Here is a 70,776-nt window from a genome sequence, read left to right as displayed (position 1 = left end):
AGGGCGGTGCTGAAACCCGTGTGCTGCTCACGGCCAGCTGAGCGCCCCGCTCTGCTCTGCTCTCTAGATCGTGTACTGGGAAGTGCTCGATGGCTCCGCAATCAGAGAAGTGCAAGGCTCTCTGTCGAGCTCCATCAACGGGATGGACATCACATCGGACGGGGCGTCCTTTGTCACAGGTGAGTGCGTGGTTGGAGCTGGAGAAAGGAGGTCGTATTCAGACCAGGAAAAGCAAGGCAGTGAACCAAGGATCTCAGTACAGTGCGAAAAAGCTGAAAAAAGGGGTCAGCTAAAGGGGAAAAGAACATGAATCACCGAAGAAAAATACTGTGGTTCAGGCTGTAGTTCAGACTGGGAAGATGCTGCTGTAGCTCACTGGGATCTGCTGGTGAAGGTCCTGAGCCCTTCACTGGACACTGACCCCAGCAGAACAGAAGCAGTTTTTGCCATAATGCCCAAGAAAACATATCCTGCTCTTCCTAGGAACACCGAAGCGTTCCCCTGCCTGGGAGCGGGGAACAAAAAGCAGCAGAACTCGGTGTATCACAGTATCACAGTATGTTTGGGATGGGAAGGGACCTCAGAAGATCATCCAGTCCAATCCCCCCATGGAGCAGGAACGCCCAGGTGAGGTCGCACAGGAACATGTCCAGGCGGGTTTTGAATGTCTCCAGGGAAGGAGACTCCACACCCCCCTGGGCAGCCTGTTCAGTGCTCTGGCACCCTCACTGAGAAGAAGTTTCTTCTCAAATTTAAGTGGAACCTCTTGTGTTCCAGCTTGGTCCCATTACCCCTTGTCCTGTCATTGTAATCGTTTGTTCTTCCTCTGTGCCTGACGCAGGTGGTGACGACCATCTGGTGAAGCTGTGGGACTATAAGGAGGGCACGGTGACTCACGTGGGAGTGGGCCACAGCGGCAACGTCACCCGCCTCAAGATCTGCCCCGCGAACAAGTACATGGTGAGCGTGAGCGCGGACGGTGCCGTCCTCATCTGGAAACAGCCCAGCTCGGGCTGACAGCCGGTGCCGGAGCTGCTGGGCTGCTGCTTCCCCGGCCGGCCCTGGAAATGCTCTTTTCTTACCACTCAGTTTGTTGTCAATCGTTTGTTCTCTTAGAGTAAACAGTATATTTCTACTCCCTGGTATGCATTTACCAGGTCCTTAGATGCCCTTTCTAGCTCAGTCTTTTTCAGGGGAGCTAAGAATTTGCTGTTTGTTTTGGATTCATCACTTCCGAAAATCACCTTGGCAGTTGTTGTAACAGTTTGCGTTGTTCCTGCCGCCTTTCCTGCCCGTCTCAGCATCATCTGCCTTGTACGTCTACTCATTTGTGGGCTCTCTCTTGCTTTCACATGGTCTCTCTCTTCTCTGCACTCTCCTGTCTCTTATTTAATGAATAACTTGTTGTTTAAATTCAGTCTGCTGTGTTTAGTGCAGACAGCAGTGCAGGCAGTGGTGCAGACAGGCGTGGAGACAGTGGTGCAGGCAGCGCACGGGCAGCGCACGGGCAGCGCACGGGCAGCGCACGTGCAGCGCACGTGCAGCGCACAGGCAGCGCACGGGCAGCGCACGGGCAGCGCACGGGCAGCGCACGGGCAGCGCACAGGCAGCACACAGGCAGCGCACAGGCAGAGCACAGGCAGTGCACAGGCAGAGCTGGACCATGCCCAGTCTCCCAGCCCCACCGGTTCTCCCCAGCTCAGCCCCGGGTACAACCCGCGGCAGTGGGACGGGGTGTCTGAAAGCACATTTCCCCTCGGCCGCACGGGTGTTCCAGCCTGTGCCAAGGGACGGGAGCGGCTCCAATACAGAAAACATTGTCCGATGGCAAAGCCCAGACAGTGGGGACCACGTTTTCCCTTTGTTTTTATTGTTATTGTGATTGGCAGCATGACAATGGATTTCTGCCGGGCCTGGAACAGCTCAGCTCAGACCTGCTCAGGCTTTTTTCTTGAGCTTATCCTGACACCCAAGTGCCTCCCTGGGGCAGAGACTCTTGCCCAGGCAGAGGAGACGTTTCCAACACTGTCCTGTCACCGTGTCTCCCTGATCAAACCAAAACTCTCCGTGTCTTTAATATCCATCCCAGCCGTCTGGTGCCCGAGGCACCGGGACAGTTCGTGCCATAACAACACGGAATTTTCCAGAATAGCGAGCAAGCGTTTTCCCCCCCTGCTTGCATTGGACGTTTTCATTTTCCCCACCCCAAATTTGCTCCCAAGTCTGCAGCATGCTGCAGCGCCGATGGATGTTGGATTCAGCCTGAACAGGAAGGCATCGCGTTCAGAGCGGTTTGAAGGGGGAAGGTCGCACACACGATCTTGTTGAAAGGCAGATCAGCATAGCGAGCATTCCTGGCGCCCGCTCCAACCTGCAAACGCTTTGGACTGGAATGGACTGGCGGTACCTGTCAGAAAGGAATCGCTGCCTGCGCCCCGGCGCTTGGGAAGATGCTGCTCAAGAAGAACCCCAGCAGGGTTTTAGGTCCTTGGCTGATGGGAGCTGGTTTTCTTCCCCGCATCAGCGTGGCAGGGCGTTCAGAGGCTCTCGCTGCTGTTACCTGCTGCACTTTGTGGCACATTGCTGGGGACCCGGCAGAGCCACTGCCGTTATCTAACACTTCCTAATTCAGGCAGGTTTGGAGTTTTGGGACGTGCCTGTTTCACTGTCGCATTTTAGACTATTTCCCTTTCCTGTGTTCATCGGGTCTTGCTTTCTACCAACCTCCTTCCAACAAATGCTGGTTTCTGATCTCTCAGTCTGGCTCCTGCATCTTTCACTGTGCGGCTCCCCTCGCTTTTTCTTCAGGCTTTTCCTGCTTTCATTGACAAACTGCTTTGGATTTCTGGTTCCACTCAATCCAGCATTAAGCCCCGCTCAGGTTCCGCTGGCGGCCACCAGCCTGGCATCCCCGGGGAGGTCACTGTGTCCCTGCCACCAACACCCTGCCCCATGGGAGGAGGGATTGTGACATCCAGCAGCACCACCTGGCCCTTCCTCCACCACTTTGCCCCGTCTCTTCTGAACCCACATCACCTCCAGCTGCATCCAGGGCCAGGCTTGCAGCACATCCCCATGGCCAGGGTGTCTGTGGGGCAGGGAAGGCGCTGCAGAGCCTGCCTGGCACAGCTGTCCCTTCCGGGGGGAAAGGCAGATGCAGGGATGGAAGAGAGTCCGCAGCACCCACAGCCGAGCTCAGATCCCCTGGGAGCCCCCCCAACATCATCATCAGCCTCTGCAGCTCCCCGGGGAGAGAAGAGCCACACGCCGCAATGGGGCCTCTGCAACACCCCCTGCCCTGCAGCGAGGTGACACTCAGTGGCACCCGTGCCTGGCACAGGGACCTCCTTCCCACTCCATCCCTTGCCAGCCCCTTGGCCCTGGTTAAGGACAGCTCTGCCCGAGATGTGCCCAGGCTCCCGGGCACAGGGCAGCGCTGGGGCTGTTATCTCAGCAGTGCTGGCAGCTGTCAAAGCAACCCGGGCCAGGGTTCACCTCCAGGCTGTTGGCACAGACAGGCGGGTCCCAGCCTCACACGGCTGGACTTGGTTGGGGCTGCGAGTCTCTCAGAGCTGTGCGAAGAACCACACGTTGCCACCGGGTTGCCGTCCAGGGGAGTTGCTGCAGAAACAGCCGGTGCCACATGCGTGGTGCTGTGGGACGGATCCAGCTGGACCATGGGACTGATCCGGTTGAAAACTGCTTGTCAGAACCAGAGTGGGTTTCCCCTGCTGGCGGCGCTGCAGGTGGGGAGAAGGAGCTGACCCAGTGGCCTCAGCCATCCTGTGTCCCCCCGGGCACATAGGGAAGGCTCAGGGGCTGATCCCTGCGGCGGGGGGAAGGTGACACTGTCCCTCCCCAGCCAAGCTCTGCCGGACCCCAAACGAGCACCCACACGTGGGGCCAGCTGGTGTGGGGTGGGCAGGAGGCAGCCAAAGCCTCCGGGCTGTGCCAGCGCTGGGGTGGCCACCCTTGTTCTGTGGCTCTTTGTGGAGGGAGCTTCGTTAGGTCTCAAAACCTCGGTGTGGAGGGTGCAGAGGTGGCCACTGTGCCACTGTCCCAGCTAAGAGCACCCCGAGGTGGCAGGATCAGGGCACCCCACAGCGATGCTGTGACACCCTGGGGTGATGCTGGGGACATCAGGCTGGGGTACCCGCGGTGATGCTGGGGACACCGGGGCAGCCCCCGCTCCTGCTCCCTCGTCCTCCTCGTCCTCGTCCTCCTCCTCCCGTCCCTCTCCCCGCTCGCAGCCCCAGCCCGGCCGGGGGAGGAGCCGGCCGCGCACAAAACCGCCCGGCCGGCCCCTCCGGCCCCGCAGCGGCACCGGCACCGGCGGCGGGGGGTGCCCAGCGCCCGCCCGGGGCCATGAGCGCGCAGGGGCTGCGGAACCACGGGAACACCTGCTGCATGAACGCGGTGGTGCAGTGCCTCAGCGGCACCTCCCGCACCCACCGGCACCTCCCGCACCCACCGGCACCTCCAGCACCCACCGGCACCTCCAGCACCCACCGGCATCTCCAGCACCCACCGGCACCTCCCGCACCCACCGGCACCTCCCGCACCCACCGGCACCTCCCGCACCCACCGGCATCTCCAGCACCCACCGGCACCTCCCGCACCCACCGGCACCTCCCGCACCCACCGGCACCTCCCGCACCCACCGGCACCTCCAGCACCCACCGCACCCCCTGCCCTGCACATCCCACCTGCACCCTGTGCCCCCCACACTCACTGGGACCCCCTGCTGCTCCCAGCACCCCCAGCTCCCAGCACCCTCTCCTGTGCCACGTCCTCCCCATGGGCCTTGCTCTGCCCTGCCAAATGCCCCCAGCCCCGCTGTCCCTCCAGCCCCACTGCCGGCACCCACCTCCTGCCTTCAGCTGAGCTCTGACCTCCCTTGGGTGGGCGAACTCACTGTCCCGGCCGCCCTCACGGAGCCCAAGAGTGAGCGCCGTGCTGGTCTTGGTGGCGCCACCAGGGGATGGTGCCACCAGGGGATGGCACCACCAGGGGATGGTGCCATGGGAGCCCAACCCAGTGGCCTCAGGCCCTGTGGCTGAGTGCATGTCACATCCCTGCAGGGCACAGGCCAGTGTGCTGCGGACCTGCATCCATTTTAGGGACAAGGACAGGACAGCACTTTGATCCTGGCGTGGCAGCCCCCTGTGCTCAGGGACACACGCCTGTGGGGTGACATTTCCCCAGGGACTTGCTGCTGCAATTAAACTGCTGCTGCCATGAAACTTTGCAAAGCGCTCAGAGGAGCTGCTGAGGGGCTGGACCTGCCCTGGTCAGGGTTTCTGGCGCTGCTGGGGGAGCTCATTGCCTTTAATTTCCCTGTAGCAAAGTCCCCAGCTCTTGCAGCACTGCGCACAGGATTTCCATGCCCTCTGCTCCCAAACACGCAGGTTCCTTGGGCACAGAGAGGCAAACAAACCCGACCAAACAGAAAAAAACACCCCAAACTTGCAGCCTTTGCTTTGAATTTCCTCCCTTCGGGTGGTTTTCTGCATCTGCCATGAACTGCCACCTGATTTTAGTTTTATTTAACCTGTCTAAACAAGATGTTAAAAATCAGAAGCGAGTGCGTGGCTCATGTTGTTTGAAGGCCATCGGGGGTGGCCTTGCTCCCTCTGCTGCCAGGAGAGCGGGGCTGGGACAGGCGAGGTGGTGGCCAGAGGGGTCTTGGCTCTGGGGGGTCCCGGGGGTGCTGGAGCTCTGAGCCCTGCCCTGACGTGCTGGTTTGTGCTTTCTCTGTTGGCTCTGAGCAGCTGCTGCCAGCCCAGGCTTGGAGACAGGTCCTTGGGGAGCCCAAGCTCTGCCTTTTGGGGAGCTCCATGGGGAGATGGGGGCAGAATGCTCTGGGGAACCCTGTCAGCAGCTGGGGACGCCCTGAGGGGCTGGGGGGAAGGAGGAGAGGGGACAAGGAGGGGGCAGCCTCGGGGAGGGGGAGCTGGCAGGGCTTTGGGTGGAGGGGCAGAGCTTGGCAGGGCAGGCAGCACCCCAGCACTGTGTGGCAGAATGCAAACCCCCCTCCCTCCTTCAGTACGGCACATCTCCCCCTTTTCTCTGCTACTTGAGGCTAACAGCTTCTTTTGTTTGGCCCGGAGCACCCTGGCTCCTGGGCCATTGGGAGAGGGGAGTGCCGAGCCGCTGGGCGCCAGCGGCCAGGGTAAGGCTTCAGGGGCACCCGCAGCCAGTGTGGGGGGTGCAGAGAAGCTTCTAGAGTGCCTACAGTCAGATCTGATCAGATAAAAACGGGACGCTCGTCGAGACCCGGCCCCATTTTGTGTGGGGGTCTCTCGGAGTACGAGCTCAGCCACTGCCGCCAGGAGAGCCCCCTCCCTGGGATGGAGACTCCGCTTGCCTCGCCGCTGTTCTAGTTGAATTGAGTTTTGTGGGCTGGGCTGTGTTTCTGATTCTGTAGACCATATCCAGGATTCCTACCTTATCGTAAAAGCTCTGCAAGTTGTATACGAGCTCATATTGTAGAGAACTGAAAATTAGTCCTGTTAGTTCTCAGTAAGTTCTTATCTTATCTTGAAAGTGCTGAGAAGGTACATTTGCTATCATCCAAGAATTTGTATAATTTTATACGAGTGCGCATGTGCTGTGATGAAAGGTGAAAAGTACACTAGTGATGAAGACTACTTACTTCATCCTGAAGACCCCCTGAACGACCACCAGAGGACACTGCGCATGCTTAGAGTAGTTCCAAGGTGTTGCAACTGATATTGTGAAATAATTGTGTAACCTAATGAATATGCAATATACACGTTGTAACTTCAGTGAATATGTATGTAACCAAATTGTATAGAATGGTGAAGTTTGAATCAGTGGTCGGAACCAGCTTTGGGTGCGAGCCCCTGGTTTCCCAGCGCTGAAATAAAGCACCGCATAGAACTACGCCCGTGGTTCTGTGTCCTGAATGCTGACACCGCCACGGGTGTAAGTAAAACTTCTCGCAGGATTGCGAGTATATTTATACTTTCCGTGCACATATGCACGTATAATTTTCCGCGCTCCATTTGAGCGCGTATCAATTGACCCTCTCCGAATCGCGGGTGTATTTTCCTCCCGTGCACACATGCACGAGGAACTTTCCGTGCGCATTTGCACGCGTGCTTTATCTCTTTAAAATAATCCCGCACCGTGTTAGGCAAGTGTGTACTTCTCCGGGACTCAGGGCCAGCTCCGGCATTTGTTTTGAGTGAAGCCCCGTGTGTGCACGCTGTGCACCGCCTGATTGGTGTATCAGTTGCTGTCCCTCAAATAATTTTCCTCAGCTGATATCCGAACCTTTATTTAAGTCACTTTGGAGTGCTAAAACCCTGTTCCTCGCCGGTTTAATGAAAGTTGTTTTGGACTCTGTTGTCCCTTAAATGAAGCTGCGAGGACTCTCCGTGACACACTGCCCTTGGGGGGCTGGTGGGAACCCCCTGGCACGTGGCTCCATCAGGGACACGTCTGGTCCACTCCCCGGTCTCAGCTGCTCCGCTTCAGTTGGAGAGTGCAGAGTGCCAGCTCTGCTGGGCTGAGCATCCCCGGTTTTGGGATGCAGGAGGTTTGCTCAGGGGCTTTCCTCCTGCCTGTGCAGGCAGGGCAGGCAGGGCTGGCAGCTCCCCTGCCCACGGGCCACACTTTTGCTTGGCTGTATGAACAGCCCTTGTCTCTTGTCGGGCCTTGGGTGGCTGGGCTGGCACCGCCGGCATCGCCTGGCTGGGGAAACTGAGCGCCCAGCAACTCGAGCTGCCCGGTGCTTTCCTGCGACTGCAAAGCGCTGCGACACGGCGGCTGTGGGCACCCCGGGGCGGGGCACGAAGCTGCTGCGTCCCCCCAGTTCTGGATCCCCCGACCCAGAGCAAAGCGCTCCCCTCCTCCGGCTGCCGACAGCCAGCCCGGCTTCTTGCACAGCCCCCTGGTTCCCCGCTCACCCCGTCCCCCCAGTTAGTGCCAGGGGGTGCTTCTGAAGCCCATGGACACCTCAGCCCCAGCCGGGGTGCAGGATGGGCCTCTGCTGGCTCTGCCCTGGTGCCCACTGGTTTGCTCCCCGTGCTCCCTCTGGGGACCCTGGATACCACTGGATCCACCTGGGCACCCCAAAGCGCCTTTTTAGCACTTATTTTTCTCCTGGAAAAGCAAACACAGGGGGCTTTCTGCCATCCTGCCCCAGGGACCCCCACTCAGACCACACCGGCGCTTGGTTGCCCACCGCCATTTATTGCAGCCACTGCCTGCTCAGCGCCCGGGGCGGTGGGACCGGGGCCGGGACCCCCGTCCTGCCCGGCTGTCAGGGGGTTGTTTCGCTGCGGGGGGGCTGGATGGGCGGCAGCAGCTTCGGTGCCTGGGTGAGGCGTCCGGGAGATGAGGCTGGTCGGCGCTTCAGCACGGCTAACAGCAGCGGGGAGGCGGTGCCTGGGGGCGAGGGGCAGGGTCAGCCACAGACACCCACCAACAGGGTCCTGCCCCCACCCTGAAGCACACAGGCTGTTGTCCCACACTGCCCAGCACCACCCCACATGTCCCCCCAGCTCCCTCCAGCTCCACCACAGGGACCGGCTGCCCCAGCAGCCAGTGCTGCCCCCACAGCCCAGCCCAGAGCCCAGACCCCCGTCCAACCCTGCCCAGCTGTGGGCACAGACCCGTCCCCCCAGACAGCGGGGTGTCCTCTGCCCCCCGGTGCCCTGACAGGGCCATACTTTTCTGGCTCCTCGAGGTCGAGGTCTCTGGGGTGGCCGTTGGTGTTGTGGGCAGCTGAGAGCCCCCCATCATGGAGAGCTGCTCGTCCTGCCGCTTCCCATCAGTGCCGTCCTGGCCCGACAGCTGCATCGCGTCCTTCTGGGAAGGGGAGAGCGTGTGACCCAAACACGGGGCCCCGTTCCGCATCCCCCAGCAACCCTCCCCCAGCCAGCTCTCCCCGGGGAAACTGAGGCACAGATCCCCCCGCAGGCTCAGCATCCCCCTCCCCACCTCTGTCATCCCTACCTTGTTGGGGCGGCGGGCGCTGGATGGGGACGGCCGTGGGGTGCTGGGCGGTTGGGGCTGGAAGCGCGGGGGCGTGACGGTGTGTGGGCCCCCGCAGCTCCGCGGAACAGTGGGGTATCTGCACTCGCCCGTCCGCTCCCTGTGGGACAGGACATGGGGGTGCTCAGGGCCCGGCAGGTGGCACCCCATGTGTCACTCGACGCCAGGGAGGGGTCGGGGGGTGCTCCCTGTTCGGGGGGCAGTTACTCACGGTCCAGGCGCCAGCATGTTGAGGGGCCGGTCACAGGACAGGCAATGGAAACCGGGCAGCAGCTGCCTGGAGTGGGGAGAAAAGGGCTGGGGAGCTCCTGGGGGGCACAGCCCCACCTGCACACCAGCCACAAAAAGCCTCTGCACCCACCCCCCAAGACTGGTTCAGGAGGGCTCCTCCCACACGTGCCCCTCATTGTGCCGCCTCTATCGCTCGAAGCTGCAGCTGGCAGGAGCACAAGGCACAGCCACTTGCTCAGCATCCCCAGGGGCGCTGCCCACATGGCTCCCACACCAGGTACCACACCGGCACGAGCCGGGACAGCCAGCAGGAACAGGGCCAGCACTGCCAAAGCCGCCACTGTCCCCATGGCACTCACTTCCTAATCCCAGCGGCATTGTCACGCTCTGCCTGCAGCGCCTGCTCCTGGAGCTGCCCGCTGAGGCTCTTCCACCGCTCCTCCTGCTGCTTCCGGAACGCCCCCAGCTCCCGGCGGTCCAGCTGTGGACGGGTGACACCCTCAGCCAGCTACCCCAGGATGGGACATGGCGGTCCCCGGGGGCACAGCCGGGAGGGGGGACCCTCGCAAGGATGCTGCCTTAGGCTGCCAGGCCCCAAGGTGCCAGTTCTGCGTGGAGGGGACGAGCCCTCACCTTGCAGTCCATCTGTCTCTGCAGCTCTTTCTGGAACTGGAGCCAGCCGTTCTCCTGGCCCGTCACCCGGCTCGTCACCTCCTCCATCATCTTGGTCAGCCGCTCCACGCACGCCTCAAGCTGGCTGCGACTGACTTTGTCAGCCAGCGCGGCTTTGTCTGCTTTCTAGCAACAGGGAAAGGCAGGAGAGCGGTGGGGACAGGATGCAGAGACAACAGGAGAGGGGAAGTGGCTACGTGGTCCTGTTCACCCCATCACCCCCGTGGCGTTGGTCCCACCAGCCGAAGGGACTCGGGGCCACAGAGGGACCTGGCAAGGGACCTGCAGCCGGGCTAGAAATCCTCCCTCCCCCTGGCTGGTTCTGCCAGCCGGCACCCAAGGGACAAGGGGTGTTTGTCACCCTGCCCGGGACACCCTTGACTGGCACCGGGGCCCCTTGAGCCCGTACCTCATCGATTCCCAGCACCAGCAGCTCCTCCTTGTCTGCTTGCTTCTTCTCCAGCCTCCCCAGGGCCTGGGACAGAGCCTTCCAAGGCAGACAGCAGCCCGTGATGCCACGGCAGGGTCGGAGCTGCCCCCGGCCAGCCGAGCACCCCCTGCCTCCCCACCCCATCAGAAACCTCCAGGAAAGGCATGGGGAAGCTGTGCAGGGCTGCGAGCAGGGTGGCAGGGGGACAGACCCCTTGGGGTCCCAGCCTGGGCTCTGCCTGCGCGTTACAGCCACCCACCTTGACGTCATTCTGCTCCTGCTGGCGATCCTGCTGCAGGTTTGCAAGGTCCGAGCTGAACTTCTCGTAGCCTTTTTGGAGCTGCACGATGCTGGTCTGGAGGCACTTGAGCTGCTCGTCCTGCTGCAGGGACTAAGAGGACAAGGCGGTGCTGAGCAAGGGGGTGGCTGCCCCACGGGGGCAGACCCAGGGTATTTTGGATGATGGCCACGGGCCCTCAGTGCAAGCAGGACATTTGCTCCAAGGCTTTAATTCCCTTCCGTGCTGCTGACTCCGACAAGCCAATTAGGGGGGCAGCGAGGGGCTCCCCCACGTTAGAGCAAAGCAGAAATGCCTGGGGGGTCCTGGCACCTCAAGCCCCCTACACCGCATCTCCTTACCTGTCTCCTCCACTTTGGATAACTGTCCACCTTGCCGCCCGCCTTCTGGGCCAGGGACTCCACCTGCTCCTCGAGCTTCTCGCAGCGCTGGAGGAGCTTCCCCAGCAGCACCCTGGTGTCCGGGCTGCAGAAGTGGCACCCTGCGTGCTCGTGTCCCCCGCTCTGCACCGTCGCCCTCGGCTCGTCCACCTGCTGGCAGGGGAGGAGGAATCAGCTCTGAGCCGGGCTGGGTGCCGCCCACAAGCCCAGGTGCCGTGGAGGCTCCATGGCCCATCCAGCCAGGGGACGTGGCCGGGACCCCGCCAGGACTCCCCCCGAGCCAGCGGGGGCTGGGAGCGCTGCCCCCGGGCCTCACCTCTGCCTGCAGCTGCTGCGCTGTCTCCATCACCAACTTATTCACGTACTTGGCCGCAAACTGCTCCAGCTCGGCCTGGGTCGGCTCCTGCTGCTTCCCCAGCTCCTTCCGCTCTGCCTTGACCTTCTGTCCCTTGGGCCTGCCCAGCGAGACAGGGGCAGGGGCAGGCTTAGCCTTCGTGGGGGTGTCCCTCGGCCCCCAAACTGGGATGCTCCCAGACCCCAGGATCCCTCGCAGCCCTGCGGGGTAGGAAACCCTCTCCCATCCTTTTACCGTGGCTGTCTGGTCATCTGGCCGCTGCCGGCTGCTTTTCTGCCGGCTCCAGCCCCCCTCGTCTTTCTGGGAGCATCCTCCACCTTGCTGATCTGGGAACGGCAGTGGGGGCGGTGAGGGCACAGCCCCCTGTGTCATTCCGGCACGGGGACCCTTCGGCTGCCCCCTCCCTGCCCAAACTGGCATCCCCGCAGCCCCTCGGGGACTGCTGCCGGCTCACCTTCTCCTCCTCCCCGTGCAGGGCCCTGGCCATGTCTTGTAGGAAGGACACCTGGCACCTGAGGTCGGCCAGGATGCTGGTGATGCTCTCCCGGCCTAGAGGGACATGGTGCAAGGGGATGTGCTGTCGGTGAGGGGGTCTCTGAGCATGACGAGCCCCTGACCCAGGGTGACCCCACGCCAAACAGCCCCCGCCAGTCCTCCCGTGCTCTCACCTCCCTTCGGGAAGAGCCGGCGCAAGTTCTCAAGATCCGCATGTTCTGCTTTGGTAGATTTAAGCTGCTCCACCTGCTCTTTCAGACCAGTGCAGAGGTGGCCGAGCTGCCCAACCTGGGAGAGAACCTCCCGCATCTCCGACTCGTAGCTGGAGGTGCTGGTGGAGCCCCAGGGCTTGGCCGGCTCTTGGGCATCCCCTGGGATGGTGGCTTGGGAGCTGGAGGACCCAGGCTGCACCCCAGGGGTGCTGGTGTGGGTCCCAGGGGATCCTGGCTGCATCCCCGAGGTGCTGGCCTGGGCATCAGGGGCCCCTGGCTGTGTCCCCAGGCAGGTCCTGGCCTGGGTGCCCCGTGATCCTGGTTCCAGCCCCGAGGTGCTGGCCTGGGTGCCCCGGGATCCTGCCTGCATCCCCGGGGTGGTGGCGCCGGCACCAATAGACCTCGTGTGATCAGAGGGAGCGCCTGACAACTTCACAGGGGTCGCTGGTTCCCCCTGTGTCCCTGCTCGCATCCCCGGGGAGCCAGACCCTGCAGTCCCCTTGCCGGTCTCCATCCCAGGCCGTGTCCCACGTCCCTTCGGCCCCAGTGCTGAGCTCTTCCTGGCCTGGCTGTCCATGGCCACCTGGGTGGGCTCAGCAGGGGCAGACTGGCCCCCACCGCCCTCCTGGGAAGAAGAGGCAAAGGGCAGCAGGTTTAGTGGCAGCTGGGCAGCCGTGAGGACAGACCCCAGAACCCCCCGCAATGTCCCCAGTCCCTGTCCCCAAACCACCATCTCACAGGGCCAAACTCGTGTTGAACAGGAGAGCCCAAATGCAAAGGGATCACGGGGTCAGCCCAGCCATGGAGCTGGGGGGATGGGACACCCAGGGATGGGACCCGCAGCATCAGTGCCCAGCACCCCACCCCACAGGCTGTGCCCCGAGGCAGGAGGGCTGGTGTCCCCGAGGGAGCGGGGGACGCAGCCGCCTCCTGTCCCTGCGCAGCCCGGCAGCGTCCTGGGGCTTCCCCTGGAGCTGGGCGAGGAGAGGGACACCCGTTCAGATGTGGGAGCGGGATTTAAAGAGTATCCCCAAACGAACTGGGGCAGGAGACAGAGGGACGCTGGGCAGGGCTGTGCCTGGGGGCCGTGGCTGAATTGCACGGGCAGAGCTTTATCTCCCCTCCTCCCCTCCCCTGGATCTGTTTTGAGGGCTCTCTAGTTCAAAAGTGCCTTAGCAACTCCTGGGACACCCTTCCCACTCTTCCCTCCTGCTGCCCTTCACGCTGCTGACACCGATGGCCGTGGGGCACGGGCACAGTGTGACAGGGCAGCAGGAGCAGGGAGGGACGAGGGCCCAGCTCCCTCCCGGGGCACCAGGGGATGCTCACCAGGCCAAGCGTCTCCTGGATCTCCTGGATGTCCTCGGCCAGGCCGGAATGTGCCTCCTGCAGGGCATGCATGTCCTCTGCCAGGCCGACATGCGCCTCCTTCATCTCCTGGATGTCCTGGGCCATTCCAGAATGCGCCTTCTGCATGGCCTCCTGCATCTCCCGCATGTCCTCTGCCATGCCAGAGTGCGCCTTCTGCATGGCCTCCTGCATCTCCCGCATGTCCTCTGCCATGCCAGAGTGCGCCTTCTGCATGGCCCGCACGTCCTCTGCCAGGCCGCACTGCGCCTCCTTAAACTTGTTGATCTCCTCCCACAGGTGCTGGAGCGAAGCCCTTTTCTGGGAGAGCGGGTGGGGGGTGAGCCCAGGGGAGGGTCCCTGGGGACCTGGGCCCCGCTGTGCTCTGCTGCGGGAGCTCGGGCTTAACCCAGCCCTTGGGCTGAGGGCGGCACGACGGCAGCGCGGAGCCCGGAGGAGGGGGCGTCTCGTGGGGGAGCACCCAGGGACCAGCAAGAGCATCTACCTTGGAGACGGCTCTCTCCTCCTCTTCGGTTGTTGTTGGCATCAGCTCCTTGGCCATGGAGGAGACCTCGGAGTTGCTCCCGGTCCCCTCCAGCTGCTCCTCTGGTTTCCAGAGCTGCTGCCCTGTGCCCAGGGCTCCGTCCTCCTCCTTCTCCTGGCCAGGCTGGTCCTTGCTGTCCTGGTCCTTTGCCAGGCCGGGGGCCGGGCTCTGCCCTGGCTCCAGGACAGACAGCTGCTGCTGGCCCAGCTGCCCGATGATGGCCTCGAGCAACTTGTGAAGCGCCACGAAGTCAACAACCCCCAAATTGGGTGTCCCGATGGCGGCGTTCAGCATCTCCAGCAGACCGAGTGTGGCCATCGCTGCTGCTCTGCCGGAAAACACGGAGCCTGATGTGGGAAGACGGGAGCTTTTCTGTCCGGAGGTGATCTTGGAGGGATGGGCAGCCAGCAGCCTTTCTCCTGCTCCTTCTTGCCACAGAAAGCGATCAGTCACCAAAACAGATCCAAGTGCCGAAAGCAATCCGAGTGATGAGAGCGATCCAGTCACCAAAGCGATCCGAGTGCCGGAAGTGATCAAACCACCAAAAGCGGTTCAACCACCAAAAGCGATTCCACCACCAAAAGTGATCCCACCACCAAAAGTGATCCCACCACCAGAAGTGATGCAACCACCACAAGCGATCAAACCACCAAAAGTGATGCAACCACCAGTAGTGATCCCACCACCAAAAGCGATCCAACTGCCAAAATGAGTCCACCACCACAGTGATCCCACCACGGCAAGTGATCCCACCACGGCCAGTGACCAAATGGGCGAGGGGCACAGGTGACAGGGGACAATATAGTGTCTCTGTTGCCCGGCAACAGCCGCCCCAGGAGCCAGCGGGCGCCGCCCTGGTCCTTTGTGATGAAGTCACCCACGGGATGGGAGATGCTGAGGCTCCCTCCTGCCTTTCCCACTTTACCACCCACAATGCAGCTGGTGACACCTCAAATGCTGTGGCAGGTCACTGCAGCCCGTGCCCAGATTCCAAAGACAATCGCACAGGTCACGGGGAATGAAATCTCATTTCACTGAATTAAACACCCTCAGTTTTAATTGCAGAGAGAATGGCTTTATCCGTGTGGTGCACTAAATCAAACTCTCCCCACGTTTCACCCTTTCCTTTCCCCACGGCACAGTTGGCCTCGGAGGCGATTCCCCTTGGTGGCAGATGTGCAGCGACTGGCTCACGAGTGCACCAGCACTGGGAACCTGGGCTGAAAACAAGGTCAAAGTGCCTGGGTTAGGACGCCTTTCCCTGCGGTTCATCAAGCAGAAGGATGTCTTTTGAGAGGGAGCTGTTCTGAAGGGATTTCTTCTGCCTCTCTTGACCGTTGGCACGAGCCAGCGGCTGCCGACCAGGAAATGTGCTCATCGCTTGCTCCCTCATGAACACTGGCCTGGCCTTTGCAGCTAGAACGACATAAACCAGAGTATGTTTCCTGTCACCTCTGCAAGGAGGTGGTTCAAATGCAAAGGCTGATCTTGCCTGTAAGCAGCACGAACTGCTCTAGAGACAGCTCTTTGCTGGGGATGGAGCTGCGAGAGAGGTTCTCCAGCTGGCACGGCTGCCTCCCTTTTGAAACACGGGCCATCTTTTGCTGGCATTGCCGTCCCTCAGCCTGATGGCTCTGACATCTCCTCTGATGCTTCAGAAACGCTGCTGCTATCTACACAGCCATTGCAAGATCCTTTTGCACGGAGAACTGAAGCTGCTCCATAGCTGAAAGGGAGACCCCAGCACAGAAAGCAGGGCTGCCATGATTCCTCTGAGAGTGAACCCCACATCCCAAAGAAAGCCGGTCCTTGGAGATGGCCAAGTTTGGAGCAGCGCTGTCACACGTGAGCTGCGAGTCACACAAGGAAGAGTTCCAGGGGACGGAGCGTGTCCCCAGATGGCTTTTGCCAGCGCTGACTGAGGAAGAGGCGTCCTGTCCAGGGACCTCTGCACAGACATCTCCAGGCAGAGCAAGACACTGGGGGGCAACAGCCCCTCTCAAACCCCAGTTTTGCACCCCAAGTGGCCGCACGGCAATGGGCAAGCCTTCATCCCGGGCCAGAGATGCTGGATCCAGAAGTCATGGCTTGCTCCCGGGAGGGTCTTTTTGTGTCAGAACCTCCTGTGTTTCGCCACGCATTTTTCACGGTCAATGACTTTCATTTCTTTTCCCTCTACGCTCTCCTCCGGTTTTGCCGTGGAGAGCAGATGCCAACAGTCTATTCCAGCCTTACGGGATCTTGCAGACTTCTCCTTTGCTGTCTGTGGTGCTGGTGATTGCCTTCTGCTGCCCCTGGTTCATGTTGAAGACTAATTCCTGGCAGACGTGGTTGGTGCTGCTGAGCAACACTCTTGGCTTTGTGCTAGTGCTCAGTAGGACACCGACAAGAAAGCAGGTGTCAAAAACCTCTCGGTTCTTGTGTTGAATGGTGTAGTGTATCCAGGAGTCTATTCCAGCAACCTTAATTGCGGTTAATGTGGTTAAGAGTACTTGATAGGGTCCGTCCCAACGTTCTTTTAAAGTTCCTTTATTCCAAGTTCTTGTATACACCGTGTCTCCATGCTCTGTATCATGTACCGGATTCTCAAGTGCTAGTGGGCGATTCCACACTAGTGCGGATCTGAGTTGATTCAGTGTCCTGCCGAGAGGCAACACATAATTGTAGAAATCCTGATTACCTTTTACATGTACACTTGGATCTGGATCCGGTGCTTCATATGGCTTGCCATACAGAATTCCGTATGGACTTACTGACATTCCGCTCCTAGGTTTCATTCTAATACACAACACCACTATTGGCAAGGCCTGAGCCCATTGAATTTTTGCTTCCTGACAAATCTTGCTAAGTTGCCTTTTTAGGATCTATAGGGCATGCCTGAGATTTGCATGCCTTGGACTACTGGGTGTATTAACCGAATAAAGCACAGGATCACACACGGCACAAACAGTAAACCCAGAAATGCACATGCTATCACGAACCCTGTTTTCTTCCACCAGGCTACCATTTCGAGACCAATATCCATTAGGTGGACCTGGGTACCAAGTGGGAGCAATAGAGGTATTTGATGAATTTACCCGCGACACTAGCTTACAAGAGGTTCATGCGATGTATCAGTCATTTGAGACCCCCCACATATCCAGCATGAGGTGACATTTCATTCCTGGGCTATTTTCCATAAGATCTATAAGCAGGGTTTTCCCTCCTGTGGGTAATTGTAATCCCTTGTCTTTTTGCCTTATTTCTTCTCACCAATCTTTGCTTTTCTGTAGTGGCAGAGCCCCCCCGCCCCAGGGGGATGGGGCTGTCGCCAGCCTGGCTGAGAGGTGAAGCCAGAGACAGAAGAAACTAAAGGAGCGTTGTTGTAAGGCGCGTGGACAGGGCAGCTTTGCTATAGAGCCAGCCCGCTCCGGCAATAAAGCGAACTCTGTGAACATCACATTGCTGTGTCAGGCTCCGTGTCTCGCGCGGAAAGAGCAACATTTTGGTGACCCCGACGTGATACTTCGTATCGAAGCAAGATCGTTGGGACGTGAAGACGCCAGGAAAGGCACCTGGAGGGCGAAGTTAGCCCTGCGCTTGAAGAATAGCGGAAAGCAGGCCTGCGGAGAAGCAGGTGGCGTGGGAAACACGGCATCCGCGGAAGAAAAAATCATAATGCAGAGTATTCTGCAGCTGGCTGCACGAACAGGAAGGTATTTTGAAACAGACGCGTTAAAGCGCCTGCTGCGATTCGCCCAGCGGAAGGCGTGTGTCCCCTTCGACGACGGATTTTTTTCTCCCGGTACACGGGAGGACACAGGGACCGAACTGTGGGACGCGGTCACAAGGGGCAGCCGCGAGGCTTGCGACCTCGCCGGGCCGTGGCGGGAGGTCAGGTGGCTGATGCAGGAGGTCTCAGCGGAGCCGGAGCTGTGTGCCGTCCCCCCGGAGCCGCCCGCCGCGAGCTGCCCCCCCTCCGAGGACTCTGAACAATCGATACCGCTGGTATGTCCCGTGTCAGATTTGGATTTCTGGGGCGGAGAGCAAATTATACCCTCTGCGCCCTTTGAGCCATCGCCTGCCTCCGACGAGCAACGGCAGCAACCAGCAAGGTTCAACGAGCCCGGACAGGTTAATCCAGCTGAAGTGCCGCTGCCGGAGGACCCGGTGGAGCACGAGAATGCAGCACCGCAGAATCGCCCTGGCTTCCAGGAGGAGAGTGTGGGAAACTACAGCGGGTCTGTGGAATCCTTGTCAGAAAATATGGGAGTAGAGATCAGCCTTGGAGATATTAAGATTTACCCTTGAGAAGGATGGGAGTAAAGGAGTATCCGGAGATATGGAGTTGTACCCGTGAGAAAGGAGAGATGTACCCGTGAGAGAGAAGGGGATAGAAGAATAACATGGATGATAGCAAAATTAACCAGTGAGATGTTAGTGCTGTAACTTGTAACCAATAGTGAAAAGACACATGAACTGGTAGAATTGTATAAAAATGCACTTATAGCAATCAATAGCATCCATTCCTTTCATCTTGAAAGAACTCGGTCCGTGTCGCTTGTCCGTCTCAACCGCGACAGGAGAGCCACGTGCAGAGCCCGAAGGACTTACTGAGACGGCAGGAGAGCCAGAGGCAAGAAGTTCTAGACGCCGTGAGGCAACTACATGGCGGTAACAGTAAAACTTGGTGGTTAAGAGCATATCAAAAGGCGTCAGATGCGATGAAGGACGGGCTGGAGGCAACTGGCAGGGGATGTGAAAAACGGGGAAAACAGGAAAGGGAGGGGGCGGAATTAGACCTCACTCCTGAGGAGCTCCGTATTAAAAGGGAGCGAACACAAAAATGGGCTAGACAATGTGTTGAAGGTGGGATGTGGTCCGTAAGAGGAGCAGATGAATATTTGAGATCGTGGTATGGAAAAGGGCTGGAGACTGGGTTAGATGGGTTTGCAAATATGCGTCGACTTACTGATCCACAGGGAAGCACAAGGGAATTGTATAGCAGTGATAGTAATGATAATCCAAGGGTTTTGCAGCAAACGCAAGGGCTTGCTCTGGCAGCAGTGAGTTACCCAATATAGGTAACCCTGTGCCACCCTATTCTACAATAAAGCAGGATCCTGGGGAACCATATATGAAGTTTGTGGACCGTTTAAAAGAAGCTATAGATGCTTCTCCTAACCTGATTCCAGAGGCAAAAGCTGCTGTGGGGAAAGATTTGGCCATGATGAATGCAAACACCCAATGCCAACAGATATTAGCCGCTTTGGGAAAAACTGCTTCTCTAGCAGAGATGGTGGAAGCTTGCACACGGGTACCGATCACGCAACAGGAGGTAGAAAAGGCAAAACTACATGCTCAAGCCCACGCTGCAGCCTTGGCTGCAGCACTTAAGCCTGCGATGAAAGGCCGAAGCCCTTCTGTCCTGGTTTTGTTAAAACCAGTTTCTCTTTTAGTGATTTTGCCTGTCAGCTAAAGCTTCATATTAACTGCATTTTCCTGGAGAACCAGACACATGTTTTGGTAAAACTAGCAATGGAATGCTTATTGATAAGCACGGATGGACATCTCGCAATGCATTGCTAATGCATTTTTCTCTGTTCCTGTAGCAGCAGAGTGCAGGCCGCAGTTCGCTTTCACCTGGGGGGGCATCCAGTACACGTGGAATCGCTTGCCCCAGGGGTGGAAACGCAGTCCTACCATCTGCCATGGGCTGATCCAGACCACGCTGGAGCAAGGTAAAGCTCCAGAACACCTGCAATATATTGACGACATCATCGTGTGGGGCGACACGGCGAAAGAAGTCTTCGAGAAAGGTGAGAGAATAATTCACAGCGAAAGAAGTCTTTGAGAAAGGTGAGAGAATAATTCAGATTCTTTTGGATGCTGGTTTTGCCATAAAACGAAGCAAGGTCAAGGGACCTGCACGAGAGATACAGTTTTTAGGAATAAAATGGCAAGATGGCCGTCGTCAGATCCCAATGGATGTGATCAACAAAATTGCTGCAATGTCTCCACCTACTAATAAAAAGCAGACACAGACTTTCTTGGGCGTTGTAGGTTTTTGGAGAATGCATATTCCTGACTATAGCCAGATTGTGAGCCCTCTCTATCGAGTGACTCGTAAAAAGAACCAGTTTGAGTGGGGCCATGAACAGCGACAAGCCTTTGAACAAATGAAGCGTGAGATAACTCATGCGGTGGCCCTTGGACCAGTTCGGACTGGACTAGATGTTAAAAATGTGCTCTGCACCGCAGCCGGAGATAATGGACTTACCTGGAGCCTCTGGCAGAAAGCACCAGGAGAAACCCGAGGTCGACCCTTAGGTTTTTGGAGTCGAGGATACAAAGGATCTGAGGCCAACTATACTCCAACTGAAAAAGAGATACTAGCAGCATAGGAAGGAGTTCGAGCTGCTTCAGAAGTGATCGGTACTGAAGCACAGCTCCTCCTGGCACCTCGACTGCCGGTGCTGAGCTGCATGTTCAAAGGGACGGTTCCCTCTCCACATCATGCAACCGAAGTTACGTGGAGTAAATGGATTGCATTGATCACGCAACGAGCTCGAATTGGAAATCCCAATCGCCCAGGGAGCTTAGAAGTGATTACAGACTGGCCAGAAAGCAAAGACTTTGGGATGTCTCCAGATGAGGAGGAGGTAACACGTGCTGAAGAAGCACCACCGTATAATACTCTGATAAGAGTATAATAGACTGATAAGCAGTGTGCACTGTTCACAGACGGATCCTGTCGTCTTGTAGGAAAACATCGAAGGTGGAAAGCTGCTGTGTGGAGTCCCACACGGCAAGTTACAGAAGCCACTGAAGGACAAGGTGAATCTAGTCAATTTGCAGAAGTGAAAGCCATCCAGCTGGCTTTGGACATTGCTGAACGAGAGAAGCGGCCAATACTTTATCTCTATACTGACTCATGGATGGCGGCAAATGCCTTGTGGGGGTGGCTACAGCAATGGAAGAAAAGCAACTGGCAGCGCAGAGGTTAAACCCATTTGGGCTGCCACACTGTGGCAAGACATTGCTGCTCGGCTAGAGAGCCTGCCTGTGAAAGTTCGGCACATAGATGCTCATGTGCCTAAAGGTCGAGCCACCGAGGAACATCTAAACCACCAACAAGCAGATCAAGCTGCTAAGATTAAAGTAGCTGAGGTGGACTTGGACTGGCAACATAAAGGTGAACTTTTCCTAGCCCAATGGGCTCATGATGCTTCAGGGCATCAAGGTAGAGATGCAACATATAAATGGGCTCGCGATCGAGGGGTGGATTTAACTATGGACACTATTTCACAGGTTATTCATGAATGTGAGACTTGCGCCGAAATCAAACAAGTGAAACGGTTAAAGCCTGTATGGTATGGGGGGCGATGGTTAAAGTATAAGTATGGAGAAGCTTGGCAGATTGATTATATTACACTTCCACAAACACGTCAAGGTAAGCGTTATGTACTTACAATGGTGGAAGCAACCACTGGATGGTTGGAAACATATGCCGTACCTCATGCTACAGCCCGAAATACCATCTTGGGCCTTAAAAAGCAAGTCCTTTGGCGACACGGTACGCCAGGAAGAATTGAATCAGACAACGGTACTCATTTCAAAAACAGTCTTATAGACAATTGGGCTAAAGAATATGGTATTGAGTGGGTATATCATATTCCATATCATGCACCAGCCTCTGGGAAAATGGAGAGGTACAATGGTTTGCTAAAAACTACACTAAAGGCACTTGGTGGTGGAACATTTAAAAACTGGGATTCACATTTAGCAAAAGCCACTTGGTTGGTCAACACCAGGGGATCAACCAATCGAGCCAGGCGTGCCCAATCAGAAATTCTACGGACTGTAGAAGGAGATAAAGTCCCTGTAGTACACATGATATCATGTTAGGAAAGGCAGTCTGGGTTAATCCTGGCTCAGCAAAGTCAAGCCCATTGGCGGGATTGTTTTTGCCCAGGGACCTGGCAGCACCTGGTGGGTGATGCTTAAGGATGGAGAAGTTCGGTGTGCGCCCCAAGGGGATTTGAGTTTAGGTGAAAATATGCAATACTGAACTGCATGATGTGAATTGCCATGCTAACAGTGTTTAATAAGTGTCTTTCAGACCAAAACAGTGATGATGAAAGCAGAGCTAGCTTCTTCGAGTGGCGCCTGACAACTTCTTCGCAGCTGATGTCTTTAACCCACAAACAGTGCTCATGAGATGCACTTGTACCATTTTTCCTGCCCTGGAGACTGTCGTGACAAAATGAACTTAATGAACTTTTCAAAGGATGGTCCACTGATTAATTACTCCTGTGTATATATGTACATATATGTATATATATAGTAGTAGTGATTAATTACATTGTATTGATAGGTTATATTGATAAGGTTTAAGCATTCAGTGAATGGCATATTATAAGGGGTGGAATGTCCTGGTTTTGTTAAAAACAAGTATCTCTTTCAGTGAATTTGCCTGTCAGCTAAAGCTTCATATTAACTGCATTTTCCTGGAGAACCAGACACATGTTTTGGTAAACCTAGCAATGGAATGCAAACTTATTGATAAGCACGGATGGACATCTCGCGAGAGGGGCGACGAGAAACAAGAGACCAAGAAACTGACCAACTGCGTATAACATTCCATTCACGTGAATACTTCATATAAAAGTGGGAGATCACGAGGATCTCATCCCTTTTCCCTTCTGCTTATGGCCGACATTAGGAGAGGACCTTGCTAGTCGTCCCTGCGAACTGAGGCCAGTGACAGACTGAATCCAGCTCCGGTTGGCTGCAGAGTCCAGTCCAGGACTTTGGGTGCCGGCTCTGCCGTTGCTGAGACTTTCAAGATTGGTTTTGTATATTTTGTATTATTTTCTCTATTCTTATTAGTAGCATTAGTAAAACATCTTTAATTTTTTTCCAACTCTCTTCACTCTGTGCTTCTTTTCCTTCCAATCGCCTGTCCTGAGTGAAAAAGGGGAAAAGGAAGGGGGAAGTGGGGGGGGAACAGGGGGTTAACAATACATCTGCCAGGGATTTATTGTCACCCCGCAATCTTAACCCTCGACAGTCCATGATACAGCATCCCAGAAAGAGCACCCCAGATACAGCACCCCAGATACAGCATCTCAGATACAGCATCTCAGATACAGCATCCCAGATACAGCATCCCAGATACAGCATCCCAGATACAGCACCCCAGATACAGCACCCCAGATACAGCATCCTAGATACAGCATCCTAGATACAGCATCGTAGATACAATATCCCGGATACAGCATCCTAGATACAGCATCTTAGATACAGGATCCAGATAAAATATCCCATATACAACATCCCAAATACAGCATCCTAGATACAGCATCCTAGATACAATATCCCAGATACAACATCCTACATACAGAATCCCATATACAGCACCCTAGATACAGCATCGCAGATACAGGATCCCCAATACAGAATCCCAGATACAGCATCCTAGATACAGCATCATAGACACAGCATCCTAGATACAGCATCCTAGATACAGCACCCCAGATACAGCATCCCAGATACAGCATCCTAGATACAGCATCCTAGATACAGCATACCAGATACAGCATCCTAGATACAGCATCCCAGATACAGCATCCCAGATACAGCATCCCAGATACAGCATCCCAGATACAGCATTCCAGATACAGCATCATAGATACAGCATCCTAGATACAGCATCCCTGATACAGCATCCGAGATACAGCATCCTAGATACAGCATCCCAGATACAGAATTCTAGATACAGCATCTCAGATACAGCATCCTAGATACAGCATCCCTGATACAGCATCCGAGATACAGCATCCTAGATACAGCATCCCAGATACAGAATTCTAGATACAGCATCTCAGATACAGCATCCTAGATACAGCATCATAGATACAGCATCATAGATTTTGCATCCTAGATACAGCATCCCAGATACAGGATCCCCAAAACAGAATCCGAGATACAGCATCCTAGACACAGCATCCTAGATATAGCATCCTAGATACAGCATCCCAGATACAGCAGTCTAAATACAGCGTCCATGATACAGCATCCCAGATACAGCATCCCAGATACAGCATCCTAGATACAGCATCCTAGATACAGCATCGTATGTACAGCATCCCAGATACACCATCATAGATATAGCATCGTTGATACAGCATCCAAGATACAGCATCATAGACACAGCATCCTAGATACAGCATCCAGATAAAATATCCCATATACAACATCCCAGATACAGCATCCTAGATACAGCATCCTAGATACAATATCCCAGATACAACATCCTACATACAGCATCCCAGATACAGCATCCTAGATACAGCATCCTAGATACAGCATCCCAGATACAGCATCCCAGATACAGCATACTAGATACAGCATCCCAGATACAGCATCCCAGATACAGCACCCTAGATACAGCATCTTAGATACAATATCCCAGATATAACATCCTACATACAGCATCCCAGATACAGCATCCTAGATACAGCATCACAGATACAGCATCCCAGATACAGCACCCCAGATACAGCATCCGAGATACAGCATCCTAGATACAGCATCCCAGATACAGCGTCCTAGATACAGCATCCCAGATACAGGATCCCAAATACAGAATCCCAGATACATTATCCTAAATACAGCAATCCAGATACATCATCCCAGATACAGCATCCTAGATACAGCATACCAGATACATCATCCCAGATACAGAACCCCAGATACAGCATCCTAGACACAGCATCCTAGATACAGCATCCCACATAGAGCATCCCAGATACAGCATCATTGATACAGCATCGTAGATACATCATCCTAGATACAGCACCCCAGATACAGCATCCCAGATACAGCATCCCAGATACAGCATCCTAGATACACCATCCTAGATATAGCATCATAGATACAGCATCATAGATAGTGCATCCTATATACAGCATCCCAGATACAGCATCATAGATACAGCATCCTACATACACCATCCTAGATACAATATCCCACATACAACATCCTACATACAGCATCCCAGATACAGCATCCTAGATACAGCATCCCAGATACAGCATCCTATATACAGCATCCTAGATACAGCATCCAAGATACAGAATCATAGATACAGCATCCTAGATACAGAATCCCAGATACAGCATCCTAGATACAGCATCCTAGATACAGCATCCTAGATACAGCATCACAGATAGAGCATCATAGATACAGCATCATAGATATTGCATCCTAGATACAGCATCCCAGATACAGCATCATAGATACAGCATCATAGATACAGCATCCCAGATACAGCGTCCTAGATACAGCATCCTAGATACAGCATCCAAGATACAGCATCCCAGATACAGCATCCAAGATACAGTATCCTAGATACAGCATCCCAGATACAGCATCTTAGAAAGAGCATCCTAGATACAGCATCCCAGATACAGAATCCCATATACAGCATCCTAGATATAGCACCCTAGATACAGCATCGCAGATATAGGATCCCCAATACAGAATCCCAGATACATCATCCTAGATAAAGCATCCCAGATACAGCATCACATATACAGCATCACATATACAGCATCATAGACACAGCATCCTAGATACAGCATCCTAAATACAGCATCCTAGATACAGCACCCCAGATACAGAATCCCAAATGCAGAATCCCAGATACATTATCCTAAATACAGCATTCCAGATACATCATCCCAGATACAGCATCCCAGATACAGCATCCCAGATACACCATCCTAGATACAGCATCCTAGATACAGCATCGTAGATACAGCGTCCCAGATACACCATCATAGATATAGCATCGTTGATACAACATCCTACATACAGCATCCCAGATACAGCATCCTAGATACAGCATCCCAGATACAGCATCCTAAATACAGCATCCTAGATACAGCATCCCAGATACAGCATCCCAGATACAGCATCCCAGATACAGCATCCCAGATTCGGCATCCCAGATACAGCATCATATATACTGCATCCTAGATACAAAATCCCAGATACAGCATCCCATATACCGCACCCCAGATAGAGCATCATAGATACAGCATCCTAGATACAGCATCCTAGATACAGCATCCCAGATACAGGATCCCAAATACAGAATCCCAGATACATTATCCTAAATACAGCATTCCAGATACATCATCCCAGATACAGCATCCCAGATACAGAATCCCAGATACAGCTTCCTAGACACATCATCATAGATACAGCATCATAGCTATTGCATCCTAGATACATTATCCCAGATACACCATCCTAGATACAGCATCATAGATACATCATCCCAGATACAGCATCCGAGATACAGCATCCCTGATACAGCATCCTAGATACAGCATCCTAGATATAGCATCACAGATACAGCACCATAGATATTGCATCCTAGATACTGCATCCTAGATACAGCATCCTAGATACAGCATCATAGCTACGGCATCCTAGATACAAAATCCCAGATACAGCATCCTAGATACAGCATCCCAGATACAGCGTCCCAGGTACAGCATCCTAGATACAGCATCCTAGATACAGCATCCTAGATACAGCATCCCAGATACAGGGTCCTAGATACAGCATCCCAGATACAGCATCCCAGATACAGCATCTCAGATACAGCATCCTAGATACAGCATCCCAGATTCAGCATCCCAGATACAGCATCATATATACTGCATCCTAGATACAGAATCCGAGATACAGCATCCCAGATACAGCATCCTAGATACAGGATCCCTAATACAGAATCCCAGATACATTATCCTAAATACAGCATCCCAGATACATGATCCCAGATACAGCATCCTAGATACAGCATCCCAGATACAGCATCCTAGATACAGCATCCTACATACAGCATCCCAGATACAGCATCCCAGATACAGCATCCCAGATACAGGATCCCCAATACAGAATCCCAGATACAGCATCCCAGATACAGCATCCTAGATACAGAATCCCATATACAGCATCCTAGATACAGCATCCCAGATACAGCATCCCAGATACAGCACCCCAGATACAGCATCATAGATACAGCATCCTAGATACAGTATCCTACATACAGCATCCCATATACAGCACCCCAGATACAGCATCATAGGTACAGCATCCCAGATACAGCATCCCAGATACAGCATCCCAGATACAGCATCCCAGATACAGCATCCTAGAGACAGCATCCTAGATACAGCATCCCAGATACAGCATCCCAGATACAGCATCTTAAATACAGCATCCTAGATACAGCATCCTAGATACAGCATCCTAGATACACCAGTAGATACAGTAAGTTTTTTGGGGGTTTTTCAATTTCCTCTGTTGACACGTCGTATAACAACTGTTTGCTGCAGTGCTCATGAATGAACAGGAGGATGAGCAACAGACTGCAGAAACTGTTTGGGTTTTGGTTTACTGAAACATTATGATTTAACTCAAAAGCAATATGATCTTGTAGTGGCCTTCTGATACCTAGTGACAGCTTTTTAATGTACCTGTTTGGAACTTTGAGATGATTTTTGATATGAAGGGGCTGTTCCACTGTGGAATAGTGCAGGAGTAAACTCTTGCATTTCAGCATTCCTGGCAGATGTGCAGCTTGATAAAGACCTCAGGCTGTTTGGTTTAATCAGACTTTTGTAGATCCCACCTTCACTGGTCAAAGCACCGGCTGCCAATGTGTTTTCTGGTGTTGTCACTGCTTTCTGAGCAAAGACGGCAGAGGCAGCAGCTCTGCTGGTGGTGTCTGTTTGATTGAAACATGGATATCTGCAGGAACTTTAACCTGAAAGCTCAGAAAGCTGTGGTCGGTGGTATATCTGTGTAATGTTTGTAGATTCTTCTGCAGATGTTCTTATGCCAGCGAGCACGGAACGTTTGTGAGTGTGACCTGCTGTGCGGTTAGAAGGAAGAAAGATGTGTGAGCTGCAGCAGCAGGAAGGCTGCAGCCGTGTACGCCGGGGTGCAAACGGCACGAAACGGGCTGCAGCGGCGGAGCCCTCGGTCCCGGGCCGTCCCGGGCGGGCGCAGCCCGAGCGCTCCCGGCCCCGCTGCCGCTGACCCGCCGGGGCCGGGGCCGCGCTGCGGGCGGACAGCGCCGCTCTGCGGCCGCCGGCGGCTCCGGGCCGGGAGGGGGGGCGGGGCCCGGTGGCGGGCGCGGACGGGATTGGCTCCTGCGCGGGATGGGCGGGGCCACGCTGCAGAAGCGCGCGGGCCGAGGAGCGCGTGCCGGCGGTGCGGCGGCGGGAGCAGCGCGCGAGGAGCGGCGGGGCCGGCGGTGAGCGAGGGGCGGGCGGACAGCGGGGAGACTGGACGGGGCCGCCCCGGTCCCGGCTGAGGGGGGAGGCTGGAGGGGGAGGGCCGGGCTGGGTTCGGCAGGAGGAAGGCGAGGGGCAGCCAGCCGCAAGAGCGCGGCCCCGGGCCGGGCCGGGCCGGGCCGGGCAAGGGGCGAGGGGGAAACACGCGGGCGGCTGTGAGGGAAGGGAGCCCCGGGCTGAGCGCTGCGCGGGGCTCGGGCGGGGCCGTGGGGCGGAGGGGGGAGCCCGCGGTGCCGCAGGGCAGAGGGAGGAAAGCGAGCGGGAGGGGGCAGCGCCGGGTCGGGAGCGGCGCAGGCGGGGCCGGGGCCGCCGTGGGGGCGCCAGGGGGCGCGAGGGGCGGGGGCGGCGCTGCGGCGGGGAGGGGCCGGGAACGGGGGGAGCGGCGGGAGCGGCGGAGGAGCCTGAGGGCGGGACGGCGCGGAAGGAGCTTGGGCGGGAAAGGCTGAGGTAGCTCAGGGAGGGGTGACATCGAGGAGGCTTTGGCGGGAAAGGCTGAGGGAGCTCAGGGAGGGGGTGACATCGGGGAGGCTTTGGCGGGAAAGTCTGAGGGAGCTCAGGGAGGGGGGGACATCGGGGAGGCTTTGGCGGGAAAGGCTGAGGGACCTCAGGGAGGGGTGACATCGGGGAGGCTTTGGCGGGAAAGGCTGAGGGAGCTCAGGGAGGAGATGGCGTCGGGGAGGATGCAGTGGGCAATGCTGAGGTAGCTCAGGACGGGATGGCACTCAGGTGTGGTTTCAAAGGGAAATGCTGAGGTACCTTGAGGAATGGACGCTGGGCTGGGAACTATGAACACATCAGGTTGGTTCAGAGAGTGTTCATGACAGAAATTTGTGCAGTGAAGGATTCCAGCAAAGAGAGGGAGAAGAGCCAAACTTAGATCAGGCCTCCTAGGCCGCCTGCAGGTTTGGGGACAGGGATGACGAGGTTGTTAATCCGGTCCTAACTGTTTCTTTCTCTGTCCCTCTCTTGCAGCACCTGACTGAATGGAGGAGCAAGTGGACGGGAAGCTCCTGCGCCACACACAGATCACATTTGTTATAAATAAGAGCCAATAAATCCATTTTGAGCCAATCAATCGATTTTATTTAGCAAGCGGTAATTAGGCAAAACAGCGCTGGGTGACCGGGGGAAGCTCAGTTCCGCCAACAGGCACAGCACTCAACTTTTCGTGTGTGCTTATATATGTTATACGCTCGTTCACACGCTGGGAATTTCCGTCTCTGGAACTTTGTTACCTGTGGCACCATCCGGGAGTCCTGTTACCTGTGGCACCATCCGGGAGTCCTGTTACCTGTGGCACCATCCGGGAGTCCTGTTATTTATGGCACCATCCAGGCAATCCAGGCATTGGCTTAACTACTACTACAAGGTTCTACAAAACATAATCAAACTTGCACAAGCGCAGTTACTGCTTACAACAATATGCATAATATAATTGAATCCTACTCGATTTGTTCAACATTAACCATTTTGGCCATCACTTATTCCAAGGGTGACCGTGCTGTTCGACACGGGGTTGTTCTGCTGAACAGCTCTGGGGAGAACTGGAAGGTTCTTTTCCTTCCCCCCCCTCGCCTTGTGAGGTAAACCGTGGGGAGCCAGTGGTTTCTGCAGCCCCTGAACTGTTGGCAGCCAGCGGATCTTTCACCCGTTTCTCTTGCAGGACATGTTCCCTGTGGCCTCATCTGCCACCCCGACAGGGAGCACATCCTGTACCCCCTGGGCTGTACGGTGCTGATTCAGCACCTGGACACTAAGAAACAGAGTTTCTTGCATGGCCAGGCCGATAACGTGTCCTGCGTTGTCGTGTCCAGGGATGGGATGTACGTCGCTTCAGGACAAGTCACCTGCATTGGGTTCAAGGTGGGTAATGCTCTGATTTTAACCGCTTAGTATTGACCAGAGAAATTGGAGTTGGCTTGCCAGTGGTGGGAACACCTTTCGTTTATTTTTTCTTTGGTTGGAAAATAAATATCTGCAATGGGAAGATGTTGAAGGGAATGGGAAATTGTAGTTACTCCATTGCTGGATGTGCCTTTATGTTTTTGTAAAACATGAAGCAGTCTCCCTAGGATTGAGGGATTTTTAGTTCCAGTCCTTTTTATCCAAAGTGTTGTGGGCGTGTGGCAGCCAAAATCTCATTAGACATTAATTAATAAATGCTGGTTTATTTCAAGTGAGACCTGAGTTCCAGAGCAGCTTAGGACTTTCAAAAGCCCTTGACAGGTACCTACCTGCATTTTCAGACCTCTGAAGTTCTTTTCGTTTTATTTTTGCCTGTTTGAAAGACCTCAAGACACTTGGAAGGGATCAGGTTTTAGTGCTTTCAGTATTTTAAAACCTAAGTCAAATACTCAGTGTCTCAGGGTAAATTTAGGTGCTGAAATGAAGCAGAGCTACTCAAGTGCTCAGCTGGAATAATGCTTCTTACAGCACCCAGTCTGAAGCCTCTTTGTGTCAGGGGTGCCCAGGGCTGCAGAGAAGCTTGGGCTGGGCTCCTTCGAACAACTTTCCTGCCAGAGAACGTTGTTCTCCCTGATCCTGCGAGTTACAGCTCATGCTCTGCCATCCCCCCCTTCTGCTTTGCCCCGCAGGCAGACGTCATCCTCTGGGATTTCCCAAAGCAGGAGTTACTTGCTCGGCTCTCGCTGCACGAGGGCAAAGTCGAGGGACTCTCGTTCTCGCCCAGAGGCATTTATCTTGTGTCCCTGGGAGGCCAGGACGACGGCAGGTAAGGATTTCCGCTTCTTGGCACAAGATCTTTGACAAGAATCAGATTCTATGGGCGGCCTGAGACGTTTTTCCAGGGAGGGTGGTGAGAGCCTGTCCCGGGTTGGCCAGAGAGGTGGTGGCTGAACCATCCCTGGAGACATCCCAGGCCAGGCTGGACGGGGCTCTGAGCACCCTGAGCTGCTGAAGATGTCCCTGCTCACGGCAGGGGGGCACTGGGGAGCTGGGAAGGTCCCTCCAACCCAAGCTGTTCTGTGATTCTGTATGATTTGAGTCGTGCTCCGCAGAAGGAATCTGATAAATCCACGTAGCCTTGCTTCAGGAGCAGGGGATGTAAACTGCAATTCCACACTTTGGTGACAAGTTTTTTCTTGGGTAGAATCTCTACAAAGTTACTTCTGTTGTGTGTCCTGGTAGGAACAGACTGCAGGACAATAGGCTTTGGCTTGCTTTTGGTTTTTAGTAATTGACTTCCAAGCAATGTCAAAAAGCGAAGCTGTTTCAAGGCTTTCTTCTCCTGCAGGGTGATGGTGTGGGACGTCAGTAAGAGAGAGGCTGTGTGCGGGAGCCCGGCCTCGCCGCGCAGCGCCGGCAATGCCAACGTCGTCATGTGCTCCAGCTGCAGGGACGAGGTGTTTGTCACTGCTGGAAAGTAAGGGTTTGTTGAGAGGAACGAGCAGAGCGAGAGAACCCCTGGCCCTATTTCCTTTGACAAAGAGTCTTTGTTTAACTACAAGGAAACTTAAGCAACTGTGTGCTTGTGTTGTTTCTTTTTACTCTGAATGGACTCATGAATACCCGTCAGGTTGTAGCTTTAAGGCATTTCTGCTTGTTCTCCATGTGACAATATGTTTTCAGAGCAGCACACAGGGGCCCACGTGCGTCACTTCTGCTCCTGATAGCAGGATTTTGTACTCAGCATTCCCCGTGCAGTGTTTAACATATTTAGTTGCCAGTGTTTACACAAGAAAAGCAGTCAATGAGTGCCCCTGAACAATGGCTAATTAATGTCGAAACAGTGATGTCTTGCCGGTCGTTGGATGATCTCCTGTCCTCACCAGATGTGATGTACAGTTGGTCACTGGCTTGTAACAAAAGTTGTACAAAACGTCGCGTTTTGCAAGGATTTGCGGCAGCGCCCGTATATCCAGGCTGACGTTTAAACGCGTTGAGGGCCTGCACCTCCCTGTGCATCAGGGACGGCTTTGGATGCTCTTGGCTGCACTCGCACTTATGAGTGCTCGCCTTTGCAATTTTAGCACTTTGGTAAATGTAAGGGTGACTCTGCTTAAAGATATGACATCGTCTCTGACATCGTCAATTAAATTGCACTAGAAAAGAGTTGAAAGTGTCCTCATGTGTTTTTGCTGAAGCCTTAAGATTTTTGATTTCCCCGGAAAAAGTTTCCATAAGAGACTTCTCTGATATTGTTCTTTTTCTCCGTATTGAAAGATCAGAATAATGGAGCCTTGTGAAGGCTTTTTACATCTTGTAGTACTGAAAAAACTTGGAGGTTTCTGCATCTGTGGATTTGATCCCACTCTATTTGTTCTTATAGTTTCACCATTCGAGTGTGGGAACTCGACACAGCAACTAAAACAATCCATCCATCTGAATGCTACGCGGGGCAACTGAGAGGAATCAGCGTGTGTGTTCAGGTACGTTTCAGCCAAGATGACTTTGCTAAACTAAGAAACTCTGTACAGACTAGAGAAAACCCACGAGTTTCTCTAATAATGCTGGAAATGTTGGTCCCAAGCGCGTGACGGCAGTGAAGTTCCTCAGCATTGGCCATGGCCGTTGATCTCCCACGGCCTCTGGGAAAGAGTGTTCTGGATGCTCCTCAAGAGAAGCAGCACGTATTACGGTCACGGGCTCCGGCACCCGTATTTTTATGCTTCCAAATATGATCTAGATTTGGTTAGAAAGTGTCTGGCGTTCAGCAGTGTTCTGGATCTGTGCGTGTGATGGAACAGAAACATTGGCTGGGTTCCCCCAGGTGAACTCTTGGCAATCCACTGAACTAAAGCTGTTGATGCAGCCCAGTGTCAGGCGTGGGACACGGGTCTCAGGATCCAGACCGTGATCTCTTTTTCTTTATGCTTTCTTATAGATGACAGACGATGATGGTGATTTTCATCTTGGCACGACGAGTGGAGATGTCCTGAAAGTGAACACAAGCAGCAAGGTGCTGACTGCCTGTGGGCCCCAGAAGAAGAAGTTGAGCATGGTGAGTAGCAGCTCTGTGACTCCAATTCTGTCCTTGTCCTGCTCTTTGTCAGTGACTGAAGGTAGAGCAACCTGCGGGAGAACCATCACAAAGCGGATTCTCAGACTAACGCTTTTCCTGCGCTGTCAGTTCCTTGTGTCTCGGTCTTGATGCTGAAGGCTGAGCCCATTGTCCTGCTTTCATTGAGCTTCATTTGGCTCAGAATTTGGGTTTTACTTGAATCTCGTGTGTCATCCCACAAACTCTTGTACAATTAATCTGGTAAACGTCATAGAAAGTGAAAAGCAGTAATAAAAATGGAGCAGTTCCTGACTTTTTTGCTTCTTTTAAGAAGATACGAGCTGGAGTGAGACAGAGGACGTTCCTGGGAAGGCTGGTGGAAGCGCTTGTTTGAGAGGCTTTCCCGCACTTACTGCTGTAAGGTCCTATAGTCAGATCTCACAAATGTGTTAAACTGTCTGGACTGAACTTTTCTTTTTGTGTTTGTTCCCCATCCCATTCCCCCACTTCCCTTCGTCTTTTTGCTGTTCTGATTCTGCCACTGGTGAGGCAGAGATCTTACTGAAAAAGGCAGTATAAATCATGTAATTCAAGAGTTTATTGTAATGCGTATGCACAATTTGGACAAAACAAGGTTGCACAGGGTACATTGATTCTATTGCTTTTTAACTTCTGAGATCTTTACTTCATAACCCCAAGGGTTTTTTTAACTGAGCTTTTTTTTGTCTCTAATTGGGACTCGTGGGTCTGAGCATCCTCAAACAGGAGTTATCTCCTGAATAAGGAGCTTCTGACCGGTGGTCGTACAAGAATTCTGCATGCAGGCAGCTGTAATGATAAAACAATCGGCACCAGCTAGAACACTTGTTGTTGATTTCTCGTTATTTGGTGCTAGAAAAGGCTTCTTGTAGCGTCTCGGTCTATCCCTTGCCTAAGCTGGGATGTGTTTTGCGACTGCGTCAGCAGCACGCCCAGCAGCGAGCAGCAGGGGCAGCGCTGCCGCGGGAGGGCGGCTGTGCTGGTGGGGATGCCGCGGGGCCGCTGTCCTGCGGGGCAGCAGATCTGCTCTGAGAGCAGCACAAGCCCACAGGGGCTGTAAGAGCAGTTCAGCAGTCAGCCCCAAAGAAAACGCTCCTCTGGGCTTGTTTCTCTCAACCTCCTGAACTTTGCTTGGACAGGGGCATCCAAACCATGTACGTGCCCGTTCCAGATGAAATATTTATTGCGTTACAAATGCAGGCCCATGTCTCCAGGATAACTTGGACCCACTGAATCCTTTGAAATACAGTTCAATGTTGATCTGTTCCAGAAGGGTGGAGAAGTTATTACTTGTTTTTCCCACTTATATTGTAGGAATGCAAGTAGTTTTTCTCTGTGTCCCTCTTAAAGGACAGGAATGGGTGTGTTTTGTTCTCCTGCTGGCAATGGTAAGTTCGCTGCAGGTGTGTCCCCGTGTGGGGACACCCGCACTGGCCGCGGTTGAGCCCCTTGTCCGGCTGCCCCCCTGCAGGGCTTTGCGTCCACGCAGGACCCATGGCTGCTCTGTGCTGTCTCTTAGGCCAAGGTCTTGGTGACTGTCACCTCCCCTTCCAATGCCTGCGTGCTTTGAGTCCTTCTCCATCTCGCAGCACGTGCACCTCGCCCAGAGCCCCTGGTTGAAGCCACCCGAGGGCCTGAACTCCCGTGTCCTCAGGGCTGAGGGAAAGGTGCCAAATGCACTTGAAACAAAACTTCACCGAAAATACACTTCTGAGAGCACTGCTAAAGAAGCCGTCAGGCAGGGTCACGAGCAGGATGCTGTGCCGTTTGGGGGTCCAAAAGAAAAAGCCAAGGCTCAAAGCCAGAGCACAGTCCAGTGCGTACTGTGAGGGGTTTTATCGTAAGGCAGATCCATAGGAACGGCAGTTTGTGGCAGAGACCTTTGGAGCATCATGAGCTTCAGCTGACATGGCTTCTGAGAGTGAAAAGCTGAGGGAAAACAGGCCCCTTGACTGTGCAAGAGGCTGACAAGGAGTTGAGGAGAAGGGAAGATCCAGAAGTGGGTCTCATCACAGCCGCCTGCCAGCCTTGTGGACGAGCCCTGAGCTGGTAGGCGCTAATCTGGCTTCAGCTTGGGTTTGTGACTGTATTGTGGTGGCAGCTTCTTAGGATGTGGCACTGGTCGTTGGGGGAGCCGGGAGAGAAAAGGAGACATTCCCGTTGGATGGAAATAGCGAGGAGTCCTCCCAGTCTCCTCCTTTCCCTCCCGCTTCAAACAGGCGTTCCTGTTCACAGGCTTTTCGGTCAGACGCGCTCAGCCCCGTCAGCCCTTCTCCTCTTGCTCTCTCCCTCGCTCTTCCCAATGCGCTTCCCTTGTGCCCGAGGAGGGGAATTCACCAGGGCAAACCCGTGTTGCTGCCGTCACTGGGAAGGCGCTGGGACGTTTTTCTCTGCAGTTACTGTCAGTGCCTCGGCCACAGATCCCCTCTCATACTTTCCAGCTCTCTTTCCCAGCTCCGTGCTGTGATTCCCTTTCCGCCCACCCCCTGCACATCTCTGCACACAAATCACGCCTTGTCACTGGACTGTCAACAAGTGCTCGCTGGACACACGTAGGATCTCGTGTTTTACGGCAGAAATTTCCAGTTGTAGCCTCACCTCCAGTGCCGAAAGAGGTATTTTGCAGATGTTTTTTCGAGTCAAAACCACAGCGTTTATCAAAACAAAACTATTTGCATCCTTGTTTCCACACAATTTAGTCCATCCCGTTGCTAACCAAGACATCTTGTGTGTCTTTCTTGAAAATGTACCTTGCATTAGCACTTGTACCAAAACTTCTCCCCTCCGGAGCCACGCATTGCAATGCTGTCTGTGTTTGAGAACAAACCTCTGCAACCCATGTTCACCAGTTGCACCGGGGAATTACGATCCGGTGGCAAAGCATGAAACTGCAAACCTGGAGTCCACAGCCACCCCACGCCGAGCACATCTGTAAAGGGTTTAGATACTGCGGGGTGAGGAGGCGATTCTATTGAAAACAAGGTGGGGCACCCTTAAAGGAACTTTGCCTTTAGATACATAAGAACGTGTTGATTGTATAGACACGATCTGAAGATTTCTTGGTTTCTGTTTTGAAGAGGAGTGGCAAAATAGTTTGTTATGATGAAGCAACTTGTTTTCCATCTGCCTGGAATGAAGTTTAAGTGCCTGTCTCTAAGGTGTATAAAGACTGGAATAAACAGCAGCATTAATTTTGCTCCCTGCCGCGGGCCTGAGGAGCTGTAAGGCACCCGTTGGAATGTGCAGAGGGATGTACAATTGCAAACGCATTTTCAGAAGTAGTTGGAGTGATTTGCATTGTAAAAAGAAATAAATATTGACAGGAGATGCGCTGGAAGAGTTCACAGAGCGCTCAAGAACTTTGCAAGAGATCCGAGTGGGACAAAGAGCAGGAATCCCTGCAGGAAGGGACCGGGCAGGCTGCAGTTCTGATGGGGTTTTTATTTATAGTCGTACTTGAAAGCGCTGGTTTCTTTGGGTGAGCAGTCAATAATGAATGGAGATATTTTTAACCTCCTACATTAGACTCTGCATTTCACCTACAAGAGCACTGGCAGCTGTAATCAGATAAACTCCGTAGTCATAGGTTGCATTTGTAATGCTGCCACCTGCCATAACGCTGAACCCAAAGGGCGTCTGAGGTGGAAGATTTTACAGGCAAAACCGCAGACCAGGAGCTCAGCAGCCAGGTGATGGGCCCGTGATAACAGGGGACTCGCCAAACGCTGCCAGCGCCTCGGAGGAAGTTTCCAGAAGCATTGCTCAGAAACCGCTCTGCTTGTGGATCGTCTTTCTAATGCAAAAGAATCCCTTTGTTCTTGTGCGTTTGCTGAGAATATTTGCACGAAACCCGGCGCCGCTGCCGCTGTGAGAATGTGGCAGAAGATCCTCTCCGCAGGTCGTGTTTGTCACCCATCAGGAGACTGCGGACGTGCTGCTGCTGGAGCCGGCGAACGGGGAACTCAGTGCTGGTGAATCACAGAGCGGGAGAGCGTGTGTCAGGTTCTTTTCTGCAGCCCATGGTTATTTGATCCTCAAGTTAAATCGTCTTTAAGCCGATGCGTAGGTAGGTGTGAGGCTGCCTGCATTGCCAGCGCTGGAATGCACAGTAACGCTTATGGTGATTTGGGGTTTTTTCCTTTAAAATGTATAAGCAAGCCTTTAAAAACAACCAATTGCTTCTATTTGCGTGGATAGTCGAAGCAAAGTAATTTTCCCAGATTCATCAGACCTCGCCTGTGGCTTTTTCCGTGTCCTCTCTGGGTCTAAACAGCTCAGATGTCCATTTTGTTTTCTCTTCTTTCTTCACTTCTCTCTCCTTCCTTAGCCCTTCAGTCCTTTCCGCGAACAAAACCAACACTTTGTGGCTTTGGTTTTTCTAAACCCTCTGAAGGTGTTAAATGCTGAACATTTCCCGGGCTTAGGCCAGATTAATGCTTGAGAAGCACAGGAAGGCTGGGGGTGCTGCTTAGATGTCAGACTTTGAATCCTAAAGCAGCGACATCTGTGTGTGTTCCCCAGTCACAAGTCAAGCCCACGACAGGGGTTTCTTCCTGGGGAATCAATACAGAATTACTCTGAGTCGCCTCTTGGTCGCTCTTTGAGAATTGACTTCTTGGTGCTTTCACAACACTAAATGCTGGAGCTGGGCATTGTTTTTCCCCGAAGAGCCACCACCAAACAGAAATTGTTGTTTTCCCATAATGGCTCGGGCTTAAAGGAGAAACAATCTGAACGTTGCGAACCTGCTGGTGGGATCCCAAGGGCTGGCAATGGTGCTTATGAACCTGGGAGCGGCAAATGCTGCTGGAGTCTGGACTGTGACTTGCGGTGTCAGTCCAACAGCTCCTGCCCGTCCCTGCGGGTCTGTCTGGGCGGAACAGCCGCCGGCCACAGGTTCTGCAGGCGCCTCTGGGACGGGAACTTCGTTTTCAGTTCCAGTTTGGTGGCACAAAGCTCCTTTATTTCATGGTTTTGTCCTTTCCATTTCACTCATGCAGAAGTTCGCCCAAGCTCGTAGGGATATTTTCCCAATTTAGAATATCAGGAGAGTCCAGCGTAGGGCAACAAAGATGATGAAGGGAGTGGAGCACCTCCCTTATGAAGAAAGGCTGAGGGAGCTGGGTCTCTCTAGTTTGGAGAAGAGGAGGCTAAGGGGGGACCTTATTAATGTCTATAACTATATAAAAGGTGAGTGCCATGAGGATGGAGCCAGGCTCTTCTCAGTGGCAAACAATGACAGGACAAGGGGTAATGGGACCAAGCTGGAACACAAGAGGTTCCACTTAAATTTGAGAAGAAACCTCTTCTCAGTAAGGGTGCCAGAGCACTGAACAGGCCGCCCAGGGGGGTGTGGAGTCTCCTTCTCTGCAGACATTCAAAACCCGCCTGGACATGTTCCTGTGCGACCCCACCTGGGCGTTCCTGCTCCATGGGGGGATTGGACTGGATGATCTTCTGAGGTCCCTTCCCATCCCAAACATACTGTGATACTGTGATACTGTGATTTAACCCCACAGAAGTCATTTCACTCCTCTGGCAGCCTATCTTGGAGTCTCTTGGTGATTTTCAAGAATGAATCTGTTGTACATGGAACAGTAATATTACTTCACAGGTGGCAGAACTGAAGCAGATCTGACTCTTCTTACACTTGTATTTTGTGGAAGGCTGAGGACTGTTTTCATTTGTTTGGGTGTTTTTTGTTGATTTTGTTGTCATGCATTTTTTTCCTGTAGCCTGGTACTTTATCCACCGAACAGCATTTCTCCTTTTCCAGTGGCTGGCCTCCCGTTGATCTGCTCTGCTCAGTAACAGCAGAAACCCGTGTTGACCATGGGCTGACTCATTTCCAAAGCTTTCCTGTGACAAACGTATTTGATTCCCAATAGGTGGGAGATGGGATTGCATCTTTCAGGCAGAGAGAGAGGCCTGAGACGCAGAGGATCATCCTAAAAAGAGCTGTAGGAAAGACCATTGAAGCTGAGTTGTATCCTCTGTTGTTTTCGTGGCTGTTGGATGAAGGACACGCGGAAGGAAAAGCGCGAGTGCCGCTCCACGATGTGGGTATCGCTTGCTGCGATGAGGTCAGGCTCTGTACGTGGTCCCAGCTGCTCTGAAGAATCCAAGATAATGCTGTTTGCTCGCTCCTCGTACTGTATTAGTTCATCTAGACCTGCAATTAATAACTCTTTTCTCCCTTCTCCCTCTAGAGAGCCACTCTTCAGCCCAGGTCAGTGACAAAATGCTGACAAAGCCATATTGGAGTGAGATAAGCCCCGCCGTCGGGAGCCCGGTAGAGACTCCGTTGTGCTGTTCAGCGTGGCTGCAGCAGCAAGGAGCCTCTGCTCCCATCCGATTGCGTTTTCATCCTGTTTTCTCCTAGGGAGTCACAGCTTTGCTTTTGCCGAAGACAGGAGGTTTAATAGTCGGCACCGGAGAAGGGACTGTAGCTCTCTGTACAGGCTCAGACTGCCAAGTAAAGAAGTGAGTTTGTAGATGGAAGAATCAGGAGGGGAGAGGTGACAATTCCTCCAAAAGGGTCACGGTATGAGAACCAATCATTTCTATGGAAAGGCATAATCCAAGTCAGTCTCAGTTTTTCAGTCCTGCAGACACAATACACGGTCTGGTTCCAGCGTCATGAGGTTGGAGCAAACTGAAAATGACTGCGTGCGTTTGCAGGGAAGTGCCCTCTGATCCTTCCTTGGAAATGACTGTTGTTTCCTTTGGAGCAGTAGGAGTCAGATCCTAAATTGATGCCAAGCCAGACAGATTTGTTGAAGTCAATAGAATGATGCTTATTTACGCCGGGTGAGAAAGAGTAGTAGTTGCCATCTCCAAAAGGGTTTGTTGGGGGTCATGGGATTGTAAAGCAGGGCTCTGCTAATTTGATAGGCACGTGTCTGGAAGTGCTGGAGTTTTGCAAGGCTTTTTTCTGCATACCAGATAGAAAGCTGCAGGCGTCATTTCCCCATACGTGATTTGAAAATGGGGCTCACACCTACTCATTTGGCATTGCTTGAATATCCCCTTCAAGTGTACAGTTCTGCAAGCTTAGCTTTGTACGACTGAAACTATTCCCAGAAGGTCTAAACTGTCTGGAAATATCCTTGAAAGTGGGATATTGAAGTGCACTTGAGCAAGAATATCAACAAAGCTGTTGTTACCTTAGGCCCTGGTGCAGGAAATCAAGTCTCCAAAGCGCTGCCTGTGCCAGCCCTGGCAGAGCAGCAGGTGGGACGGGCAAGATCATGGGAAGTAGGAAACGTGACTGGGAATGGAATGTTAGTCCTGCCCATGCTCTTGCGTCTTGATATCACAGCCTAGTGCGGAGCTTTTTGGGGAAACAGCGACAGTCGAATTCTCGAGAAGCTGGAAAATGAAAGTTCCTCGAGGTCAATGTATGGCCAAACCTTTGCTTTCTTTGCACAGGAGAATGCGAGTTGAAGGTGCTGTCACTTCCCTGACGTGTAGAGGTCGGGACGACCAGTTCTTTCTAGGGACAAATAAAGGCCAGATGCACCGCAGTGCCTACGCTACATTTAAAGAGGAGCTGGTCGCCGTCTGTCACACCGAAGCCGTCAACGACATTGTTTTTCCTGAGTGAGTATAACGGGCTGGGCTGTATTTGGCTGGTGCAGAAGCTTGAGGAGCTGCCGCTGAGGTCAGGGTGCCTGTGTGCGCAGCTTTGACCACAGGAACCCAGAGCCTGGTACCATCTGTTGGGATGATTGATACGGGCGATGCTGTCACCTGCCCAAAAAACGCCGGGGGGACGGTGAGCAGCTGCTTCAAAGCAGAAGGCAGCAGTTCAGTTGGAGCACTGGAAAAATCACTGATCTGCAGAAAGGATGATAAGTAAAAAGACCTGAATTATTGATGTTTGGGCACCGGCAGGGATGGCAGCCTCCCCCTTTTGTCCCAGGGTCGCTCTGCATTTGTCTTGTGAACGCACAGCAAATGTTCCCTTCCTGGGTAGTAGCATCGTGACTCTTTCTTTTGTTTTTTTAAACCCACAGTGGATCATCTCTCCAGATGGAAAATGGGATTTTGATCCAAATGAACATTTTTGGCGTATTTTTATTGCTTCGCTTCTCGGCCCAGCACAAAGGATCAGATGTCACCGAGGTGCAGGGAGTGCAGGGTGCAGGAAGCGCTCCTCCCTGCCTGCCGCCAGCCTCAAACCCACATCTTCTCATCTAATGAGAAAATCAGGTGGAGCTTTAGGGTGATGTGCTGCTGATACCGCTGATTGACACGCCTGTGTCACAGCCATTAGTGCTGACTACAGGACTACATCCTTGCGTAGATGTTTGAACTTCTTATCTGTTGCCTGCTCTTGAACAAAGCCTATTGCTGATGGGGAAATACGGGCTTAATTTCCCTGCTCTGGCTTATTTCAGAATCCTTCACTTGCTGATGTTATCCTGGTTGATAAAGCACCCGTGCAAGCTGGGCTTGAAAGAGGCCACACTTGTGTTGTGCCGGTTTTCTCTGTCCTGGTTCATCTTTCTGGGCATTGATGGTGCTGTTGAACAAAAGCTCGCGGTACCTTTCTAGATGTCACTTTCTGTTGCATCCCTAGGACGAGTGGCTTAGAGCTTATTTCAAAGCACTGTGTCCCATGGCTTTTGAAATGCTGCAGGTCTTGTTTTATTCCAACATTTATAACAAGTGTATTATGAACAGACTTTGCCATCATTTCTATTGCCTTCAGCGCTGTTGAATGGGAATCATCCAGTAAGCAAGATAAAAAATGACATCTTTACAATGTGAGGCTGCTGTTAGTGGCTGATGTTAAACCTGGGCAGTCAGCACTTTTACACCCACTTTTGTGTCTATTCTATAGAACACATGAAGTTGTTTAGAGATTGAATATGGGGAATAAACGTCACAGCTTCAGCAGAAAGAGTTCTTTTAGTTTCCCTTTAACTGTTCCTTAAAATGAATCTTTGAAGAGAACCCAAACCAGGGGAATTTCATGTGAGAAAGGTGATCCTCCAAAAAAGGCCTTTGTCTTAGCCATGGGGATCCCTGTGGGGCAGATCCCAGCTGCAGGTTAGCAAAGCCGAGCTTTGGAGGCCGATTTGAGCTGTGACAAAGCAAGGAGCGTTTCTGTGTGCCCCTCCTCGTTCCCTCTCCTCTCTGAACTCTCCAGGGGACATTGGGACTTGTTCGTTACCTGCTCCACAAACGACATTCGAGTGTGGTACACGCCGGAACGTCTGGAGCGGCTGCAAATCACCGTCCCCAACGTCACCTGCCACGCGGTCAAGGTGACGAGGGACGGCATGGTCATCGTTTCAGGTAATGGTCAGTCCAGAGCCGTGGTTGCTCAACTTAATAAACATCAGTATGTTAAAACGAAGAGAAGATTAAATTGGGAAAGCGTTTAAATGGAGTTCATGGCGACACCCAAAGGCCTCTTTGCTTGCAGCTGGTGCGATGGACTTTGCTGGCAGCCCCGCTGTCCTGGTGCTGCAGTTGCGGTGAGGGTAGAAGGCAAGGGCTGGAGACCTTGCTTTGGATCAGTGAATTCCGGCAATCCAGAATGCGGTTCAGTCTTATTTAAATTACCTAATTCTAAAATATCAACCTTGTTGTGTGCAGCAGCTTCACCTGTGATGTATGGAGAGCATGTTTGCATAAAGCCGCCGTCCATCGCCATGTGCAAGTTGCTGACACAGGGACTCCTGCAGTCCTAGAGCAGCCGTGCAGCCTCCCCATGGTTACCAAACCACTTTGTCCACAGCCAGAATCCAAAAGCAATTACATTTCAACAGCTCTGCGGGCTCATCTGCAGCACAGTGGTTTTCACGGGTATGCTGGTGATCTAACAGCGTGGGCCTTATGTGGGAACTTCTTTATAAAAAGGGGTTGGTTTGGAAAGGAAAGAGCGACAACAGCGTGAGGAAAGTCTGTGCGCCCGGGCAGTCTCTTTCTTTCTGTTCATCAGCTTGGAATGACGGGAAAATCCGCGCCTTCGTGCCCGCTACGGGAGAGCCAATGTACGAGATCAACAACGCCCATAACCTGGGAGTGACGGCAATTGCTGCGACCAGCGACTGCAAACAGATCATTAGCGGAGGAGGTGACGGGCAGGTAATTTGTGCTTCAAAACCTGGAGCAGCTTCGTGCGCTCATCACAGGGCCTGCGAATTGCCTGGAAGTGCTCAGTCAGAACGGGAGCTGTTCTGAGCTGCCGCTTGAGCCAAGGGCTGAGTTCAAAGAGATCAGCTTTGAGATGTGCTGTTGTTCTCAGAGGGCATCATGTAAAACAGTACCCCGATTTCTTCTGGCATGGCAGTTTTGGAAATCCTTCTAATGCAGAATATGCTCTTCATCCTTTTTGTTCATTTGTCTCTCCCCTCTATTTGGCTGTATTTGTGCAGCTGAGACAGAATTACAACTAAAGGTTGGTGAAGCAGAAAGGAGAACCGCAGGGGCGCACTTGCAGTACTCGTTGGGAACACAAAAAAGCTGCTCTGCGATGCCAATGGTTCTGTCAGAATCAGTCCTCAGGAAGCTGTGACTTCAGGGTTGCTGAAGGGATCGGGATGCTCTGAGCTTTGAGCAAGTGGCAACTGGACATCCAGATCCCTTCGGGAACTCGGCATCAGCCTCGAAAGCGTGGAAGGTCAGCTCTTCTCTGCCTTTGATGCCCGTGTCTAAATGTCTAAATTTTCCCTGGGATTTGGCCTTAGTGGAATGTCGAGGTGAACAGACATTGCAATGTTTGGCACTAGTGGGACAGGACGTGCAAGGTGTGAAGGATCAAGGCCTCAAAGCAGAAAGATTTTGGCTGTTACCAGCACAGGGAAAAGAGGTGCTTTCAGGCACGTGTTTCACATCGAAGCTTTAAAGAGCTGTTTTGTATTTCCTTCCTGGCATTCTCTGTAGGACAAATAGCGGGTAGCTCCTTTCTATTCCATTGCAGCAGCTTTGTGCTTTGATCTTGAAAGCACCACTGGCAATAGATCGTGGACTGGGTGGTTTTTCCTGATCAAGAGCTGTGTAAAATGAAGCATGGGAGAGCGGGCACTTGGCAAAACCAAGGCCTGGGGTTGATGGCCACGAATTCCTGAAGCAAGTGGATTACACTGTGGAGAACTCCGTTGAGCTTCACAGGTCAGCTGCACCAATAACCCACAGGCCAATGGAGACGGTTGGGACTGAGCTGCTGTACGTGTTGGCAGAGAAAGGCAGAGTTCAGGAAAGCTCCTCCTGAGCTCCGGCAGGACCAGCTGGTACCAGAGCAGATGTGTGTTGCTGATTTTCAGGTGAGGATCTGGAATATTGGTGAGAAAACCCAGAAGCCGAGGGAAGTTCTGAAGGAGCACAGAGGTGCCGTGTCCTGCATCAAGACTAATAAGAACGACAAAGAGGGTGTCACAGCCAGCCTGGACGGAACGTGCGTCATCTGGGATCTTGAGCAAGGCGACAGATTAGTATTGCGAAGGCACTTGGAGTGCTGGTGATATCTGTAGGGTCACTGTGCCCGGTTTGGGACACCACAGAGCGAGGAGGAGGGGAAAAAGAGCACGAAGAGATAAAAACTTCTAGAAAGAACAATCGGGTCAGGGAATGTAGAACCTCCAATTCGAGAAGCTTTTCAGAAAAGCTCAGACAAACCTTTGTTCTGCGGTTGTTTTCCTGTGCGGGATCCTGCTTGGCCAAGGTGGAGCAGGTGAGTTCCCAAGTTTGCCACTAGCTCTGTTTCCCAGAACTTTGTGACTCGTGTCGAGCTCTTGCGGATCTGCAGACTTTCTGCACTGGGTAAGGCCGAGGACACCTTGGCATAGGGAACAGCACCTGGAAAGCATTCTGGGTTTAAACATTTCATTTCGTACGACAGCAGATCAAGAGTCCTACAGGGCAGCTGTGATGGAAACAGAACTGATAGCCTAACGGGCTTCATGGAACCCTGAACTCAGAGCAGTGCCTGAGAATATCCAAGGAGAGAGATCTGGTGTACAGCACAGGCAGAGACATTCCAGGCAGGCAAAGTTTGGGTTTTGACGCTGTTGCTCTGTCTCATTTTGGGGTGTTTTGCAGGCGTTACGTGAGAAAACAAATGATCCTAGACAACACATTGTTCAAATGCGTGTGTTACCATCGCGGAGAGTACCAGATCATCACCAGTGGAACAGACAGAAAGGTGAGCAAAGCTGCAGGAGCTCTGCAGTGCACAACACACGGTCTGGCGCTGGTTCTGGGGTGAAACTCCTGTCCCTGCACAGCAGGTTGTGTCCCAGGGCGGTGCTGAAACCCGTGTGCTGCTCACGGCCAGCTGAGCGCCCCGCTCTGCTCTGCTCTCTAGATCGTGTACTGGGAAGTGCTCGATGGCTCCGCAATCAGAGAAGTGCAAGGCTCTCTGTCGAGCTCCATCAACGGGATGGACATCACATCGGACGGGGCGTCCTTTGTCACAGGTGAGTGCGTGGTTGGAGCTGGAGAAAGGAGGTCGTATTCAGACCAGGAAAAGCAAGGCAGTGAACCAAGGATCTCAGTACAGTGCGAAAAAGCTGAAAAAAGGGGTCAGCTAAAGGGGAAAAGAACATGAATCACCGAAGAAAAATACTGTGGTTCAGGCTGTAGTTCAGACTGGGAAGATGCTGCTGTAGCTCACTGGGATCTGCTGGTGAAGGTCCTGAGCCCTTCACTGGACACTGACCCCAGCAGAACAGAAGCAGTTTTTGCCATAATGCCCAAGAAAACATATCCTGCTCTTCCTAGGAACACCGAAGCGTTCCCCTGCCTGGGAGCGGGGAACAAAAAGCAGCAGAACTCGGTGTATCACAGTATCACAGTATGTTTGGGATGGGAAGGGACCTCAGAAGATCATCCAGTCCAATCCCCCCATGGAGCAGGAACGCCCAGGTGAGGTCGCACAGGAACATGTCCAGGCGGGTTTTGAATGTCTCCAGGGAAGGAGACTCCACACCCCCCTGGGCAGCCTGTTCAGTGCTCTGGCACCCTCACTGAGAAGAAGTTTCTTCTCAAATTTAAGTGGAACCTCTTGTGTTCCAGCTTGGTCCCATTACCCCTTGTCCTGTCATTGTAATCGTTTGTTCTTCCTCTGTGCCTGACGCAGGTGGTGACGACCATCTGGTGAAGCTGTGGGACTATAAGGAGGGCACGGTGACTCACGTGGGAGTGGGCCACAGCGGCAACGTCACCCGCCTCAAGATCTGCCCCGCGAACAAGTACATGGTGAGCGTGAGCGCGGACGGTGCCGTCCTCATCTGGAAACAGCCCAGCTCGGGCTGACAGCCGGTGCCGGAGCTGCTGGGCTGCTGCTTCCCCGGCCGGCCCTGGAAATGCTCTTTTCTTACCACTCAGTTTGTTGTCAATCGTTTGTTCTCTTAGAGTAAACAGTATATTTCTACTCCCTGGTATGCATTTACCAGGTCCTTAGATGCCCTTTCTAGCTCAGTCTTTTTCAGGGGAGCTAAGAATTTGCTGTTTGTTTTGGATTCATCACTTCCGAAAATCACCTTGGCAGTTGTTGTAACAGTTTGCGTTGTTCCTGCCGCCTTTCCTGCCCGTCTCAGCATCATCTGCCTTGTACGTCTACTCATTTGTGGGCTCTCTCTTGCTTTCACATGGTCTCTCTCTTCTCTGCACTCTCCTGTCTCTTATTTAATGAATAACTTGTTGTTTAAATTCAGTCTGCTGTGTTTAGTGCAGACAGCAGTGCAGGCAGTGGTGCAGACAGGCGTGGAGACAGTGGTGCAGGCAGCGCACGGGCAGCGCACGGGCAGCGCACGGGCAGCGCACGTGCAGCGCACGTGCAGCGCACAGGCAGTGCACAGGCAGCGCACGGGCAGCGCACGGGCAGCGCACGGGCAGCGCACAGGCAGCACACAGGCAGCGCACAGGCAGAGCACAGGCAGTGCACAGGCAGAGCTGGACCATGCCCAGTCTCCCAGCCCCACCGGTTCTCCCCAGCTCAGCCCCGGGTACAACCCGCGGCAGTGGGACGGGGTGTCTGAAAGCACATTTCCCCTCGGCCGCACGGGTGTTCCAGCCTGTGCCAAGGGACGGGAGCGGCTCCAATACAGAAAACATTGTCCGATGGCAAAGCCCAGACAGTGGGGACCACGTTTTCCCTTTGTTTTTATTGTTATTGTGATTGGCAGCATGACAATGGATTTCTGCCGGGCCTGGAACAGCTCAGCTCAGACCTGCTCAGGCTTTTTTCTTGAGCTTATCCTGACACCCAAGTGCCTCCCTGGGGCAGAGACTCTTGCCCAGGCAGAGGAGACGTTTCCAACACTGTCCTGTCACCGTGTCTCCCTGATCAAACCAAAACTCTCCGTGTCTTTAATATCCATCCCAGCCGTCTGGTGCCCGAGGCACCGGGACAGTTCGTGCCATAACAACACGGAATTTTCCAGAATAGCGAGCAAGCGTTTTCCCCCCCTGCTTGCATTGGACGTTTTCATTTTCCCCACCCCAAATTTGCTCCCAAGTCTGCAGCATGCTGCAGCGCCGATGGATGTTGGATTCAGCCTGAACAGGAAGGCATCGCGTTCAGAGCGGTTTGAAGGGGGAAGGTCGCACACACGATCTTGTTGAAAGGCAGATCAGCATAGCGAGCATTCCTGGCGCCCGCTCCAACCTGCAAACGCTTTGGACTGGAATGGACTGGCGGTACCTGTCAGAAAGGAATCGCTGCCTGCGCCCCGGCGCTTGGGAAGATGCTGCTCAAGAAGAACCCCAGCAGGGTTTTAGGTCCTTGGCTGATGGGAGCTGGTTTTCTTCCCCGCATCAGCGTGGCAGGGCGTTCAGAGGCTCTCGCTGCTGTTACCTGCTGCACTTTGTGGCACATTGCTGGGGACCCGGCAGAGCCACTGCCGTTATCTAACACTTCCTAATTCAGGCAGGTTTGGAGTTTTGGGACGTGCCTGTTTCACTGTCGCATTTTAGACTATTTCCCTTTCCTGTGTTCATCGGGTCTTGCTTTCTACCAACCTCCTTCCAACAAATGCTGGTTTCTGATCTCTCAGTCTGGCTCCTGCATCTTTCACTGTGCGGCTCCCCTCGCTTTTTCTTCAGGCTTTTCCTGCTTTCATTGACAAACTGCTTTGGATTTCTGGTTCCACTCAATCCAGCATTAAGCCCCGCTCAGGTTCCGCTGGCGGCCACCAGCCTGGCATCCCCGGGGAGGTCACTGTGTCCCTGCCACCAACACCCTGCCCCATGGGAGGAGGGATTGTGACATCCAGCAGCACCACCTGGCCCTTCCTCCACCACTTTGCCCCGTCTCTTCTGAACCCACATCACCTCCAGCTGCATCCAGGGCCAGGCTTGCAGCACATCCCCATGGCCAGGGTGTCTGTGGGGCAGGGAAGGCGCTGCAGAGCCTGCCTGGCACAGCTGTCCCTTCCGGGGGGAAAGGCAGATGCAGGGATGGAAGAGAGTCCGCAGCACCCACAGCCGAGCTCAGATCCCCTGGGAGCCCCCCCAACATCATCATCAGCCTCTGCAGCTCCCCGGGGAGAGAAGAGCCACACGCCGCAATGGGGCCTCTGCAACACCCCCTGCCCTGCAGCGAGGTGACACTCAGTGGCACCCGTGCCTGGCACAGGGACCTCCTTCCCACTCCATCCCTTGCCAGCCCCTTGGCCCTGGTTAAGGACAGCTCTGCCCGAGATGTGCCCAGGCTCCCGGGCACAGGGCAGCGCTGGGGCTGTTATCTCAGCAGTGCTGGCAGCTGTCAAAGCAACCCGGGCCAGGGTTCACCTCCAGGTTGTTGGCACAGACAGGCGGGTCCCAGCCTCACACGGCTGGACTTGGTTGGGGCTGCGAGTCTCTCAGAGCTGTGCGAAGAACCACACGTTGCCACCGGGTTGCCGTCCAGGGGAGTTGCTGCAGAAACAGCCGGTGCCACATGCGTGGTGCTGTGGGACGGATCCAGCTGGACCATGGGACTGATCCGGTTGAAAACTGCTTGTCAGAACCAGAGTGGGTTTCCCCTGCTGGCGGCGCTGCAGGTGGGGAGAAGGAGCTGACCCAGTGGCCTCAGCCATCCTGTGTCCCCCCGGGCACATAGGGAAGGCTCAGGGGCTGATCCCTGCGGCGGGGGGAAGGTGACACTGTCCCTCCCCAGCCAAGCTCTGCCGGACCCCAAACGAGCACCCACACGTGGGGCCAGCTGGTGTGGGGTGGGCAGGAGGCAGCCAAAGCCTCCGGGCTGTGCCAGCGCTGGGGTGGCCACCCTTGTTCTGTGGCTCTTTGTGGAGGGAGCTTCGTTAGGTCTCAAAACCTCGGTGTGGAGGGTGCAGAGGTGGCCACTGTGCCACTGTCCCAGCTAAGAGCACCCCGAGGTGGCAGGATCAGGGCACCCCACAGCGATGCTGTGACACCCTGGGGTGATGCTGGGGACATCAGGCTGGGGTACCCGCGGTGATGCTGGGGACACCGGGGCAGCCCCCGCTCCTGCTCCCTCGTCCTCCTCGTCCTCGTCCTCCTCCTCCCGTCCCTCTCCCCGCTCGCAGCCCCAGCCCGGCCGGGGGAGGAGCCGGCCGCGCACAAAACCGCCCGGCCGGCCCCTCCGGCCCCGCAGCGGCACCGGCACCGGCGGCGGGGGGTGCCCAGCGCCCGCCCGGGGCCATGAGCGCGCAGGGGCTGCGGAACCACGGGAACACCTGCTGCATGAACGCGGTGGTGCAGTGCCTCAGCGGCACCTCCCGCACCCACCGGCACCTCCCGCACCCACCGGCACCTCCAGCACCCACCGGCACCTCCAGCACCCACCGGCATCTCCAGCACCCACCGGCACCTCCCGCACCCACCGGCACCTCCCGCACCCACCGGCACCTCCCGCACCCACCGGCATCTCCAGCACCCACCGGCACCTCCCGCACCCACCGGCACCTCCCGCACCCACCGGCACCTCCCGCACCCACCGGCACCTCCAGCACCCACCGCACCCCCTGCCCTGCACATCCCACCTGCACCCTGTGCCCCCCACACTCACTGGGACCCCCTGCTGCTCCCAGCACCCCCAGCTCCCAGCACCCTCTCCTGTGCCACGTCCTCCCCATGGGCCTTGCTCTGCCCTGCCAAATGCCCCCAGCCCCGCTGTCCCTCCAGCCCCACTGCCGGCACCCACCTCCTGCCTTCAGCTGAGCTCTGACCTCCCTTGGGTGGGCGAACTCACTGTCCCGGCCGCCCTCACGGAGCCCAAGAGTGAGCGCCGTGCTGGTCTTGGTGGCGCCACCAGGGGATGGTGCCACCAGGGGATGGCACCACCAGGGGATGGTGCCATGGGAGCCCAACCCAGTGGCCTCAGGCCCTGTGGCTGAGTGCATGTCACATCCCTGCAGGGCACAGGCCAGTGTGCTGCGGACCTGCATCCATTTTAGGGACAAGGACAGGACAGCACTTTGATCCTGGCGTGGCAGCCCCCTGTGCTCAGGGACACACGCCTGTGGGGTGACATTTCCCCAGGGACTTGCTGCTGCAATTAAACTGCTGCTGCCATGAAACTTTGCAAAGCGCTCAGAGGAGCTGCTGAGGGGCTGGACCTGCCCTGGTCAGGGTTTCTGGCGCTGCTGGGGGAGCTCATTGCCTTTAATTTCCCTGTAGCAAAGTCCCCAGCTCTTGCAGCACTGCGCACAGGATTTCCATGCCCTCTGCTCCCAAACACGCAGGTTCCTTGGGCACAGAGAGGCAAACAAACCCGACCAAACAGAAAAAAACACCCCAAACTTGCAGCCTTTGCTTTGAATTTCCTCCCTTCGGGTGGTTTTCTGCATCTGCCATGAACTGCCACCTGATTTTAGTTTTATTTAACCTGTCTAAACAAGATGTTAAAAATCAGAAGCGAGTGCGTGGCTCATGTTGTTTGAAGGCCATCGGGGGTGGCCTTGCTCCCTCTGCTGCCAGGAGAGCGGGGCTGGGACAGGCGAGGTGGTGGCCAGAGGGGTCTTGGCTCTGGGGGGTCCCGGGGGTGCTGGAGCTCTGAGCCCTGCCCTGACGTGCTGGTTTGTGCTTTCTCTGTTGGCTCTGAGCAGCTGCTGCCAGCCCAGGCTTGGAGACAGGTCCTTGGGGAGCCCAAGCTCTGCCTTTTGGGGAGCTCCATGGGGAGATGGGGGCAGAATGCTCTGGGGAACCCTGTCAGCAGCTGGGGACGCCCTGAGGGGCTGGGGGGAAGGAGGAGAGGGGACAAGGAGGGGGCAGCCTCGGGGAGGGGGAGCTGGCAGGGCTTTGGGTGGAGGGGCAGAGCTTGGCAGGGCAGGCAGCACCCCAGCACTGTGTGGCAGAATGCAAACCCCCCTCCCTCCTTCAGTACGGCACATCTCCCCCTTTTCTCTGCTACTTGAGGCTAACAGCTTCTTTTGTTTGGCCCGGAGCACCCTGGCTCCTGGGCCATTGGGAGAGGGGAGTGCCGAGCCGCTGGGCGCCAGCGGCCAGGGTAAGGCTTCAGGGGCACCCGCAGCCAGTGTGGGGGGTGCAGAGAAGCTTCTAGAGTGCCTACAGTCAGATCTGATCAGATAAAAACGGGACGCTCGTCGAGACCCGGCCCCATTTTGTGTGGGGGTCTCTCGGAGTACGAGCTCAGCCACTGCCGCCAGGAGAGCCCCCTCCCTGGGATGGAGACTCCGCTTGCCTCGCCGCTGTTCTAGTTGAATTGAGTTTTGTGGGCTGGGCTGTGTTTCTGATTCTGTAGACCATATCCAGGATTCCTACCTTATCGTAAAAGCTCTGCAAGTTGTATACGAGCTCATATTGTAGAGAACTGAAAATTAGTCCTGTTAGTTCTCAGTAAGTTCTTATCTTATCTTGAAAGTGCTGAGAAGGTACATTTGCTATCATCCAAGAATTTGTATAATTTTATACGAGTGCGCATGTGCTGTGATGAAAGGTGAAAAGTACACTAGTGATGAAGACTACTTACTTCATCCTGAAGACCCCCTGAACGACCACCAGAGGACACTGCGCATGCTTAGAGTAGTTCCAAGGTGTTGCAACTGATATTGTGAAATAATTGTGTAACCTAATGAATATGCAATATACACGTTGTAACTTCAGTGAATATGTATGTAACCAAATTGTATAGAATGGTGAAGTTTGAATCAGTGGTCGGAACCAGCTTTGGGTGCGAGCCCCTGGTTTCCCAGCGCTGAAATAAAGCACCGCATAGAACTACGCCCGTGGTTCTGTGTCCTGAATGCTGACACCGCCACGGGTGTAAGTAAAACTTCTCGCAGGATTGCGAGTATATTTATACTTTCCGTGCACATATGCACGTATAATTTTCCGCGCTCCATTTGAGCGCGTATCAATTGACCCTCTCCGAATCGCGGGTGTATTTTCCTCCCGTGCACACATGCACGAGGAACTTTCCGTGCGCATTTGCACGCGTGCTTTATCTCTTTAAAATAATCCCGCACCGTGTTAGGCAAGTGTGTACTTCTCCGGGACTCAGGGCCAGCTCCGGCATTTGTTTTGAGTGAAGCCCCGTGTGTGCACGCTGTGCACCGCCTGATTGGTGTATCAGTTGCTGTCCCTCAAATAATTTTCCTCAGCTGATATCCGAACCTTTATTTAAGTCACTTTGGAGTGCTAAAACCCTGTTCCTCGCCGGTTTAATGAAAGTTGTTTTGGACTCTGTTGTCCCTTAAATGAAGCTGCGAGGACTCTCCGTGACACACTGCCCTTGGGGGGCTGGTGGGAACCCCCTGGCACGTGGCTCCATCAGGGACACGTCTGGTCCACTCCCCGGTCTCAGCTGCTCCGCTTCAGTTGGAGAGTGCAGAGTGCCAGCTCTGCTGGGCTGAGCATCCCCGGTTTTGGGATGCAGGAGGTTTGCTCAGGGGCTTTCCTCCTGCCTGTGCAGGCAGGGCAGGCAGGGCTGGCAGCTCCCCTGCCCACGGGCCACACTTTTGCTTGGCTGTATGAACAGCCCTTGTCTCTTGTCGGGCCTTGGGTGGCTGGGCTGGCACCGCCGGCATCGCCTGGCTGGGGAAACTGAGCGCCCAGCAACTCGAGCTGCCCGGTGCTTTCCTGCGACTGCAAAGCGCTGCGACACGGCGGCTGTGGGCACCCCGGGGCGGGGCACGAAGCTGCTGCGTCCCCCCAGTTCTGGATCCCCCGACCCAGAGCAAAGCGCTCCCCTCCTCCGGCTGCCGACAGCCAGCCCGGCTTCTTGCACAGCCCCCTGGTTCCCCGCTCACCCCGTCCCCCCAGTTAGTGCCAGGGGGTGCTTCTGAAGCCCATGGACACCTCAGCCCCAGCCGGGGTGCAGGATGGGCCTCTGCTGGCTCTGCCCTGGTGCCCACTGGTTTGCTCCCCGTGCTCCCTCTGGGGACCCTGGATACCACTGGATCCACCTGGGCACCCCAAAGCGCCTTTTTAGCACTTATTTTTCTCCTGGAAAAGCAAACACAGGGGGCTTTATGCCATCCTGCCCCAGGGACCCCCACTCAGACCACACCGGCGCTTGGTTGCCCACCGCCATTTATTGCAGCCACTGCCTGCTCAGCGCCCGGGGCGGTGGGACCGGGGCCGGGACCCCCGTCCTGCCCGGCTGTCAGGGGGTTGTTTCGCTGCGGGGGGGCTGGATGGGCGGCAGCAGCTTCGGTGCCTGGGTGAGGCGTCCGGGAGATGAGGCTGGTCGGCGCTTCAGCACGGCTAACAGCAGCGGGGAGGCGGTGCCTGGGGGCGAGGGGCAGGGTCAGCCACAGACACCCACCAACAGGGTCCTGCCCCCACCCTGAAGCACACAGGCTGTTGTCCCACACTGCCCAGCACCACCCCACATGTCCCCCCAGCTCCCTCCAGCTCCACCACAGGGACCGGCTGCCCCAGCAGCCAGTGCTGCCCCCACAGCCCAGCCCAGAGCCCAGACCCCCGTCCAACCCTGCCCAGCTGTGGGCACAGACCCGTCCCCCCAGACAGCGGGGTGTCCTCTGCCCCCCGGTGCCCTGACAGGGCCATACTTTTCTGGCTCCTCGAGGTCGAGGTCTCTGGGGTGGCCGTTGGTGTTGTGGGCAGCTGAGAGCCCCCCATCATGGAGAGCTGCTCGTCCTGCCGCTTCCCATCAGTGCCGTCCTGGCCCGACAGCTGCATCGCGTCCTTCTGGGAAGGGGAGAGCGTGTGACCCAAACACGGGGCCCCGTTCCGCATCCCCCAGCAACCCTCCCCCAGCCAGCTCTCCCCGGGGAAACTGAGGCACAGATCCCCCCGCAGGCTCAGCATCCCCCTCCCCACCTCTGTCATCCCTACCTTGTTGGGGCGGCGGGCGCTGGATGGGGACGGCCGTGGGGTGCTGGGCGGTTGGGGCTGGAAGCGCGGGGGCGTGACGGTGTGTGGGCCCCCGCAGCTCCGCGGAACAGTGGGGTATCTGCACTCGCCCGTCCGCTCCCTGTGGGACAGGACATGGGGGTGCTCAGGGCCCGGCAGGTGGCACCCCATGTGTCACTCGACGCCAGGGAGGGGTCGGGGGGTGCTCCCTGTTCGGGGGGCAGTTACTCACGGTCCAGGCGCCAGCATGTTGAGGGGCCGGTCACAGGACAGGCAATGGAAACCGGGCAGCAGCTGCCTGGAGTGGGGAGAAAAGGGCTGGGGAGCTCCTGGGGGGCACAGCCCCACCTGCACACCAGCCACAAAAAGCCTCTGCACCCACCCCCCAAGACTGGTTCAGGAGGGCTCCTCCCACACGTGCCCCTCATTGTGCCGCCTCTATCGCTCGAAGCTGCAGCTGGCAGGAGCACAAGGCACAGCCACTTGCTCAGCATCCCCAGGGGCGCTGCCCACATGGCTCCCACACCAGGTACCACACCGGCACGAGCCGGGACAGCCAGCAGGAACAGGGCCAGCACTGCCAAAGCCGCCACTGTCCCCATGGCACTCACTTCCTAATGCCAGCGGCATTGTCACGCTCTGCCTGCAGCGCCTGCTCCTGGAGCTGCCCGCTGAGGCTCTTCCACCGCTCCTCCTGCTGCTTCCGGAACGCCCCCAGCTCCCGGCGGTCCAGCTGTGGACGGGTGACACCCTCAGCCAGCTACCCCAGGATGGGACATGGCGGTCCCCGGGGGCACAGCCGGGAGGGGGGACCCTCGCAAGGATGCTGCCTTAGGCTGCCAGGCCCCAAGGTGCCAGTGCTGCGTGGAGGGGACGAGCCCTCACCTTGCAGTCCATCTGTCTCTGCAGCTCTTTCTGGAACTGGAGCCAGCCGTTCTCCTGGCCCGTCACCCGGCTCGTCACCTCCTCCATCATCTTGGTCAGCCGCTCCACGCACGCCTCAAGCTGGCTGCGACTGACTTTGTCAGCCAGGGCGGCTTTGTCTGCTTTCTAGCAACAGGGAAAGGCAGGAGAGCGGTGGGGACAGGATGCAGAGACAACAGGAGAGGGGAAGTGGCTACGTGGTCCTGTTCACCCCATCACCCCCGTGGCGTTGGTCCCACCAGCCGAAGGGACTCGGGGTCACAGAGGGACCTGGCAAGGGACCTGCAGCCGGGCTAGAAATCCTCCCTCCCCCTGGCTGGTTCTGCCAGCCGGCACCCAAGGGACAAGGGGTGTTTGTCACCCTGCCCGGGACACCCTTGACTGGCACCGGGGCCCCTTGAGCCCGTACCTCATCGATTCCCAGCACCAGCAGCTCCTCCTTGTCTGCTTGCTTCTTCTCCAGCCTCCCCAGGGCCTGGGACAGAGCCTTCCAAGGCAGACAGCAGCCCGTGATGCCACGGCAGGGTCGGAGCTGCCCCCGGCCAGCCGAGCACCCCCTGCCTCCCCACCCCATCAGAAACCTCCAGGAAAGGCATGGGGAAGCTGTGCAGGGCTGCGAGCAGGGTGGCAGGGGGACAGACCCCTTGGGGTCCCAGCCTGGGCTCTGCCTGCGCGTTACAGCCACCCACCTTGACGTCATTCTGCTCCTGCTGGCGATCCTGCTGCAGGTTTGCAAGGTCCGAGCTGAACTTCTCGTAGCCTTTTTGGAGCTGCACGATGCTGGTCTGGAGGCACTTGAGCTGCTCGTCCTGCTGCAGGGACTAAGAGGACAAGGTGGTGCTGAGCAAGGGGGTGGCTGCCCCACGGGGGCAGACCCAGGGTATTTTGGCTGATGGCCACGGGCCCTCAGTGCAAGCAGGACATTTGCTCCAAGGCTTTAATTCCCTTCCGTGCTGCTGACTCCGACAAGCCAATTAGGGGGGCAGCGAGGGGCTCCCCCACGTTAGAGCAAAGCAGAAATGCCTGGGGGGTCCTGGCAGCTCAAGCCCCCTACACCGCATCTCCTTACCTGTCTCCTCCACTTTGGATAATTGTCCACCTTGCCGCCCGCCTTCTGGGCCAGGGACTCCACCTGCTCCTCGAGCTTCTCGCAGCGCTGGAGGAGCTTCCCCAGCAGCACCCTGGTGTCCGGGCTGCAGAAGTGGCACCCTGCGTGCTCGTGTCCCCCGCTCTGCACCGTCGCCCTCGGCTCGTCCACCTGCTGGCAGGGGAGGAGGAATCAGCTCTGCGCCGGGCTGGATGCCGCCCACAATCCCAGGTGCCGTGGAGGCTCCATGGCCCCATCCAGCCAGGGGACGTGGCCGGGACCCCGCCAGGACCCTCCCTAGCCAGCGGGGGCTGGGAGCGCTGCCCCCGGGCCTCACCTCTGCCTGCAGCTGCTGCGCTGTCTCCATCACCAACTTATTCACGTACTTGGCCGCAAACTGCTCCAGCTCGGCCTGGGTCGGCTCCGGCTGCTTCCCCAGCTCCTTCCGCTCTGCCTTGACCTTCTGTCCCTTGGGCCTGGCCAGCGAGATGGGGGCAGGGGCAGGCTTAGCCTTCGTGGGGGTGTCCCTCGGCCCCCAAACTGGGATGCTCCCAGACCCCAGGATCCCTCGCAGCCCTGCGGGGTAGGAAACCCTCTCCCATCCTTTTACCGCGGCTGTCGGGTCATCTGGCCGCTGCCGGCTGCTTTTCTGCCGGCTCCAGCCCCCCTCGTCTTTCTGGGAGCATCCTCCACCTTGCTGATCTGGGAACGGCAGTGGGGGCGGTGAGGGCACAGCCCCCTGTGTCATTCCGGCACGGGGACCCTTCGGCTGCCCCCTCCCTGCCCAAACTGGCATCCCCGCAGCCCCTCGGGGACTGCTGCCGGCTCACCTTCTCCTCCTCCCCGTGCAGGGCCCTGGCCATGTCTTGTAGGAAGGACACCTGGCACCTGAGGTCGGCCAGGATGCTGGTGATGCTCTCCCGGCCTAGAGGGACATGGTGCAAGGGGATGTGCTGTCGGTGAGGGGGTCTCTGAGCATGACGAGCCCCTGACCCAGGGTGACCCCACGCCAAACAACCCCCGCCAGTCCTCCCGTGCTCTCACCTCCCTTCGGGAAGAGCCGGCGCAAGTTCTCAAGATCCGCATGTTCTGCTTTGGTAGATTTAAGCTGCTCCACCTGCTCTTTCAGACCAGTGCAGAGGTGGCCGAGCTGCCCAACCTGGGAGAGAACCTCCCGCATCTCCGACTCGTAGCTGGAGGTGCTGGTGGAGCCCCAGGGCTTGGCCGGCTCTTGGGCATCCCCTGGGATGGTGGCTTGGGAGCTGGAGGACCCAGGCTGCACCCCAGGGGTGCTGGTGTGGGTCCCAGGGGATCCTGGCTGCATCCCCGAGGTGCTGGCCTGGGCATCAGGGGCCCCTGGCTGTGTCCCCAGGCAGGTCCTGGCCTGGGTGCCCCGTGATCCTGGTTCCAGCCCCGAGGTGCTGGCCTGGGTGCCCCGGGATCCTGCCTGCATCCCCGGGGTGGTGGCGCCGGCACCAATAGACCTCGTGTGATCGGAGGGAGCGCCTGACAACTTCACAGGGGTCGCTGGTTCCCCCTGTGTCCCTGCTCGCATCCCCGGGGAGCCAGACCCTGCAGTCCCCTTGCCGGTCTCCATCCCAGGCCGTGTCCCACGTCCCTTCGGCCCCAGTGCTGAGCTCTTCCTGGCCTGGCTGTCCATGGCCACCTGGGTGGGCTCAGCAGGGGCAGACTGGCCCCCACCGCCCTCCTGGGAAGAAGAGGCAAAGGGCAGCACGTTTACTGGCAGCTGGGCAGCCGTGAGGACAGACCCCAGAACCCCCCGCCATGTCCCCAGTCCCTGTCCCCAAACCACCATCTCACAGGGCCAAACTCGTGTTGAACATGAGAGCCCAAATGCAAAGGGATCACGGGGTCAGCCCAGCCATGGAGCTGGGGGGATGGGACACCCAGGGATGGGACCCGCAGCATCACTGCCCAGCACCCCACCCCACAGGCTGTGCCCCGAGGCAGGAGGGCTGGTGTCCCCGAGGGAGCGGGGGACGCAGGCGCCTCCTGTCCCTGCGCAGCCCGGCAGCGTCCTGGGGCTTCCCCTGGAGCTGGGCGAGGAGAGGGACACCCGTTCAGATGTGGGAGCGGGATTTAAAGAGTATCCCCAAATGAACTGGGGCAGGAGACAGAGGGACGCTGGGCAGGGCTGTGCCTGGGGGCCGTGGCTGAATTGCACGGGCAGAGCTTTATCTCCCCTCCTCCCCTCCCCTGGATCTGTTTTGAGGGCTCTCTAGTTCAAAAGTGCCTTAGCAACTCCTGGGACACCCTTCCCACTCTTCCCTCCTGCTGCCCTTCACGCTGCTGACACCGATGGCCGTGGGGCACGGGCACAGTGTGACAGGGCAGCAGGAGCGGGGAGGGACGAGGGCCCAGCTCCCTCCCGGGGCACCAGGGGATGCTCACCAGGCCAAGCGTCTCCTGGATCTCCTGGATGTCCTCGGCCAGGCCGGAATGCGCCTCCTGCAGGGCATGCATGTCCTCTGCCAGGCCGACATGCGCCTCCTTCATCTCCTGGATGTCCTGGGCCATTCCAGAATGCGCCTTCTGCATGGCCTCCTGCATCTCCCGCACGTCCTGTGCCATTCCAGAATGCGCCTTCTGCATGGCCCGCATGTCCTCTGCCAGGCCGCACTGCGCCTCCTTAAACTTGTTGATCTCCTCCCACAGGTGCTGGAGCGAAGCCCTTTTCTGGGAGAGCGGGTGGGGGGTGAGCCCAGGGGAGGGTCCCTGGGGACCTGGGCCCCGCTGTGCTCTGCTGCGGGAGCTCGGGCTTAACCCAGCCCTTGGGCTGAGGGCGGCACGACGGCAGCGCGGAGCCCGGAGGAGGGGGCGTCTCGTGGGGGAGCACCCAGGGACCAGCAAGAGCATCTACCTTGGAGACGGCTCTCTCCTCCTCTTCGGTTGTTGTTGGCATCAGCTCCTTGGCCATGGAGGAGACCTCGGAGTTGCTCCCGGTCCCCTCCAGCTGCTCCTCTGGTTTCCAGAGCTGCTGCCCTGTGCCCAGGGCTCCGTCCTCCTCCTTCTCCTGGCCAGGCTGGTCCTTGCTGTCCTGGTCCTTTGCCAGGCCGGGGGCCGGGCTCTGCCCTGGCTCCAGGACAGACAGCTGCTGCTGGCCCAGCTGCCCGATGATGGCCTCGAGCAACTTGTGAAGCGCCACGAAGTCAACAACCCCCAAATTGGGTGTCCCGATGGCGGCGTTCAGCATCTCCAGCAGACCGAGTGTGGCCATCGCTGCTGCTCTGCCGGGAAACACGGAGCCTGATGTGGGAAGACGGGAGCTTTTCTGTCCGGAGGTGATCTTGGAGGGATGGGCAGCCAGCAGCCTTTCTCCTGCTCCTTCTTGCCACAGAAAGCGATCAGTCACCAAAACAGATCCAAGTGCCGAAAGCAATCCGAGTGATGACAGCGATCCAGTCACCAAAGCGATCCGAGTGCCCAAAGTGATCAAACCACCAAAAGCGGTTCAACCACCAAAAGTGATTCCACCACCAAAAGTGATCCCACCACCAGAAGTGATGCAACCACCAAACGCGATCAAACCACCAAAAGTGATGCAACCACCAGTAGTGATCCCACCACCAAAAGCGATCCAACTGCCAAAATGAGTCCACCACCACAGTGATCCCACCACGGCAAGTGATCCCACCACGGCCAGTGACCAAATGGGCGAGGGGCACAGGTGACAGGGGACAATATAGTGTCTCTGTTGCCCGGCAACAGCCGCCCCAGGAGCCAGCGGGCGCCGCCCTGGTCCTTTGTGATGAAGTCACCCACGGGATGGGAGATGCTGAGGCTCCCTCCTGCCTTTCCCACTTTACCACCCACAATGCAGCTGGTGACACCTCAAATGTTGTGGCAGGTCACTGCAGCCCGTGCCCAGATTCAAAAGACAATCGCACAGGTCACGGGGAATGAAATCTCATTTCACTGAATTAAACACCCTCAGTTTTAATGGCAGAGAGAATGGCTTTATCCGTGTTGTGCACTAAATCAAACTCTCCCCACGTTTCACCCTTTCCTTTCCCCACGGCACAGTTGGCCTCGGAGGCGATTCCCCTTGGTGGCAGATGTGCAGCGACTGGCTCACGAGTGCACCAGCACTGGGAACCTGGGCTGAAAACAAGGTCAAAGTGCCTGGTTTAGGACGCCTTTCCCTGCGGTTCATCAAGCAGAAGGGTGTCTTTTGAGAGGGAGCTGTTCTGAAGGGATTTCTTCTGCCTCTCTTGACCGTTGGCACGAGCCAGCGGCTGCTGACCAGGAAATGTGCTCATCGCTTGCTCCCTCATGAACACTGTCCTGGCCTTTGCAGCTGGAACGACATAAACCAGAGGATGTTTCCTGTCACCTCTGCAAGAAGGTGGTTCAAATGCAAAGGCTGATCTTGCCTGTAAGCAGCACGAACTGCTCTAGAGACAGCTCTTTGCTGGGGATGGAGCTGCGAGAGAGGTTCTCCAGCTGGCACGGCTGCCTCCCTTTTGAAACACGGGCCATCTTTTGCTGGCATTGCCGTCCCTCAGCCTGATGGCTCTGACATCTCCTCTGATGCTTCAGAAACGCTGCTGCTATCTGCACAGCCATTGCAAGATCCTTTTGCACGGAGAAATGAAGCTGCTCCACAGCTGAAAGGGAGACCCCAACACAGAAAGCAGGGCTGCCATGATTCCTCTGAGAGTGAACCCCACATCCCAAAGAAAGCCGGTCCTTGGAGATGGCCAAGTTTGGAGCAGCGCTGTCACACGTGAGCTGCGAGTCACACAAGGAAGAGTTCCAGAGGACGGAGCGTGTCCCCAGGTGGCTTTTGCCAGCGCTGACTGAGGAAGAGGCGTCCTGTCCAGGGACCTCTGCACAGACATCTCCAGGCAGAGCAAGACACTGGGGGGCAACAGCCCCTCTCAAACCCCAGTTTTGCACCCCAAGTGGCCGCACGGCAATGGGCAAGCCTTCATCCCGGGCCAGAGATGCTGGATCCAGAAGTCATGGCTTGCTCGCGGGAGGGTCTTTTTGTGTCAGAACCTCCTGTGTTTCGCCACGCATTTTTCACGGTCAATGACTTTCATTTCTTTTCCCTCTACGCTCTCCTCCGGTTTTGCCGTGGAGAGCAGATGCCAACAGTCTATTCCAGCCTTACGGGATCTTGCAGACTTCTCCTTTGCTGTCTGTGGTGCTGGTGATTGCCTTCTGCTGCCCCTGGTTCATGTTGAAGACTAATTCCTGGCAGACGTGGTTGGTGCTGCTGAGCAACACTCTTGGCTTTGTGCTAGTGCTCAGTAGGACACCGACAAGAAAGCAGGTGTCAAAAACCTCTCGGTTCTTGTGTTGAATGGTGCAGTGTATCCAGGAGTCTATTCCAGCAACCTTAATTGCGGTTAATGTGGTTAAGAGTACTTGATAGGGTCCGTCCCAACGTTCTTTTAAAGTTCCTTTATTCCAAGTTCTTGTATACACCGTGTCTCCATGCTCTGTATCATGTACCGGATTCTCAAGTGCTAGTGGGCGATTCCACACTAGTGCGGATCTGAGTTGATTCAGTGTCCTGCCGAGAGGCAACACATAATTGTAGAAATCCTGATTACCTTTTACATGTACACTTGGATCTGGATCCGGTGCTTCATATGGCTTGCCATACAGAATTTCGTATGGACTTACTGACATTCCGCTCCTAGGTTTCATTCTAATACACAACACCACTATTGGCAAGGCCTGAGCCCATTGAATTTTTGCTTCCTGACAAATCTTGCTAAGTTGCCTTTTTAGGATCTATAGGGCATGCCTGAGATTTGCATGCCTTGGACTACTGGGTGTATTAACCGAATAAAGCACAGGATCACACACGGCACAAACAGTAAACCCAGAAATGCACATGCTATCACGAACCCTGTTTTCTTCCACCAGGCTACCATTTCCAGACCAATATCCATTAGGTGGACCTGGGTACCAAGTGGGAGCAATAGAGGTATTTGATGAATTTACCCGCGACACTAGCTTACAAGAGGTTCATCCGATGTATCAGTCATTTGAGACCCCCCACATATCCAGCATGAGGTGACATTTAATTCCTGGCTATTTTCCATAAGATCTATAAGCAGGGTTTTCCCTCCTGTGGGTAATTGTAATCCCTTGTCTTTTTGCCTTATTTCTTCTCACCAATCTTTGCTTTTCTGTAGTGGCAGAGTCCCCCCGCCCCGGGGGGATGGGGCTGTCGCCAGCCTGGCTGAGAGGTGAAGCCAGAGACAGAAGAAACTAAAGGAGCGTTGTTGTAAGGCGCGTGGACAGGGCAGCTTTGCTATAGAGCCAGCCCGCTCCGGCAATAAAGCGAACTCTGTGAACATCACATTGCTGTGTCAGGTGCCGTGTCTCCCGTGGAAAGAGCAACATTTTGGAGACCCCGACGTGATACTTCGTATCGAAGCAAGATCGTTGGGACGTGAAGACGCCAGGAAAGGCACCTGGAGGGCGAAGTTAGCCCTGCGCTTGAAGAATAGCGGAAAGCAGGCCTGCGGAGAAGCAGGTGGCGTGGGAAACACGGCATCCGCGGAAGAAAAAATCATAATGCAAAGTATTCTGCAGCTGGCTGCACGAACAGGAAGGTATTTTGAAACAGACGCGTTAAAGCGCCTGCTGCGATTCGCCCAGCGGAAGGCGTGTGTCCCCTTCGACGACGGATTTTTGTCTCCCGGTACACGGGAGGACACAGGGACCGAACTGTGGGACGCGGTCACAAGGGGCAGCCGCGAGGCTTGCGACCTCGCCGGGCCGTGGCGGGAGGTCAGGCGGCTGATGCAGGAGGTCTCAGCGGAGCCGGAGCTGTGTGCCGTCCCCCCGGAGCCGCCCGCCGCGAGCTGCCCCCCCTCCGAGGACTCTGAACAATCGATACCGCTGGTATGTCCCGTGTCAGATTTGGATTTCTGGGGCGGAGAGCAAATTATACCCTCTGCGCCCTTTGAGCCATCGCCTGCCTGCGACGAGCAACGGCAGCAACCAGCAAGGTTCAACGAGCCCGGACAGGTTAATCCAGCTGAAGTGCCGTTGCCGGAGGACCCGATGGAGCACGAGAACGCAGCACCGCAGAATCGCCCTGGCTTCCAGGAGGAGAGTGTGGGAAACTACAGCGGGCTGTGGAATCCTTGTCAGAAAATATGGGAGTAGAGATCAGCCTTGGAGATATTAAGATTTACCCTTGAGAAGGATGGGAGTAAAGGAGTATCCGGAGATATGGAGTTGTACCCGTGAGAAAGGAGAGATGGACCCGTGAGAGAGAAGGGGACAGAAGAATAACATGGATGATAGCAAAATTAACCAGTGAGATGTTAGTGCTGTAACTTGTAACCAATAGTGAAAAGACACATGAACTGGTGGAATTGTATAAAAATGCACTTGTAGCAATAAATGGCATCCATTCCTTTCATCTTGAAAGAACTCGGTCCATGTCGCTTGTCCGTCTCAACCGCGACAGGAGAGCCACGTGCAGAGCCCGAAGGACTTACTGAGACGGCAGGAGAGCCAGATGCAAGAAGTTCTAGACGCCGTGAGGCGACTAGATGGCGGTAACAGTAAAACTTGGTGGTTAAGAGCATATCAAAAGGCGTCAGATGCGATGAAGGACGGGCTGGAGGCAACTGGCAGGGGATGTGAAAAACGGGGAAAACAGGAAAGGGAGGGGGCGGAATTAGACCTCACTCCTGAGGAGCTCCGTATTAAAAGGGAGCGAACACAAAAATGGGCTAGACAATGTGTTGAAGGTGGGATGTGGTCCGTAAGAGGAGCAGATGAATATTTGAGATCGTGGTGTGGAAAAGGGCTGGAGACTGGGTTAGATGGGTTTGCAAATATGTGTCGACTTACTGATCCACAGGGAAGCACAAGGGAATTGTATAGCAGTGATAGTAATGATAATCCAAGGGTTTTGCAGCAAACGCAAGGGCTTGCTCTGGCAGCAGTGAGTTACCCAATATAGGTAACCCTGTGCCACCCTATTCTACAATAAAGCAGGATCCTGGGGAACCATATATGAAGTTTGTGGGCCGTTTAAAAGAAGCTATAGATGCTTCTCCTAACCTGATTCCAGAGGCAAAAGCTGCTGTGGGGAAAGATTTGGCCATGATGAATGCAAACACCCAATGCCAACAGATATGAGCCGCTTTGGGAAAAACTGCTTCTCTAGCAGAGATGGTGGAAGCTTGCACACGGGTACCGATCACGCAACAGGAGGTAGAAAAGGCAAAACTACATGCTCAAGCCCACGCTGCGGCCTTGGCTGCAGCACTTAAGCCTGCGATGAAAGGCCGAAGCCCTTCTGTCCTGGTTTTGTTAAAAACCAGTTTCTCTTTTAGTGATTTTGCCTGTCAGCTAAAGCTTCATATTAACTGCATTTTCCTGGAGAACCAGACACATGTTTTGGTAAAACTAGCAATGGAATGCTAACTTGTTGATAAGCACGGATGGACATCTCGCAATGCATTGCTAATGCATTTTTCTCTGTTCCTGTACAGCAGAGTGCAGGCCGCAGTTCGCTTTCACCTGGGGGGGCATCCAGTACACGTGGAATCGCTTGTCCCAGGGGTGGAAACGCAGTCCTACCATCTGCCATGGGCTGATCCAGACCACGCTGGAGCAAGGTAAAGCTCCAGAACACCTGCAATATATTGACGCCATCATCGTATGGGGCGACACGGTGAAAGAAGTCTTCGAGAAAGGTGAGAGAATAATTCACAGCGAAAGAAGTCTTTGAGAAAGGTGAGAGAATAATTCAGATTCTTTTGGATGCTGGTTTTGCCATAAAACGAAGCAAGGTCAAGGGACCTGCACGAGAGATACAGTTTTTAGGAATAAAATGGCAAGATGGCCGTCGTCAGATCCCAATGGATGTGATCAACAAAATTGCTGCAATGTCTCCACCTACTAATAAAAAGCAGACACAGACTTTCTTGGGCGTTGTAGGTTTTTGGAGAATGCATATTCCTGACTATAGCCAGATTGTGAGCCCTCTCTATCGAGTGACTCGTAAAAAGAACCAGTTTGAGTGGGGCCATGAACAGCGACAAGCCTTTGAACAAATGAAGCGTGAGATAACTCATGCGGTGGCCCTTGGACCAGTTCGGACTGGACTAGATGTTAAAAATGTGCTCTGCACCGCAGCCGGAGATAATGGACTTACCTGGAGCCTCTGGCAGAAAGCACCAGGAGAAACCCGAGGTCGACCCTTAGGTTTTTGGAGTCGAGGATACAAAGGATCTGAGGCCAACTATACTCCAACTGAAAAAGAGATACTAGCAGCATAGGAAGGAGTTCGAGCTGCTTCAGAAGTGACCGGTACTGAAGCACAGCTCCTCCTGGCACCTCGACTGCCGGTGCTGAGCTGCATGTTCAAAGGGACGGTTCCCTCTCCACATCATGCAACCGAAGTTACGTGGAGTAAATGGATTGCATTGATCACGCAACGAGCTCGAATTGGAAATCCCAATCACCCAGGGATCTTAGAAGTGATTACAGACTGGCCAGAAAGCAAAGACTTTGGGATGTCTCCAGATGAGGAGGAGGTAACACGTGCTGAAGAAGCACCACCGTATAATACTCTGATAAGAGTATAATAGACTGATAAGCAGTGTGCACTGTTCACAGATGGATCCTGTCGTCTTGTAGGAAAACATCGAAGGTGGAAAGCTGCTGTGTGGAGTCCCACACGGCAAGTTACAGAAGCCACTGAAGGACAAGGTGAATCTAGTCAATTTGCAGAAGTGAAAGCCATCCAGCTGGCTTTGGACATTGCTGAACGAGAGAAGCGGCCAATACTTTATCTCTATACTGACTCATGGATGGCGGCAAATGCCTTGTGGGGGTGGCTACAGCAATGGAAGAAAAGCAACTGGCAGCGCAGAGGTAAACCCATTTGGGCTGCCACACTGTGGCAAGACATTGCTGCTCGGCTAGAGAGCCTGCCTGTGAAAGTTCGGCACATAGATGCTCATGTGCCTAAAGGTCGAGCCACCGAGGAACATCTAAACCACCAACAAGCAGATCAAGCTGCTAAGATTAAAGTAGCTGAGGTGGACTTGGACTGGCAACATAAAGGTGAACTTTTCCTAGCCCGGTGGGCCCATGATGCTTCAGGGCATCAAGGTAGAGATGCAACATATAAATGGGCTCGCGATCGAGGGGTGGATTTAACTATGGACACTATTTCACAGGTTATTCATGAATGTGAGACTTGCGCCGAAATCAAACAAGTGAAACGGTTAAAGCCTGTATGGTATGGGGGGCGATGGTTAAAGTATAAGTATGGAGAAGCTTGGCAGATTGATTATATTACACTTCCACAAACACGTCAAGGTAAGCGTTATGTACTTACAATGGTGGAAGCAACCACTGGATGGTTGGAAACATATGCCGTACCTCATGCTACAGCCCGAAATACCATCTTGGGCCTTAAAAAGCAAGTCCTTTGGCGACACGGTACGCCAGGAAGAATTGAATCAGACAACGGTACTCATTTCAAAAACAGTCTTATAGACAATTGGGCTAAAGAATATGGTATTGAGTGGGTATATCATATTCCATATCATGCACCAGCCTCTGGGAAAATGGAGAGGTACAATGGTTTGCTAAAAACTACACTAAAGGCACTTGGTGGTGGAACATTTAAAAACTGGGATTCACATTTAGCAAAAGCCACTTGGTTGGTCAACACCAGGGGATCAACCAATCGAGCCAGGCGTGCCCAATCAGAAATTCTACGGACTGTAGAAGGAGATAAAGTCCCTGTAGTACACATGATATCATGTTAGGAAAGGCAGTCTGGGTTAATCCTGGCTCAGCAAAGTCAAGCCCATTGGCGGGATTGTTTTTGCCCAGGGACCTGGCAGCACCTGGTGGGTGATGCTTAAGGATGGAGAAGTTCGGTGTGCGCCCCAAGGGGATTTGAGTTTAGGTGAAAATATGCAATACTGAACTGCATGATGTGAATTGCCATGCTAACAGTGTTTAATAAGTGTCTTTCAGACCAAAACAGTGATGATGAAAGCAGAGCTAGCTTCTTCGAGTGGCGCCTGACAACTTCTTCGCAGCTGATGTCTTTAACCCACAAACAGTGCTCATGAGATGCACTTGTACCATTTTTCCTGCCCTGGAGACTGTCGTGACAAAATGAACTTAATGAACTTTTCAAAGGATGGTCCACTGATTAATTACTCCTGTGTATATATGTACATATATGTATATATATAGTAGTAGTGATTAATTACATTGTATTGATAGGTTATATTGATAAGGTTTAAGCATTCAGTGAATGGCATATTATAAGGGGTGGAATGTCCTGGTTTTGTTAAAAACAAGTATCTCTTTCAGTGAATTTGCCTGTCAGCTAAAGCTTCATATTAACTGCATTTTCCTGGAGAACCAGACACATGTTTTGGTAAACCTAGCAATGGAATGCAAACTTATTGATAAGCACGGATGGACATCTCGCGAGAGGGGCGACGAGAAACAAGAGACCAAGAAACTGACCAACTGCGTATAACATTCCATTCACGTGAATACTTCATATAAAAGTGGGAGATCACGAGGATCTCATCCCTTTTCCCTTCTGCTTATGGCCGACATTAGGAGAGGACCTTGCTAGTCGTCCCTGCGAACTGAGGCCAGTGACAGACTGAATCCAGCTCCGGTTGGCTGCAGAGTCCAGTCCAGGACTTTGGGTGCCGGCTCTGCCGTTGCTGAGACTTTCAAGATTGGTTTTGTATATTTTGTATTATTTTCTCTATTCTTATTAGTAGCATTAGTAAAACATCTTTAATTTTTTTCCAACTCTCTTCACTCTGTGCTTCTTTTCCTTCCAATCGCCTGTCCTGAGTGAAAAAGGGGAAAAGGAAGGGGGAAGTGGGGGGGGAACAGGGGGTTAACAATACATCTGCCAGGGATTTATTGTCACCCCGCAATCTTAACCCTCGACAGTCCATGATACAGCATCCCAGAAAGAGCACCCCAGATACAGCACCCCAGATACAGCATCTCAGATACAGCATCTCAGATACAGCATCCCAGATACAGCATCCCAGATACAGCATCCCAGATACAGCACCCCAGATACAGCACCCCAGATACAGCATCCTAGATACAGCATCCTAGATACAGCATCGTAGATACAATATCCCGGATACAGCATCCTAGATACAGCATCTTAGATACAGGATCCAGATAAAATATCCCATATACAACATCCCAAATACAGCATCCTAGATACAGCATCCTAGATACAATATCCCAGATACAACATCCTACATACAGAATCCCATATACAGCACCCTAGATACAGCATCGCAGATACAGGATCCCCAATACAGAATCCCAGATACAGCATCCTAGATACAGCATCATAGACACAGCATCCTAGATACAGCATCCTAGATACAGCACCCCAGATACAGCATCCCAGATACAGCATCCTAGATACAGCATCCTAGATACAGCATACCAGATACAGCATCCTAGATACAGCATCCCAGATACAGCATCCCAGATACAGCATCCCAGATACAGCATCCCAGATACAGCATTCCAGATACAGCATCATAGATACAGCATCCTAGATACAGCATCCCTGATACAGCATCCGAGATACAGCATCCTAGATACAGCATCCCAGATACAGAATTCTAGATACAGCATCTCAGATACAGCATCCTAGATACAGCATCCCTGATACAGCATCCGAGATACAGCATCCTAGATACAGCATCCCAGATACAGAATTCTAGATACAGCATCTCAGATACAGCATCCTAGATACAGCATCATAGATACAGCATCATAGATTTTGCATCCTAGATACAGCATCCCAGATACAGGATCCCCAAAACAGAATCCGAGATACAGCATCCTAGACACAGCATCCTAGATATAGCATCCCAGATACAGCATCCCAGATACAGCAGTCTAAATACAGCGTCCATGATACAGCATCCCAGATACAGCATCCCAGATACAGCATCCTAGATACAGCATCCTAGATACAGCATCGTATGTACAGCATCCCAGATACACCATCATAGATATAGCATCGTTGATACAGCATCCAAGATACAGCATCATAGACACAGCATCCTAGATACAGCATCCAGATAAAATATCCCATATACAACATCCCAGATACAGCATCCTAGATACAGCATCCTAGATACAATATCCCAGATACAACATCCTACATACAGCATCCCAGATACAGCATCCTAGATACAGCATCCTAGATACAGCATCCCAGATACAGCATCCCAGATACAGCATACTAGATACAGCATCCCAGATACAGCATCCCAGATACAGCACCCTAGATACAGCATCTTAGATACAATATCCCAGATATAACATCCTACATACAGCATCCCAGATACAGCATCCTAGATACAGCATCACAGATACAGCATCCCAGATACAGCACCCCAGATACAGCATCCGAGATACAGCATCCTAGATACAGCATCCCAGATACAGCGTCCTAGATACAGCATCCCAGATACAGGATCCCAAATACAGAATCCCAGATACATTATCCTAAATACAGCAATCCAGATACATCATCCCAGATACAGCATCCTAGATACAGCATACCAGATACATCATCCCAGATACAGAACCCCAGATACAGCATCCTAGACACAGCATCCTAGATACAGCATCCCACATAGAGCATCCCAGATACAGCATCATTGATACAGCATCGTAGATACATCATCCTAGATACAGCACCCCAGATACAGCATCCCAGATACAGCATCCCAGATACAGCATCCTAGATACACCATCCTAGATATAGCATCATAGATACAGCATCATAGATAGTGCATCCTATATACAGCATCCCAGATACAGCATCATAGATACAGCATCCTACATACACCATCCTAGATACAATATCCCACATACAACATCCTACATACAGCATCCCAGATACAGCATCCTAGATACAGCATCCCAGATACAGCATCCTATATACAGCATCCTAGATACAGCATCCAAGATACAGAATCATAGATACAGCATCCTAGATACAGAATCCCAGATACAGCATCCTAGATACAGCATCCTAGATACAGCATCCTAGATACAGCATCACAGATAGAGCATCATAGATACAGCATCATAGATATTGCATCCTAGATACAGCAT

At 54.4% G+C, this 70,776-nt stretch overlaps 2 protein-coding genes across 2 annotated transcripts in view; both read left to right on the top strand.

The window, feature by feature from the left end:
* LOC135576823 (cilia- and flagella-associated protein 52-like) overlaps positions 1-1,169 on the top strand; it is a 16,015-nt gene extending 14,846 nt beyond the window's left edge. Inside the window, exons 11-12 of the mRNA XM_065043976.1 lie at positions 68-179; positions 842-1,169. Coding sequence (XP_064900048.1) covers positions 68-179; positions 842-1,017 — 288 coding nt within the window. The 3' untranslated portion in view covers positions 1,018-1,169. The remainder of the gene's footprint in view (positions 1-67; positions 180-841) is intronic.
* A 15,922-nt stretch (positions 1,170-17,091) lies between these two features.
* LOC135576822 (cilia- and flagella-associated protein 52-like) lies at positions 17,092-46,765 on the top strand. The gene is made up of 16 exons (XM_065043975.1): positions 17,092-17,098; positions 17,992-18,239; positions 19,693-19,786; positions 29,931-30,208; positions 30,940-31,076; positions 31,599-31,727; positions 32,634-32,733; positions 33,189-33,305; positions 39,727-39,827; positions 40,776-40,946; positions 42,502-42,650; positions 43,300-43,445; positions 44,624-44,775; positions 45,399-45,501; positions 45,664-45,775; positions 46,438-46,765. Exons 1-16 carry the CDS (start codon positions 17,092-17,094, stop codon positions 46,611-46,613), a joined length of 2,220 nt encoding a protein of 739 aa, XP_064900047.1. The 3' UTR covers positions 46,614-46,765.
* The last annotated feature ends 24,011 nt before the right edge of the window (positions 46,766-70,776 follow it).

The sequence above is a fragment of the Columba livia genome, chromosome 31 (genome assembly GCF_036013475.1).
Source record: "Columba livia isolate bColLiv1 breed racing homer chromosome 31, bColLiv1.pat.W.v2, whole genome shotgun sequence".
In the NCBI taxonomy this organism is placed as follows: Eukaryota; Metazoa; Chordata; class Aves; order Columbiformes; family Columbidae; genus Columba; species Columba livia.
Note: the sequence above shows the minus strand (reverse complement) of the source record. Positions and strands in the feature narration are given on the sequence as shown.

Excerpts from the sequence above, each read along its gene's own strand:
- LOC135576822 (XM_065043975.1), top strand. Across the intron at positions 18,240-19,692 it reads CCTTGTCAGAAAATATGGGA|ACCACGCTGGAGCAAGGTAA; the intron begins GTAGAGATCAGC and ends GGGCTGATCCAG. Across the intron at positions 45,502-45,663 it reads CCAGTGGAACAGACAGAAAG|ATCGTGTACTGGGAAGTGCT; the intron begins GTGAGCAAAGCT and ends TCTGCTCTCTAG.